We start from the raw sequence: 72,089 nt of genomic DNA on the forward strand, positions 1-72,089 counted from the left end.
GGGAAGGTTAACTCCAATTAAAGGTAAATATGAGAGCCAGAAGACCTCTTTGGTATCTTACTAATGACCCACATCTCCTTGCAGCAAAAACACTCAACTGAAGAACAGCCGTAGGATTTGGTAGTTTGAGTCAGAGAGCTTCAGTGATGTTGAAACACCCATGCTAGGCTAAGGTTGAGATTCTAGTTGAGGAAAAACACAGATCCCGAAATGTGCTATTGAAAAATCTGGTTGAATGTCCCCAAGGATTTGGGCCCTTCAGATCCTCCTGAATCCTCCAAACTTGCAAGAGGGGCTTACCCATTCCTAAGTAATATCTAGGCTTTCCTTGTGCAGGAAGACTCTACAGGAACCTGTCTACAAAAGGAAACAAGTATTACCCTCAGGAGCTTCCTGCACCTACTCTCTTGCCTGCCAGGCTGAAAACAAGAGATAAATCCCAGAATAACCTAGCTGTAAATACGACAAAGCAGCTCTAGGAAGTAACTAGATGCATTACTGGGAACCAGGAGAAAACTCCTGGGAATGGATTTTGTGAGTGGTTGATTGAGTCAAGAATTCATTGACTTTGGGTCACTTTTCTGGAACATGGGATTTAACCCCCTTTATGGACTCCAGACAATTAGGCAAACTTGCAGCTAGAGTGGCCCAAAAAGCCTAGAAAAAGATATGGCTTATGCTAAGCAAAGTAGAAAATATGTGAGTTACTCTAATGGATGGTAGAAGGAATAAGAAGGCTCAAGGAGGTGGGCATGCTGAGATGTATATATGACGTAAGACTAGAATACTATACTGGCAGATTGTATTTTGTAGGAGATCCAGAGGACATGCCATTACTAAAAACTATCTGAAAAGTTCTGGTGAGAAGAAAAACAGCATCAATAGGATATTCAGGGATGGATCTCCTCTGATGATAGCAGAGATGTCAGTCTTTTTAATAGAAATATGGTTGGCATCTTTATTAGAAATAGGGCTAATGGGACTTAAGTAATAGAAGCCAGGGAGTAATAGGTCCAAAGGTCCACGATTGCAATCTATGGTGATTGCCACTCTCCCTGAGTATATAATTGGGAATGATGTATTTCAGAACTGAAATAATTCTCCATAGGATCCTTAGCCTATGAGGTGAAAGCTGTTGTAATGGGGAAGGTTGAATGAGAGCCTCTGAGGCTGCCGTTTTCTTGCCTCCTTCCCTTGTAGCCAAAGGAGTAAATGAAAAATCATATAACACCCATAGAAATATGATAGAGATTAGTGATACCATTAAAGTTGTAAAGTATGTAGGAGAAGTAGTTTCTATTATATTTCAGCTTGGCCCTGGTACAAACTAAATGAATCCCTGAGAATGACTAGAGATTCAGCCAAATATATACCTGTACAGTAGCTATGTTTAAGTGTTTTCATTGCCAGAAAGCATGGCCAGAACAGATTAGTAAAGCCTTAGGTGTATGGTATGTTAGTCATTAATCGGTGAATGTGTATTTTTTTTTCTATTCCCATCAACGTTGAGGATCAGCAAGAGTTCAAATTCATGTGAAATGGGCAATAATATTAATTTGTAGATGTTCTGCAAGGCTCTGTTAACTGTCCTCCCCTTGGTAATATGGTTCATAAAGATCTAGATCATTTAGGTGCCCCTCAGAACATTACACGTATGTATTTTATCAATGGCATCATGGTATCTGGACAGAAGCTAAAAGTGGCTAGTTTGCCAAAGGTCTTGGTACCACATGTGTTTCAGAGATTGGAAGACAAACTCTATGAAGTTTCAGGGACATGCCACTCAGCAAAGAGTTTAGAGCCTGATGGCCAGAGGTGTGCGATAATATTCTCTCCACATAAAAGAAAAAAACTGTTTAACATTGCATCTTTACACCTCAGAAAAGAAAGCACCTGGTAGTTTTATTTTGCTTCTGAGAACAGCACATTTTACCCATAGGTATACGCTTCAGATTCCTTTACTGGGAGACATGGAGGCTGATAAATTTGAGTAAAGCTCAAGGAAGTAAAGTACTCTGCAGCAGGTCCAGCCTGCCATGCCAGCAGCCTTATAGCTTGAGCCATATCATCTGAGTGATTCTATTATTTTAGCTAGTAGGGATGAGAAAAGATGCGCTTCAGAGTTGATTGCAAATTCCAGTGGGAGAATCACAAAGCAGGTCCCTAGGGTACTGAAAAGTGTCATGCCGTTGACCCTGAGGAATTATATGTCTTTTGAGAAACACTTCTGGCATGTTATTGGGCCCCAATAGAGATAGAGTATTTAAGCATGGGATACCACATAGCCATATCTACAGAACAGGCTACGGTTGTGAAGAAGAGTAAGTGAGATTGGAGTGGTAGATAACAAAGGCAGAAAGGCAAATAAGAATGGATCATATGGAACATTATAGAACAGGCTAAAGAACTTCAAATGCAATGATAAGACTGGGAACCAACAGGGTCTGATATATAATTCTTAAAGAACACTCTGGCTGCTGTGGGAAGAAGGACCAAAATGGACCATGCAGAAACAAAATGGAAGTGGGAAGCAGGTAAATTGACAGGTGATGAAGAATGAGACTGGTAACAAAGGGGACAATAAAAAGGAATCTCTTTTGCATTTGATTTAGATATAAAAGTAATAATAATGGCTGACAGATTTCAATGTAGCATTCAATATGTGGCAGTATTTATCAAAACGTAATATTTATATGAATCATCCAGGGATCCTGTTAAAGTGCAGATTCTGAATCTGTAGGTTTGAAGTGGAAAATGTGATTTTGCATTTCTAAAAATGTCCCAGGTGATGGTAGTCCTGGATCACACTTTGAGTAGCAACTACTCAAGGATTGGAATTGAGAATGATTTTAGAGATTTTAAGCTGAGCAACTAGCTGGATGATGAAGTAAGGCAGGTAAAAGAACATTACACTGTTGCTGGTTGGAGCAACGGTGGATTAAACATTTTGCTTTGGTCAAAATAAATATAAGATTGTCATTAAAAATCCATGTTGAGATAACAAATAAGAAATTGAATCTGTAAGTCTGGAATGCGGAAGAGCAGTACAGATACTGTACTTTAGGATCATCAGCTGATAAATGGTATTCCAAGCCATGGCATTGTAAGAGCTAATTTAGAGAGAATAGGTACACAGAAACTCTAACTGGGCCAAGTCCTGAGGTCTGAGTCACTCTTAAATTTACAGTGTAAAATATAAATTAAGCCCTCATATTTTTAGGTTCAGAAGCTGTCAAAAGTATTTTTATTGCTGTGTTTTTCAGCTTTTGATGAAGGAAGAAAGCACAATATTGCAACCATCTCAAAACACACACACACACACACACACACACACACACACACACATACACAATGTTGGAGGGTTACTTTAGCTTTTGTTTAGAACAAAGAAAGGAAAGGAAAAAATAGACAAGTCATTTCATTTACACGTAAGTGAATAGCAGGTACGCATTTTATTAAATAATGTTTTTCCTACCACCCCACCCCCTAAAATATATGACCCTTGAAAACTTTCTCAAATAAAACAATAAAAACTTTCAAAGTTAATATAAACCTCAGTGGTAAAGTTTATATTTCACATGACTGAAGGGAGGCACAGTAATTTCATTTGGAAGAAATATTATTCTTAACTTTTACACTGAAAGAGAGAAAGATATAAAACAAGCACTCTGCCACTTACACCTGATCACAGAAAATGTTACAGTTAATTGTCTAGTGAAGCTCAATCTCATTAGATGGCAGGCTTTAATTTTTTCCTTTGTGGTTTGTAAGTACTCTGACCCTTAGTTTTTCTGAAAAGCTAAAAAAAATGATTTATATAGCAGACTGTGAGAAATGTATATTTATATCTAATTGAAATACAGCACCATTGTAAAATTAATGCTGACTTTATATCATTAAATACTTATATTTCTGATTTCATATTTTTCTTGATTAAAGAAAAGGATAATTGTTTTATGTCTATAAAATCTGAAAAAAAAGACAAATTATTTGAATTCCATTCTACTAAAAATAAATGGATCTTTTCTTTAAATGAAAGCCAGCTCATATAGACAGTAGAAAAGAGGAAGAGAAGAAGGGGGGAAGAAAGAGGGAAATGTAAGGCAAAAGCAAAGGATCTTTAATAGTGAAACACTGGAAACCCTCTCATTAAAGGTCAAACAAGGCAAGGATGGCCACTGTCAATGTGTTCCTGTAACATTATTCTGGACACACTAGCAAATGCATTTAGTCAAAAGTAACGTATGTGTGTGTGCTTTGTATAAGTATGTAGTCTAAATGGATATAGTATTTTATATTTCTAGATGAAGCAAAATTTTTTTTAGATTATATCATTAGATCAAATGATATATAGCTGAAACACTCAAGAAAATCAACTGAAAATTCATTAAAAGCAATGTGAGAATTCAGCACTGTGAGTTCTTCTTTATACATAGAAATAGTATTTAGAAAAAAAATGAAAAAAAATCCTACACAAAATAAAAAATAAAACCCTGAAATTTTGGATGTTGAATTAAATAAATGTATAGAACATTTAAGAAAATTTTAAAAGTGTACTAAATGCCATAGAAAAATTTTACCAACTATCCACAGAAAAAAATATTATATTTGGCAACTATTCAGCTAGTTTATTTATATTTTTTATAATTTTTATATTTGGGGGGGTTTTTCCATGATTTATTTAATAGTAGTCAATGAAATTGTATTCAATTAAACTTTGCCTAGTGGTTCTTTGTAGGGTAAACAGGATTTTAACTGAAAATCAAAATAGCCCTTTTTTTTTCAAATTTTGTCTGAAGTAAATAAGTAATATATCAGAATGTGTTTAAATAAAGATGACCCAATTTGGTCAAGGTGGCTCATACCTGTAATCCCAACTCTTTGGGAGGCCAAGGCAGTCGGATCTCTTGAGGCCAGAATACCCCACCCTGGGCAAAACTTCGTCTCCACAAAAAGTTAAAAAATATATATATATATATATATATATATATTAGCCGCGGCATGGTAGCAGCTCCCCCAGCTACTTGGGAAGCTGAGGTGGGAAGATCATGCAAGCCCCAGAGGTAGAGCCAGGATCTTGCTACTGTATCACTGTATTCCAGCCTGGGTGACAGTACAAGACACTGTCGAAAAAAAGGATGAACCAGAAAGTGAGCCCTCACCAGACACTGAATTTGCTGGTGCCTTGATCTACAACTTTCCAGACACCAGAACATAATAAATCAATTTCTGTTCTTTCATGCTATCCAATGTATGGTATTTTGTCAAGGCAGCCCAAACTGACTAAGACAAAAAGATTGCTTCAATATTCAAAAATCAGTTAATGCAATCCATCATCTCAAGAGTCTAAAGAAGTAAAACCATATAATCATGTGTGATATTATGAGATATATATATATATATATATATATATATATATATATACACACACACACATATATATAGACTTTTGTCCACTGTTTCTGGCTCACAACTGTCATAGCACTTGTTTATTTTTTTCCTAAGTTACTAAAACAATAAGCATATCTTCTGTTAAAGTATTTGGCTTTTTGTCCTTGGCTCCTGAAAAAACTTTGAAACAGCTTTAGAGCCATAAAGGTGAGAGACAGTCTTTTGTTAAAATGTTGCAGTACTTTAGGCCTCGGAAAACAGAATCTCTTCTCTCTGACCTTCTTCTGCCCTCCTTTCAACTGCTCTTTTTTCTCCCCAACTGGACATGCAGTAGACACTAAAAATGCCCTCTAATCATTCCCCGCCTTTCTGTTTTGGAGCTGGCAATAAAGACATTTTCTGGCTTACCTTGGTCTGACTGTAGGTCGTAAGACCCCCATTTCAGGAGGGGTCCTGCCCCATACCCTGGAGAAAGAAACGCTGCACAGAGAGGCCAAGAAAAATCTGAACACACAGTTCTTGCTGAGTTTCCCCCACTCAGACTATTAGTATTAGATCATGCCCGTTTTATCCAATCACGTTTCTACAAAGTTATCCATACTTCAATCATATCTATCCAATGAAGTCTCCATGAAAAGCCCAAAGGGATGGAGGACAGATAACTTTCAGGTAGCTGAGTACACGGAAGTTCCTGGAGGCTGGCGTGCCTAGGAAGGGCGTAGAAGCTCCATGACCCTTCCCATACCTTGCCTTATGCATCTCTTCATCCGTAGCTTGTGTAATATTCTTTGTAATAAACCAGTAAACATAAGTAAGTGTTTCCCTGAGTTCTGGGAGCTGCTCTAGCAAATCAATCAAACCCAGAGAGGGAGTCATGAGATTTCCAATTTATAGCCAATTAGGAGCACAGGTAAAACAACGTGGGGCTTGCAAATGTCATCAGAAGTGGGAGATGGCCTTGTGGGACTGAGCCCTCAACCTGTGAGATCTGATGCCAACTCCGGGTAGATAGTGTCAGAATTAAATCAGAGGGCACCCAGCAGGTGTCCACTGCAGAACTGATACTTGCTTGATGGTGGGGAAAAATCCCCACACATTTGGTGACAGACGTCTTCTGCGTTGATTGTTGTGGTGTGAGAACAAAGAAAAAACAGTTTAAGATTAAGAATAAGGCAATGTTTTTCCCTCACCACTCCTATTCAACATCATACAGGAAGTCTTAGCTAGTGCAGTATAAAAAGAAAGAGAAAGAAAATGTTCAATTGATTAGAAGAAAGAAATAAAGCTCTTTGTAGATGACACAATTACCTATAAGAATATCCCAAGGAATCATCATCAACAACAGAACCATTAAGCAATTATAGCAATGTTGCAGAATACAAGGTTAACATATGAAAGTCAACTGATTTCCTACATGCCAGCAATGAACAGTTTGAATTTAAAATGCAAAGAATAATACCACTATCATTTACACCAAAAAAGGAGATATACTTAGCTGCAAATCTAACAAAATATGTACAAGATCTACATAAGGAAAAAAACAAAACCTCTGAAGAAAGAAATTTTAAAAATCTAAATAAATGGAGGGATATTTATGTTCATATATAAGAAGATTTAATACCATTAATTTGTCAGCACTTCCCAAATTAATTTATAAATTCAATTGCAATTAATGTCTTGACAAATTATTTTGTGGCTATCCACAAAAATAATTCTAAATTTTATACAGAAAGGCAAAAGACCAAGAATAGCTAAAGAAAACACTGAAAAAGAAAGATATAGTTCGAGGACTGACACTACTCTTCTTTATAAATTATTATAAAGCTACAGTAATTAAGAGAATGTGGTATTGGTGAAGGAATAGAAATAGATACATAGATCAAAGGAACGCAATAGAGTGAAGAAATGGACCCACATGAATATATTCAATTGATCTTTGATAAAACAGCAAAGACAATTTAACAGAGAAAGGATACTCTTTTGAACAAATGATTCTGGAAAAACTGACTATCCATATGAAAAAAAAATTAATCTACACACCAATATTGCACCTTTCACAAAAATTAAAGCAACACAAAACATAGGCCAGAAGTAAAATGGAAAACTATAAAAACTCTAGAAGATATCATAGGAAAAAGTCTAGATGATCTTAGGTTTGGCAATAAATTTTAAAATTCCCCACCAAAAGCTTAATCAATGGAAGAAAAAATAGAAAGTTTGGACTTCTATACTGCACGTTATATTTTTAAATTGATACATTATATTTGCACCTATTTATGGGATACATGTGATATTTTGTTACATACATATAATGTGTAACGGTCAAGTAATTATATTTAGGGTATCCTTCAAGCACTTATTATTTCTATGTATTAGGAACATTTCATGTCCTCTCTTCTAGCTATTTTGAAATATAAAATATGTTGTTATTAACTATTGTTACTCTGCTATCTAACATTAGAATTTATTCCTTCTACCTAATTGTATGTTTATACTACAGTCCCAAAGAAAATATTTGCAAAACATATATCTGATAAAGGACTTGTGTTTAAAATGTAACACAAAAACAAAAGGCCTCTTACAACACAACAACAAAAAAATTAACAAAATAGACGAAAAATCTGAACAGTCACCTCACTAAAAATATATAGAGATGTCAAATAAGCATATGAACAGTTGCTCAACAGGATACATTATTAGGGAAATGCAAATTAAAACAACATTGAAATACCACTACACACGCATTACAAGGGCTTAAGTCCAAAACACTGTGCGTACTAATTGCGGACGAGGATATGGAACAACAAGAACTCTAATTGATTCCTAATGGAAATACAAAAAGATACAGCTACTTTGAAAAACAGGCAGTTTATGACCAAGCTAAACATAGCATATGATCCAACAATTTCACTCCTAGGTATTGACCCAAATGAATTGAAGACTTATTTCAAAAAAAAAATGTTTACGTGAATGTTTGTAGCAGCTTTGTAAGATCCCCTTCAATATGTGAATATACACATTATTTTATATATATTCATAAAATGTAATACTATTTAGCAATAAATAGAAATGAGCTATCACCAAAAGATGTGGAGGAACCTCAAATGCATATTGCTAAATGAAAGTAGCCAGACTTTTAAAAAGCTACAAACTGGATGATTCTAGTTACATGACATTCTCAAAAAGGCAAACCTACAGAGATAGTAAACATGTCAGTGGTTTCCAACAGGTTTGGCAATAGGTGGTTAATAGCTGAAGTATGGGAGATTTTTAGGACGATGATGCTATACTGTAAGATGCTGTGATGGTGGATACCTGACACTGTACATTTGTCAAAACCCATAGAACACTATGACACCAAGAGTGAACCCAATGTAATCAACAGACTTTCATAATAGTGGGTCAATTTTGGTTAATCAACTGAAACAAATGCATCACACTAATATAAGATGTTAACAATAGGGGAAACTGTAGGAAAGGGTTTATATCAGAACTCTGTGCTCTCTGCTCAATTTTTCTGTAAACCTAAAATTGCCATGAAATGAGATGTCTGGATCAGCACTTCCTTGGAGATGCACTGAGAACCCCCAAAATAAATACTTAATATTCCACATAGTAAAAGTTTTAGGTCATCTCAAAAACAGCCTCCAATATATGTTACAAAATTTTCAGCCTTATGCACGTGTTATGGAATAGGAAAATACAGATCAATAGATAGAATCTTGATCGTATTAAAATAGTTCTAAGCTTTGAATTTACACAATAGTCTCAGCATCATTCTAATTATATTTATGTAAGAAATCCACACTCAATCAAGGGCTCAGCATCTTCTACGAGAAAGAAAGATGAGATCTTTCTAACAATACCTAGATGAGCCCTTTTTTGCCAGTTCATTTCATGTCATATTATTCCTACATGATACATGTGCATGATTTCTGGTGGATTAGGAAGAAGCGCAGCTGGCAGCAACCATCAAAACTCAAATCCACATCTGTTGTGATATTGCCAAAAAGAACTCTTCACTAATTTATTTGACAAAACATCTTTTACCCACCACCCCTTCTCACAGAAGCACAAGACATTTTCAAAAAACATCTGGACCCTCTCCTAAAAGGAGGCATTTCTTATCTTGTAAGACATTATTTTCATTAGATTTTACTATAATTTGCTATTATTATGCAATGAAACACTGAGAATAATATATTGGTGACAGAGATATGTTAATTCAAAAATGATTTTTTGGATTCTTTTGGAAATCTTTCTTAACTCTTCCAACTGTCTCAGGCTTTCCAAGATAACAAAAAAAGCAAATTACTTTCTTTTTCTAGTTCAGCAAATTTTTAAAGTCTCTTATTTATTTTTCTCAAGAATTGGCATTATTAAATCTTCAAGTCTCCAAATGTTCCTTTAAAATAATTTTAGTACTAAAGTATAAAATCCACAGTTTTTATGTTAAGGTTCTAAAAATCTTTTGTATTTGCTATATTGCACTGTAATCGTAGTGTTTATTCATTCTTTAAATATATGAGACTGACCACATAGTGGATGATTGAGTTAACCTTGATCTAAGAGTTTTAACTTAAGCATTTTCTAAGTACTTAGAGTTTACTACTCAATATTTATTGGTTCTATATGACACAGTATCTGTTTTAATTATGATGTAAGACGTTAGGTGATATAAAATCATGAGACACTACACTGAGATATGAAAAGTATTCCAAGTATAAAAATAATTTCCTAATTAGAGATGTGTGTTAAAGCTCTGAGGTTTTCAAGCATGAAAAAAGTGTTTATGCTCAGAAATGTTAAAATGATCACATGAGTAAATTTATGTAACACTATGCTTGTGTGCAAATCATAAATTATCATTTCCAGCTGTGTTTCTAAAAAACTCTTACACTGTACTTTCAAAACAGTTTTTGGGTAATTAGTTATAAAATAGCTTATAAAATTTACAAGGCTGGTCTAGTTAAGTTGGTGCTGAACTTTAATGCAAACTATTAATCTGATAAACAAATAAATACCCATTTTCTCTCCCAAATATCGCATTAACTATGTAGAAAAGCAAATAAACCAATAGGTTTGGACAGCAGTTTTTGAGAGGATGAGAGGTAGGAAATGAATCAGAGAGCCATGAGCCAAATGAGGTAACACAGGTCCTTTTAAGGAGTTTAAACTAAACTTAATTTCAGTTAGGGAAGTAATTTGGAGAGATTTAGGCAGACAGTTTCTTCTATATATATATATATATATTTTTTTTTTTAAGTACTCTTTCTAATATTTTCCAAAAAAAGTTATAGGTAGAAAAAGGCATAATCTTGGAGGCCAGAAAGGAGGTGATGTTCATGTCAGTGACATGTTTAGTCAAAATATATATTTTTGAGAACTGGCCCCGCAGTATATTTAGGTAGCACAAATAAATTACACAACCATGTGTCCCAAATTACCACATCAATTACCTCTCTTGCATAAATATCTCTCCCACAGCTCACATCTACGGCCTCATGAAGGTTTCTTTATGATAAGGAAAAGATTTAGGCCAGGTTTAAGGTTTGGTCACATCCATAAGTTAGAAGAAGCCAAATATGGGCTGCTGCCAATGACAGTCCCACACTGAAAGACAATTGTTAGAAGAAATAATATACAGATTTTCAAGCACTCCACCTGGTCCTCAAGTTTGTGTGGAGGAAGAGGTAGTTATTGGTAAGGTTGTACATAGACTCATGGGCAGATGTGGATGCATTGACTGCTTGGTCTGGTCGTTGAAGGAGCAAACTTGGAATTCCACTGACAGAGAAAAACTTGTGGAAAGGCTTTGTGGACCTATGGGAAGCAAAAGTGTATGAATTCTTGTGACTCATATCCTGGAATCATTTAAGCATCTTCTACAGAAGAGATATATAACCATTTTATATATATATATGGTTTTATATATATATGTCATCATAGTGTTTATTCATTCTTAAATATATGAGACTGACCATATAGTGGATGATTGAGTTAACCTTGATCTAAGAGTTTTATATATATATATATATATATATATATATGCATATATATACACATTTTATATATATATGCATATATACACATATAGGTATAGGTATAGATATATACACATATAGGTATATATATGTTTGTGCTCACACACACACACACACAGAGGGAGAGAAAGAGAATGACTCATTCATGATGATGTTAACCAGCACCCATCCTTAGTCACCACTGTACTTGCATAACAGTCCTATAAACAAAGCTGTCATGATGCATGACATCAGGTACACACAGTGTGGATGAGCCCCATAATATAAGCTACCCTTTACCAAGGTCAACCTAGCTACTGCCAATCCTAAAATCACCAGCAGAGACCAATGAGGCCATAGATGTGGGCTGAGGGAGAGATGTTGATGCAAGAGATGTAGTTGACACAGGGATTTGGGACATATGGTTGTGTAGCTACATTATCTTTCTAGCAGATCAATCATCTGTCTGATGGCAAGTAAATTCATCAGACTGGTCTCTTTCCCCATGGACAAAACAAAGATTTATCTTTAGTGGAATTATATCTATTTTATATATAAAGAAAGGATGAAGACATCAATTATGGCCTTGTAGCCTTTAATTTTTAACATTACTATTGTATTTATCATTCCAAAAGTTGTGATCATCTGTCACTGTGGAGAATTAGTAACTTAACATAATGAATAAATTCAACTTGTAGAAGGAGTAGACCAGAGCACGGAAGATCCTGTTAGTGCTTTCATCTGGATTGTCCTGTCACATATTCCTTGTTCAGGGTAACCCAACTGTTTCTTTTTGCAAGCGAGTGCTCATCATTTCTGCAAAGATTCCTGTGGATGTCAGAGCAGACTCAGCCTGTACGTTTGGCAAGCTAGAAGAGCCAAGGAGTTGATGACCCCAGAAGCTCATCTCAAGCAACAACTGATAGAAACTAATGGATCCATATCCACAGTTGAAAATTGCTTATAAAACACATGCTTCATTATCTATCTTTTTAAAATTTATTTTATTTTATTTTATTTTATTTTATTTTGAGACAGGGTCTCGCTCTGTGACCCAGGCTGGAGTGCAGTGGCATGATTTTGGCTCACTGCAACCTTCGCCTCCTGGGTTCAAGGGATTCTTCTGCCTCAGCCTTCTGAGTAGCTGGGACTACAGGCATGTGCCACCATGCCTGGCTAATGTTTTGTATTTTTAGTAGAGATGGGATTTCAGCATGTTAGCCAGGATGGTCTCCATCTGGTAACCTCTTGATTGGTCCACCTCGGCCTCCCAAAGTTCTGGGATTACAGGTGTGAGCCACTGCGCCAGACCTAACTATCTTCCCTATATCTGCTTTCTGCTATTACTTTCAAACTAAAATATTTTCACTCAAATCGTTGGTTCTAGTTGGCTTATTGAAGACAGTGAAATGCATATTTCCTGCTTCATGTTCCCATAAATATGTAGAGCAATGCAAGTGAGAGCTCCCTTTCACTGTGATCCTGGTTATGTTTAACATAACACACCCCTCTAAAGAATCATGAAAGTTCAGGGGATTGAGTGCATTTTTATACTTTTTTTTTCCTATAAGTACTCCCTTAATTAAATTTATTTTCTATTATGACTCTAAGGTGCAAGTTGTATGTGTCTATGCGCCCTTTTCCACAATGGTCACTATATCCAACTCGTGGTGACAATATCCATTCCTCTTCTAACTCAATACTACATTGGTGTCCTAAGCTAAAGGTTGAACTTTAAGGTTTGTATAAATATGCATGTTATTTGTTACTCATGGACATAAAGGTGGCAGCAGTAGAAACTGGAGACTACTTGAAGCGGGAGGGAGGGAGGAAGGCAAAGATTGAGAAACTAACTGTTGGATACTATGTTCAGTACCTGGGTGATGGGATCCTTTATAATCAAACTTCAGCATCACACAATATACCCAGATAACAAACCTGCACATGTGCCACCTAGATCTAAAATAAAAATTGGAAAAAATGCATACGTATTATATAAAATAACAGTAAAATAGAAGAAGAGAATCTGGATCTTCTGGATCATATGGCTCAAGGGGCAGGGCTTGACAACTACTTGATACATTGCCAACATATGATATCTATTACCTCTAAAACCCAAAAAGATTGGCTCCTTTTTGGGGTTAGAGAGAGTGCAACAGTGCAGCACTGAAATTTTAGTTTAAAGGCAGGATTTTTGTATGTCTAGACCACTGCATTCCAGAAGCTACACTGTACCCCAAATTTTGTGTTTTATTTCTCCTATCACTTGGTACATATATGTATGTTCAGGTTATCTACAGTACCAGTTCTGGTTTTCCAGGGTAATTAGTGGGATATACAATAAGTATGATGAATCTGGATGATGGTTCCAAGATGGGAGGCGCTCAATGATCCTGTAGACTAGATTATGACAGATAACAAAGTAAAATAGTAAGAACCATTCTTGCTATCACTGGATGAAAACAAATTATTTGTAGTATTGTGGGTTCCTGGAATAGTAAATATATGATTAGCTTGAAAGCTTTGTAAAAGATGACAGGAACTGTAATGATATGGGCAAGTAAAGAGACTGTATCAGGAAACTGTCTTCAATTACAGTTAATATCAGTTATGATTATGATAATCCACTTATATCCTTAAAGGTTCATTTGCTTTTTACATACAATAAGTAAACTAAAAAATCAGGGAAGAGACAGGAACCACCAGTCCTCAATATTTTAATTTCTTGATACAAATCGAGATACCTCTAATCTGAAAATCCAAAATCCAAAATGTTCCAAAACCCAAAGGTTTTTGAACACCAACATGACATGATACCACAAATGGGGAATTTTACACCTGACCTCATGTGCCACATCACAGTCAACATGCAGTCAAAACTTATTTATTTTATGCACAAAATTATTAAAATATTATATAAAATTACGTTTGGGCTATGCTTATAATGTATATGTGAAACCTGAATTTTGGGTTTAGACTTAGGTCCTATCTCCAAGATATCTCATTATATACAAGCAAATATTCCCAAATCCATACAAAATTCTGAAATCCAAAACACTTCTAAGTCTATTTTTGGATAAAGGACACTCAACCCATATTGGTATAAATGTCTGAAATCCAGAACAGATGTGGTGTTGCATGTTTCTTATATTATTTTAGTAAAGAATTAAAGGGATTGCACTGTGGCTCTCATATTACAAGAAGCCAGTGTAGATATTCTGCCAGGTTCTAACTATGGTTAATTCACATTTGTGTGTGAAAAGTGAAGGAAATGAACACAGAGTAGAATCAGAAATGTACTCTTAATATCATTTTATGAGACATACTTGAACCAAAGTTTCATTCCTCTTCTGCCAAACCACGGTGACTTTCCACGACCCAAGAGATTCCTAGCAGCCAAGTCCATGAACCACATTCTCTTCAGACTGCTGCCTCTTCTCTGCATGTTTACATGTGTAGGTGGCCACAAGCCACACAGGCACACCTGTGGTAACGTCAGAATGTTCTTCCTCATAGGAATGCTGTTTTTCCTTTAAGGAGCTTTGTGTCTATAAACTGACTCAGGTTTAGAAATTGGGTGAAGAATCCTGATTCTTCATTTTAGTGACTTCAGTCAGGTCACTCTTCTCCAGACCTGGAGGTTTTTTGTTTTGTTTTGAAATTTATTTTCTTTAAATTTTTTATGGCCAGTCTAACAGGACTTTATTAGATTGTTCATCTATTTTAGTCCTAGGGGCATCATGATCACTTGGCCCCCACCAAAGAACCTGCAGTTCAAATCATTTTGATTACAGTGCTGACCGTGCTATTCACACCAGTAGCCATGCTGCTTCTGCCTGTAGCAGTTACTTGCTATGGTGAATGATGGTTGCAAGTAGAGAATCATTGAAGATGAATACAGAAAATACAAAACTGATCTAGTTATACAGAATATAATTTAATACAAGCAATTAGGAATAGGCCTTAATTTCATACCCATGTTGCTGTAACAGAAAAGTCATTAAGTACTGCAGCCACAACTGCTATTTGTGAGGCTCTCACTTTTAATACTGCCTCTGACAACCACAAAGCTAAGTCACTAGAAGACGGAATCTAGATATATCTATTTCACATTTTTACATGCAATGAGCTCTGCCTCCATTCTGCTTCACCCCCGCCTCCAACTTTATTGATGTATAATTGACAAATAAGAATTGTATATATTTACGGTTTACTCTCAGTAAATTTCAAGCAGACAGTACAGTATTTACCATGCTGTACCTTATATCCTTTCAAGCCTTATTCTGTTGCATCTAATTGAGGCAATCTATTTTTCATCTATAAGTTTAGTTGCAAAAGTTGTGAAAATGTACTTTTTGTTTAGAATCCTTTCAATTTAGCAAGGTAGAGTACTTTCTCTAAGAGTTACTTTTCCTCGAAATACTTTTTTTTTTCTTTTTTTTGAGACGGAGTCTCGCTATTTCGCCAGGCAGGAGTGCAGCGGGGAGATCTTGGCTCACTGCAACCTCCGCCTCCAGAGTTCAAGCTATTCTCCTGCCTCAGCCTCCCGAGTAGCTGGGACTACAGGCGTGCACTACCATGCCCAGCTAATTTTTGTATTTTTAGTAGTGACAGATTTTCATCATGTTGGCCAGGATGGTCTTGATCTCTTGACCTCATGATCCGCCCACCGTGGCCTCCCAAGATGCTGGGATTACAGGCGTGAGCCATTGCGCCTGGCTTCTAATTACTATTTATTTGCTTGTGCTTTCATTATAATACCAGTAGCATAAAAAGTTGTCAGCAGGATAATTGGCAAAAAGTGATGAAAAATTATAATAAGTAACTCTTTTGAAGATTTGTGATGTGCTAAGCACTGCTTTTAGTATATTGCATGTATTAAATCTTATGTTTTACATCAACTTTACTGAGTACTCTAATTACCTCATTTTACAGGAAAGTAAACTGAAACATGAAATATTAAAGAAACCATCAAATATGATAGCAGTAAGTGGCAAAACTGGGTGTCTAATATAACCAGTGTGTATTTCCAGAACACATGTCCTGAACCACTGTGATATACCATCTCCAGTTTAATATTTTCTAAGAATGAGGCTCCACCTTGCTGGTCACTGATCATTCTCTTGGCAATCTCTCCACAGCTGTAGCAAGAATTCTACATTCTAAAACATTCTGAAAGTGTGGAGTCTCTTAACCTGTTTTTTTCGGTTCTTTTTTAAGACTTCCTAGACACTCTTCTCTATGATCACTAAATTAACTAATTTCATATATTCTAAATAATCCTGATACCTCACTTTTCTTAATGGAAAACAAATTATTAAAAATAAGGATGTCCAACATGTACTCAAATATATCAAGTATTTATTTATTTATTGACTTATGTATTGTCAGTTGTGGTGACAGAGACAATCATGTTAAGTTTTTGCACGAAGAAGAGGTATAGAACTTTTGTATTTGAAATAACTTTAGAGTTTATTAAAGTTAATTTTGGACATCAAAATATATTTCCTAATACATTGTTTTTCTTTCCATTATAAAAACTTTTATTTCACTATCAGAGTTGTTTTGGGATAATATGTACATTGAATTAAAGACTGAAACAAAAGAGAAAGAAAGGTAAAGATAAACTAAGATAATTAAAAGAAGGCAGATGTCAGATAATCTGATGTAAGAAAGATATTTTCCAAGTTAGAAATTAATTAATTCACTTTCCTGTAAATATATGTAACAGAAGCATTAGGGTCCTGGCGTATGTGTGATTCTCTCAACAGGGAGAATGTGGTCAATCAGTTGACGCTCTAATGGGGACAATGTAACCCTTGCTTGCACATCTGGGTTTCCCAAGTAACTGGTAGTGAATGGAGTTAGAAAGACAATATATATAGCATTGTATATAAGCACAAATTTGCAAGAATTTACCTTATGCCCTGTGGAGATAACCATGACACAAGTCTGACTTCTGTAAGCCCCAAATATTTCATTTGTGAAATTAGACCACCGGTTGCTAGGACTCCTTAAAGATGCTCTGAAATTCTGCTAGTTGACAATATTATTCTATGTAGTTGAAAGGATGGATGGTTCAATCCACATATTTTGGTATTTATGTTTCTTAAAAATAACAGAATCAAAGAATAATTTAATTTAATTCATATAGGTGACCTCTACTACTGAAATATTTCTGATATCATACACTTCCAATCTGAGGGGCTTCGAACACAGTAGATCTTGTATAAAATGCGGCATTCAGCACTTCACTATCTCAAAAGCGGACCCTTACTAATTCTACTAATTGTTTTAAACTTTAGCTTCAATATTATCAGCTCAGATTGGAACTGTCTGAGAAACTTAATGAACAGAGATTTTTATATTTTATTTATATTTTATATTTTATTTGATATTTCTTCCAAAGACAGAGGACTATATTAATGTTTGATACTTTTCTATTTAGATGCAACTGTGAAACCTGGACTCCTTTTTTAGGTTTAACATCAAATATAGAAAATATATTTATTTTATGAGACTGTCCTATGATATTCTTTCACTAACCAAATAGTTCTCAATTTTATTAATAGAAATGAATGAATTTGGCTAGGTGCGGTGGCTCACGCCTGTAATCCCAGCACTTTGGGAGGCCGAGGTGGGCGGATCACAAAGTCAGGAGATCGAAACCATCCTGGCTAACACAATGAAACTCCGGGTCTACTAAAAATACAAAAAATTAGCCGGGTGTGGTGTCGGGCACCTGTAGTCCCGGCAAGAGAATGGCATGAACCTGGGAGGCGGAGCTTGCAGTGAGCCGAGATCTCGCCACTGCACTCCAGCCTGGGTGACTGAGCGAGACTCTGTCTCAAAAAAAGAGAAATGAGTGAATTTAAGGCCAAACACTATGGGTCACATCTGTGATCTCAGCACTTTGGGAGGCTGAGGTGGAAGGATCACTTGAGCCTAAGAATTGGAGACCAGCCTGGACAACATATTGAGACCCTGTCTCTACAAAAAAATAAAATAGAAATGAATCAGTTTATTGCCATTGCTTTTAAAGAGGCTATTAAACCAAACAAACATTTAATAATCACTATAATAAGAAATAGTTATGAGTAATTAAACTGTCTAGATATGATTGAATATATAATATAACCAAAACATTTTATGCATACTCTAGAACATATAATATTGAATAACAATTTTTGAATCATGAGCCCTTGTGTCAATATTCTAACTGGCATACTTGTTTGCAAAAGGTAAAAAGCAAGGTCTAACCATCCTGGCATATTGCACTAACGTATAATAAAAATTCCCTTCCTAAATTCTTTTAAGCTATTATAGGATATCTTTCTGTGTCACAAAAACGCCCTTTCTCTATCTTGTGACATATGACTCAACTCTAAAAATTAAACTCCTTTAAGTTGCCAACCTTTTTGAACTCCATTTTCACTGAACACTATTAATTCAATTAATCATATCCTATTTCTATTGACTTATTGCACCTTGTCATTCCTGGAGAAGTGATGGAACTGAAACTGACATTCTTTTATTTCCTTTTATATTTTAAAACTGCAATAATTGTGGCATAGTTATGTCCCATTTCCTACTTCATGCATTTAAGAGAACTTCATTTAAAAACAGAGATAACTAGATTCATTCTGAGCAATGCCGATCACAGTATAAATGAATCCCTTTTGAATTTTTAGGTTAAGGAAGATTTGCAATTATCAGCTCATTAAGTATAATTTGAAAATTTTATTGGATAAATATGCTATTTTATCTGGTATATATTTTTAACTTGGTTACAGAGTATTCTGGATACCTTTTACTGTCATTTGTTGAATTAAAATTCTTAACTAAATCTCCTGCTTCAGAAAAATTAACTTTGGCTTTTCTCCTCTTTTTAAATTGCAGAGAATCCAATTGAATGCTATTATAGTTTGGATATTTGACCCTCCAACCAGCATGTTGAAATTTGATCCACAATGTTGGAGGTGGGGCCTAATTGGAGGTGTTTGGATCATGGTGGTGGATACTTCATGAATGGCTTGCTACTGTCCTCCTGGAAATTAGTAAGTTCTCACCTATTTTATCAACAATAGCTAGTTGCTAGCCCCTCACCTTCACTTCTCTCTTGCTTTCTGTCTCTTGCATGCAATCTGTGACCATTTGCTCCCTTTGCTTTCCACCATGAGTGGAAGCAGCCTGAGTCTCTCACTAGAAGCAGATACCGGTTCCATGCTTCTTGTGAAGCCTGCAGAACTGTGAGCAAAATAAACCTCTTTTCCTTATAAATTACCCAGCCTCAGGTATTCCTTGATAGCAATACAAATGGACTAAGATAATTACCTATTTCAAAACGTGCTTAGCTATGCATATATTTAGGCAAAACTTCCAATTAATTATCAATATTCATTTGCATGATTTATTTTTAGTGTTTTCCTTCTTATTTTACAAATAAGCTTACAAAGATGGGACTCTAGCTTTCAAAAGTGATATTAATGAAAATGTATTTAAAAATTCTGGCATCTCACGAATATTAGAAAAATTTTTTAAGGAATCTACTTTCAAATTTTTTATTCTAATGTGATCAAACAATTTTAAATACACAAAATTGAATAATGGTGATTCTCTAGGGTTTTGTTTTTTTTTTTCACTAAAAGCTTCAACATATTTTTGCCACTAACTTTTTATGGAGAGGTGCTTTGAGCTAGTCAGTATAACTGACTTGGTTTCCTTCCTCTCTTTTTTACATACTGGTCTTTAAATGTCTTTATTAATAAGCAACTATCTAGCCAAATATGAATATGATAAAGGATATAAGTATTGGTAAATAATTTTTTAAAAATGGCTTGTCAACTTGAAAAAAACCAAGTATTGCAGATTAAAGTAGATCAAAACAAAACATTTTAAACAATTAATTGTGACTTACAAGCAAAAACTCAAACAATGTGCTATTACAATTGTGGACTGAACTTTGTTTTCATATACTCAGTTAGGTGGATACATTACATTCTTAGTTACTTGGGTAGATTTTAAATCCCTTGACCAGAATCTTAAAAATTCTCACTCTACTTTTTATTTGTTGCTCTGCCATAACTCAGTTCTATAGAAGATGATGCAAAGCAGTTTTTTTTTCAATAAAGAATGAAGTGACTCCGTGTACAGGCAAAACCTATAAGTAGTCGTCAAAGGAAGAGCTTTTAATATGATGGTAAACCATGAACAGTTTGTTTTAAATAAACTTGTTTTGCAATAATTTAGTTTCACATAAATGTTACAAAATTAGTACAGAAGTTTCCTGTATACCACTCACCCATTTTCTCTTATTATAAACATCTTGCCTCAATATGTTATATTTATTCCAACCAATAATATAACATTGATACATTGTTATTAACTAAAGCTTTTACATATTTAGATTTTCTTAGTTTTTACTCAGTGTTCTTTCTCTGTTTCAGAGTTCCATGCAGGATATATGACATTTAGTTCTCATGACCCCTTAGGCTTCTGTAGCCTGTGACAGTTTCTCAAACTTGCCTTGTTTCCGATAACCTTGACCGTTGGAGGAGCATTGACCAGCTGTTTTGTAGAACCCTGCTCAATGTGGGTTTATCTGATTTTTTTTAATGGTTAGACTTTGGTGACATTTTTAGGGGGAAGGAGGAAGATTACAGAGGCAAAGTGCTATTCTCATCACATCATATTAAGAATACATGGTATGAACATGTCATTAATATTAACTATCATCACATGGCCGAGGTAATAGTTCTCATTTTTCTTCACTGTAACACTACTTTTTTCCTATTTTCATACTATAATCTTTGAAAATAAGTCATTGAGCAGCCCACACTTAAGCATCACTTCTTGAGAAGGTATTATCTACATAAATTATTTGGATTATTCTGATGTTATATTTATCTATTCTGTTCTATTCATGTATTAAATCAGTTGCTTATATAAAGATGAATATTTATTTTAAACTTTTGGTTTTAATTCAGTTCTCTTTTTTGTTTCTGAAACTCTTCTAGCTTTGGCCACTGGAAGCTCTTCCAGTTGGCTCCTGTATCCCTTGACACACCCTTTCCTGTCTTTTTTTTTTTTGTCTTTTTGTTTCGTTAGTCCTTATTTTCTGGTACTACTTCAGGCCCAATTTCTACATTACTTGTCTCAGTTCTAGAATTAACCATGGCCGCAAGGAGCCCTGGGTCCTTTTACTGCAACATGTTATCAGAAGGGCTCAATGTTACTGGTATGAACTGACATTGAGGGAACAAAAGAGTCAATGACTTAGAATTTCATAGATGATCTAACTCAGTTGTCCCCGTTGAAACCTCTGACCCAGGTTTAGGGATAGTATTAAATGGTTAGCTTCTGTGCCACTATCTATGTATGTGACTGTAAGGATGTCAATATAACTTTTAGAACCCAATTTCTTCATCTGTAAAATAATGAGCAAAATTAATAAATGGGGACTCTCCAAGAAGACAAAACAACCTTATCTTTAGTGTTTGGTGATTTATAGAATTTGGTCTTTTCCATCATGTAAATGTCCCTAAGATGGCTGATTCGCAACTACTGATCAAAAAGCTTGTAAAAATTCCTTAAAATTGAATTATTAGTTCTCTTGAGCTGATAATGAGTCTTGCAATACAAGACCCAGCCAACAATACAAGCGATAGACATGCAAATACTCAAAAATACATAGATGCAATTCACATAAAAACAAACCACATATGCACATGCATCATTTTTAACAATGAGAAAGGTAGTTTTAGTCTTTAACAACAAATGAAGTGTGCCACCGTGGGCTCAGGGAAGGGGCACCTTTGCCAATGCCTCTCTGTTCCCTTGCAGGCATTTTCCCACCCTTCTACATCATGGTATTTAAACCCCAGAGGGGATATGTAAATGTCCACATTCCTCAGAACAACATTAGTGCTCCCCAAGTGTGGCTAGGCTTCCAGTGGCCCAGGAGTTGCAGAGTTTTCTCCTGGATGAAAATTTGGATCCTGGTTCCCACTGCAGGCTTTTGTTTTTCAGGCACTCATCATGAGGTAGATGTCGGGAAGTTGTTTCAGAGCATCAGGGCCACCAGTGTTGCCTGCAAAAAATCCTGGTGGAGCACACTGCTGTCCTTTTTGATATCTGAAATGGAGAGGCTGGTGGAGGTCCATGGGGCATTTGTTGACTAGCTCCTTTTGAAAAACAAAATTTTGAGTAATGCAAACACTACTGACTTTATGTCCTCTTTCACCAGGTCAAGGGCCATTGACTTCCAGACTTTCTTGATGGAGTTCCACTGCAGCTCTGGCTTAATTTTCTTCTTCTATGGCCAGGAATCCTCCTAGATGATGAGATAGATGCCATTTTCTGTGCTCAGCAGCTCTTACCTGGACTTCTCTTCCAGATGCAGTAGGTATACAGACTTGTGGAATTTTATCTTTATCTATTCAGATAGATAATTTTCTAGATATAGATCTATCTAGATATAATAGAGATTATATATATGGAAAATGACTAACCAAGTTAATAATCAGAGAAATGAAAGCATACCTGATAATAGGCCATTTCATGACAATTCTGGCAAAATTAATTTTTTTCTTAATTTTTATTTCCACTATTAGTAGAAACAAATAAGCCCTCACATGCTGTCATAAACTTAGTGGGAGAATAAATTGGCATGGCATTTTTAATGAAATATGAGGCAAAATCAGTCAAGAGTCTTGCAGTTCTTCATATACTTAAATCAGTAATATCATGCATTGACGTTATCCTAAATTAAATATCAATAAGATACTATTAATATGAAGAGTGCAGGCATAGAAATCAATATCTTAGATTTGAATCTCAACTCCTGAACCTCAGTTTTTTCGTCTGTAAAACAGTTATTGATAATAATACTGACTCATAGGATTATTCTTAGTATCACATAGTAAACTATCAAAAATATTTGTTTAAAAAGTACAATTACTATAGTACAATTTATAATAAAATTTCTAAATATAAAGGAAGAAATTTATATGATAAAATATTATGCAGACAATGAAAGCTGTTTTGAACATGACATTTATTTCTTTCCTTATACATCTTTCCATTTTCAAACTTTTCTACTGGGATCATGTATTATTTTAGAAGCATGTATTTACAGATAATTGTGCCATTCATTGTAAATACAATGAAATGATAGAATTAGCCCACATAATGTGCCTTCCACCTCTTAACACCATATTTCAACTCCATTTACTTAAAAATGTGATTAGCATATAAAATGAATGCACACTTCCTAATGTTATTATACGTGTCTTGTATGATCTTTTTTTTTTTTTTCTCTCAAGCACCATTTAACTTTGTATAATTTTTTGGTTTCAATGTTTCCCTTTCCCTAATGACAAACATTTTTTTCTGTGTTCCTCCCACCTCCAGCATTGTTGGTTTCTTAACCTTTATGACCAATGTTAGCTTGACCTTTAAGACAGCTGGTAACACCCAGATGTGTTGAGCAATTATAAAAGAGACTCCCTCATTGGGAGGGCTCTCTTATCATCTCACATATAAAGTACTTTCAGCCTTATTTCCCAAGTGTGGAAATAAAGGGTAGATGGAAAGTCTGCTTTTCACTTATTCTCAATGCTAAAGGCACACTTTATTTTCTTCTGTGGTCCCAAGTCCACTTCAGCTTTTATGCTTTTGCCACAGGAATTCTGACATGCACGATGGCTTACAAAACAAATAATGTCAGATCTATTTGTCATGTTGCCTCACTCTCCTAGAGCCAAGATTTAAACCAAGTATATTTTTGGTTTTATAATTCATATAATCAGAATGGCTTGGAGTAAGTCAATCCTCCTTGTGCCTCCCCGCCAACTTTTCTATTTTGGCCACATTCCTTCAATTTATCCTACTCAAAATCTAAAAGACAATAAAAATACTTTTATGTAATTGATGACAAGACTACTTTCTGACTCCCTCGGGATTAGCAAGTTTTTCAAAGTACTTTATTTCTGTTTACTACAGCTTCACATTTATACAGGTATTGTGTAAATAATAATAACGTTTTAAAAACAGATTCTTAGCCAGTTGGAGGATACAATGCCTCTGAATTTTTTTTTCTATTTTTAAAATTAGTGATAATCATTCATTTTGGGTTTGGAAGGTTTTAGAGAGCACAGTTAAAGAACAAGATATAAGTAGACTTGCCAGGTATCCTCTATATACAGAACATGGCCTGTATTTAATGCCTTTATCTTATGTTTTGTAATGACTCTGTTGTGACTCCGTAAGTGTCTCATATTCAGATTTTCAAGCTATTATCAAAGCTAACTGAGCATTCTGTGTTTTACTTACTAAATCTGGCAACCCCAAACACAGTATTTATTTTACTATAAATACTGATTAAACAGGTTTTAAAATATAATTTACCTCTTTTGTAATTTCAAATTCTTGTAGTGAGAGATAAAAGCATACATATTAAATATTTATCTTAAAAACATAATAGAAACAAATCAGCAAGCAAAGGGCATTTCTACTTTTACATTTATTTGATTGGGTCATTAATCGACTAATCACCCTTCCACCTGGCATTGCTATACTCTTAATATTGAAGCCTGTGATATTGTCTGGTCTCTAAAATGTAAAAGACATTGCTTCTCTCATTGGTCCACCACACTGCAAGCACTGAAATGTGGCTACTCTCTGGACAGCTCTCCTCTGTTAAATTCTATGTCTCCTACATCTAGTAGTAGTCGTATGCAAGTCTAACCAAGATTTGTAGATGCTTGTTTGAAATTTTTGTGACAGTAATGAAAATATCAAGACAGAGTGATAGACAACCTAGGAAAGGAGACCTCGAGGCCTGAAAAAAAGACAGACAAGGAAAGGGTGCTTGGGTAGTTAATGTTGACAAGGGTTTAAGTTACAGGGTCTGGTCTGCCTTCCTTTATATTCCAGAGAATAATTATCATCCAGACCCCTTTCTTTCTGCCATAGCCCTTTCCAATAGGCTACTTACCTCTCGGTCACTGTTTTCTCACACTTTCTGCTCTCATTCTCTCTTATTGGCTGTAGGATTTTAGGAAGTGCTATGGACTGAATTATGTACCCCTCTTTCCCCCAAACACAGGTTAAAGCCCCAAATCCTAATATGATGCTATTTGGGATCTGGAGATGAAGCCTTTTGAAGGTAATTAGGTTCAGATGAGGTCATAAGGGTGGGCCTCATGAAGAGATTAGTTGCCTTACAAGGAGAGACACCTAAGAGCTCTCTATTTTTCCCTCTCTCTTTCCTTTTCTCCCTCTTCAAGGGGAGGAACCTGGTGGGATGCGATTGGATCATGGGGGTGGTTTCCCCCATGCTATTCTTGTGATAGTGATGGAGTTCTCACAAGATCTGATGGTTTAAAGAGTGACACTTCCTCACTCTTTCTCTCTCTCTTGCAGCCATGAAGAGACGTGCCTTGCTCCACCTTCACCTTCGACCATAATTGTAAGTTTCCTGAGGTCTCCTCAGCCATGTGGAACTGTGAACCAAACCTCTTTCTTTTATAAATTACTTAGTCTCAGGAAGTATAGTGGTGTGAGAACAGACTAATATATCAGCCCAAAGGGAGCATCCTCAACTAGACACCAACCCTGCTGGCACCTTGACCTTGGATTTTCCAGTCTCTACAATTCTGATAAATATATTCTGTTGTTTAAGCTACTCAGTCTTTTGGTATTTTGTCATGGCAGCTCTAATAAACTATTAGGGGTGGTAGCTCTATTAAAATTCCTTTATCTAATCACTTTTAATAGTACAGTCAGGCTTCATACTGCTGAGAGTATCCAAACTAGCATCACAAGGGACACAGCTTTGGCCTTCTCACCTTGTTTTCAAAACTTGTGAGACTCTGCTTGGGCCAGTTTTCATCTTTCAAGGAATTTGTGCATTTCATGTAAGTTATTAAATTTATGTTTTTTAAATAGTTTGTAATATTTCCTTATTATTATCTAATGTTTGTAGAACATTGCTGTTATCTGTGTTGTCTCACCGTTTTGGTCATTCTTGCTAGAGATTTATTTGTATTGATCTTTTTTAAACAATAGCCTTGGTATTCACTGATCTTTCTTTCTCTTTCTTTCTTTCTTTTTCTTTCTTTCCTTCCTTCCTTCCTTCTTTTTTTTTTTTTTTTGATGGTGTCTGTCTCTGACACTCAGGCTGAAGTGCGGTGGCACTATCGTGGCTAGCTGCAGCCTCGACCTCTCAGGCTCAAGTAATCCTCCCACCTCAGTCTCCTGAATAACTGGGACTGCAGGTGCACACCACAAGCCTGGCTAATTTATTTTATTTTTTGTAGAGACAGTCTTGATATGTTGCCCAGGCCCTTGATATGCTGGACTCAAGCCATCTTCTGACTCGGCTGCCTAAAGTGCTGGGATTACAGGTGTGAGCCATGGCACCCAGCCTGATTTGTCTTTATTGTTTTAAATGTTTTGTCAATTTCTTTCACTTTTGCTCTTCTCTTAACTACTTTATTTCTCCTGCTTGTTTTGGATTTACTTGATATTCACCTTCTATATTTTAGTTCAAGGTATAAGCTTAGGTCATTGATTTCAAATTTCTGTCTTTCTAATATAAATATTTAGCTGGGGCCTACAAATATATAGATACGTTGTATTTTTAGTTTCATTCAGTTAAAAATATTTTCTAATTTCCTTTTTGTTTTTCTCTTTAGTCTGTGGATTATTTACAAATGTAGTACTAAATGTTCTACAAGCTATATTTCTGTTATTGCTTTATAGTTTGTTTATATCAAAATTTGTGTGATTTCAATCTGTTTGAATTTATTTACATTATTGTATGGTCTAGAATATCAGCTATATTGGTAAATATATAACATGTACTTAAAAAATGTATATTATAACTTTGGTGCAGTGATCTATAAATATCAATTAGTTCAATTTGACTAATAGTGTTGTTCAAGCCTTGTACATCTTTATTACATTTTAATGTGCTTGCTACATTTTATACAGAGAGAAAAATGTCAAAATATCTTAATCTATTGATTTTTTAATTTCTCTTTTCTGTTTTATCAGTTTTTTTCTCCATGTATTTTGAAGTTTTTTGATTGTTATGTCTTTTTGATAAATTGCTCTTTGTATTATAGAATGCCCCTCCATTTTTATTCCTGGCCTTATTCCTGTCTCTAAAACCTACTTTGTCTCTTACTCATACACTCATTTTATTTTTCTTTTGTTTAGTGTTTGCAGGCTAAAATTTTTCCCATCAGTTTTATCTTTAAACTTCCTTTAATTGTGTTTTGCATAAAATTTTTTTTTGTAGATTATTTGAAGATTTTTTCATAGGATTTTATGTGCTTGGTTCTTGGCTTTTGAATCTAACAGTCTCTCCCTTTTAATTGGAGTGTTTGTAACATTTATATTTAATTATCAGATTTAAATTAATCATCTTTTATATTTCTATTTATCTTATAAGTCTTTTACTTTCCTCTCTCTCCTTTTGCCTTATTTTGGCTTATTATTTTTACTGCATTAAATCTTTAGTGGTGGCCTCATAGACATACTTTTTTTAGCATCTGTGCTATATTTTACCATATACAATTATAACTTATTATAGTCTACCTTAAAAAATTATAAAATTTTACTTTTAGTTTATAAATGTAGTACTAAATGTTTTACAAGATATATTTCTGTTATTGCTTTACAGTTTATTTCTTTGTATCAAAATTTGTGTGATTTCAATCTGTTTAAATTTATTGAGATTATTTAAATAGTTTTCTTACTTTTTTTGTTTTAAAACCTATTATGTATGTAGTGAATACTCTTGCTTCCTGTTATTTTAAAAATCACATTTTCTCTTTTCCCAAAATCTTAATCAGTATAGTTATGGGTTTATTAATTTAATTAAGCTTTTTGAAATGACACTTTTTGACATTGTTACATTTCTCTATTGTCTTATTTTCATTTCATTGTTTTATTTTGTGTTTACTTTGTTCTTCTTTATTTAGCTTTTTAGGCTGGAAATGTGTTTGTTGATTTAGACATTTTCAAAAGTTTTACTTAAAGCATTTAAGGCTTGGAATTTATCGTTAAACATCACCTTCACAGCATTCCCACACATGTTGTTGATATGTTGTTGATATGTTATTTAATTTATTTATTCATTTATTTATCTATTTATTTGAGATGGAGTCTCACTCTGCTGCCCAGGCTGGATTGTAGTGGCATGATCTCAGCTCACTGCAACCTCCTCCTCTGGGGTTTGAGTGATTCTCCTGCCTCAGCCTCCCAAATAGCTGGGTTTACGGGCACCCACCACCACACCCAGATAATTTTTGTATTTTTTAGTAGAGATGGGATTTCATCATGTTGTACAGGCTGGTCTCAAACTCGTGACGTCAGGTGATCCACCTGCCTTGGCCTCCCAAATTAGTGAAATTACAGGTGTGAGCCACTGTGCTCAGCCTGTTGTTATGTTACCCTACAATGTAAACTCTGTGAACATTCAAGAACATTATGACTCTATAGTATATGTGACTTTCTACCTCATATGGTTGGAAAGGATACTCTTTCAAGTTTTTTACATTTTAGATGGAAGTGGAACATTATATAATTTTTATCTTTTTAAGTTAGCTGAGCACTGCATTAAAACTGTATATAGGCTGGGTGCGGTGGCTCATGCCTGTAATCCCAGCACTCTGGGAGGCCGAGGTGGGCGGATCACGAGGTCAGGAGATTGAGACCATCCTGGCTAACACAGTGAAACCCCGTCTCTACTAAAAAATACAAAAAATTAGCAGGGCATAGTGGCGGGTGCCTGTAGTCCCAGCCACTCAGGAGGCTGAGGCAGGAGAATGGCGTGAACCCGGGAGGCGGAGCTTGCAGTGAGCTGAGATCGTGCCACTGCACTCCAGCCTGGGTGACAGAGCGAGACTCCGTCTAAAAAACAATAAAGAAAAAAAACCCTGTATATATTGTTCCTGTTGTAAACATACCATTTACCCTAGAAAGAATAGTCCTCCTGTGATTGTGTAGTATTTCTTAAATCTGAATTTGGTCAAAGTATTTGGTAATGTTGGTCCATATATATTTTTATTTGTTTTTCCAGTTCCATTTATTGCCCAGAAAAGGTATATGTAAAATGACTAAACATATTTATGGACATATCTCCTCCTTCCTTTGATTCTGTCCATTTTATATTTTTTCTTGTAGTTTCAAGCTCTGTTATTAGGCACATGTACAATCATGTTTGTTAAGTCTTCATGATGAACTGAACTTTAATTTTTATGAGGTGCTCCTCTTATCTCAGGTAGTATTTTAACATAATTTTTCTGTGATTAATGTGGTCACTGCAGCTATCATGTGTCTACTATTTGCATGGTATAACAACTCGGAATGTGTACTTTTGTCCTATGTGTATTTTTATTATTATAATGCATTTTTAGGTGACCATTACTTGGGTCTCACTTTTTTATTTATTGTGACAACATTTGCATTTTAGTTGGTATACTCTGTTAAATAATATTTAATGTAATTTTCGAACTGTTGGATTGAAGTCTCCAAGTTTTCTATGCATTTTTCTGTTAGCCTTTTCTGGTTTCAGTTCCATTGTTCTCCCCTTCTGTCTTAAGTTAGGTTATTTTAAATATTGCTTTTAATTTATCTGTTGGATATTTAGATATACTTTTTTACCATGTAATTAAAAAATATTTGTTCTAGTGATTTCCGTATACATGCTTACTTTTCACAGTCTAACTAGAGTTGGCTTTATACTACATCATGCAAAAATAATAAATGTTGAACAACAGAGGTAAGTCTATACTCATCCTTTATGAAATGGTGCATTTACCATATTTATATTCTTAGAGTACAAATCTGCTGAAAATTAATTATTTCAATTTTACTGTATCAGTAAATCTCTTTAATTTCCTTCTATTCTGGAAGGATATTTCATTGGATGTAGAATATTGGGTTAACAGAGTTTTCTTCTTGCTGTTTTCACTCAGCACTTTAAAGTAATTGTAGCAAGTCTCTGTCCTCAATTATTTGTGATGAGAAGTCAGTTGTTATTGAAATTTATCTATTGAATATTTGACACCCTTATAAAAATTGTCTGAATTGCTCTGTCTCCAACATTCTTAGATAGATTGCATATATATTTTGTTATTGTTATAGTTGTTATATCAGGCTTCTGTCAGAGAGGCAAAGTCAGTAGGAGCTATTCAGAGATTTGGTACAATATTGTAGGTATGATATCTTTATGTTCTGGCTGCTTTCACAGTTTTCTCATCATCTTTGGTTTGTGGCAGTCTGATTATTGTGTGCTTAACTGAGTTTTGCGGATTTTTTTCTTGTTTTGCTTGTGTGTTTTTTTTCATATTTTCTGTATAATGATAGCGTCATTTCCTGGATTTTTGAATTTATACCTTTCACTAAATTTCAGAAATTTTTTATTGCTTTCTCAAATAGTGCCCTTTAATATCTCTCTTCTGTTCTGAGAACTCAACTACCCATAAGTAAAACATTCTGATGTTGTTCTAGATGCTTTGAGAATTTTTTCATTTATTTTTGTTTTGTTTTTATTTCTGCACATTAGTTTGAATAACCTCTCTAAGCCTATCTTCAAGCTCACTAAATTATTCTTTCTCCAATTGGCTATAAAGCCTGTAATCTGTGGTTTTTAAATTGTAAATATTACACTTTTAACTCAATGTTCAACTGTAATTTCCATTTCATTCTAGGGGTTTTGTCTTTTCATTTCTTATCATAGTTTCCTCAGTGAGTTTCAGCATAATTTTAATAGCTGACTTAAAGTTATTATTTGCTAATTCCAAAATCTTGGTCATCATGAGGTTGTTTATCATATTTTGGTTCAAGTTTTGAGACCCTTTCAACAGTCGTCTGCATTGTTCAGTCTGCAGTATTTTTAGATATATTGTATATAATTTGTTATCATTGTGGTGATATCAGGCTTCTATTAGAGAGCAGAGTTGTAGCAGATATTCTGAGATTTAGTACAAGAAATTGGTTTATGTGATTGTGGGAACTGACTAAGCAAGTCGGATAGTCTGAGAGTGTGAGCAAGATGAAAGTCTAGGGGAATAGGACAAAGCTGCTGTTCACAGGCATAATTTCTCTTCTTTTTTGAGGAAGCCTCATCCGGCTTTAAATCCTTTTAACTGATTGAATCAGGCCCACCTAGATTACATAGTGTAATCCTCCTTAAAATTGCCTAATTTGAGGCTTGAATTACATCTGTAGAATACATTCAATCAACACCTCGATTAGAGTTTTGATTGAATATCTAGGGACTTTAGAGTAACCAAGTAGACATATCAAAAAAACCATCACAATTTTTTTGTTCTTTTTTCAGGATTTTAGTTATTATTTTTGGAAGGGTATGTCTGATAGGAGAAACTTAATTATCACTGAAGAGCAAACTCTTTAATTACTTTTTAATTTCACTTTTCTTTCTGATGTTTTAGCTTTCTTGGCTTTACTTAGTTTTCCGTAGAATCTTATCCTGTCTGTGCTCTTTCCAAATTCATCTACATTTTGTGATTATTTTATTTTTTGTTTCTTATTTGTACTAAGCTCTTTTAGCTTTGTTTTTATCTCACTCTCTTTTTTAAAATTTCCCTATTTTCTCTCTTTGTTTTATGCCTCTGAATTTTTATTTCTGTTTTGTGTTGTTGATTCATAAGTCAATTTAATTCTTTTAGTTCTTTTAATTTATTAGAAAATAGCTACACAAAATATATCTACCACATTTGGTAGCATTTTCATATGAGGTAGCTTGTCTGCTTTTTGCTTCTTTTCATACTTTCCTTTTTTACGTGATGGCTTTTAAAAAATGGAACCTCAAATGCACAAAATTGGATTATTTATAATACTGTGTTCATAACCCATTTTTAAAATTAGTTTTTGCATGGGTCATTTTTGTCTAGTTAAGAATTTAAGTTTAATAATATAAAATAGGCACCCAAAAGACCATATCCGAAATGTGAGATAGGATATTGAAAGTAAGACATATCTTACTACTGCCAACCCATCTCCTGCTTCCTCTCAGCTTTAGACCAGGAGTTAACAAACCACAACCTATAGGGTGGACATCTGCTTTACAAATGAAGTTTATGTCTGTATTGTCCGTGCTTGCATTCCGAGTTGCATAATTGCAATGGAGACCATTTAGTCCACAAGCTAAATTAGTTACAATCAAACTCTTTAAGGAAGTTGGGGGACCATGCATTAAAAAGCTTTATAGTTTATTTGGTTTTGATGAATTTTTAACTCATTCCTAAGTTGCACATGCATACTTTGGTTGTTTTTAACTTTATAAAATGAATAGCATTATATAAGTATTCTTTTGTGTAGTATTTTCCCCTATAATTATATTATAAAAATCCATCTATATTAATGTGAATTATTTAAATTCACTCATTATTATTGGTGTATATTCTGTTGTGTAAATATTTCACAATTTATTAATTTACTCTCCTTTTGAAGGAGACATTTTCTGGATTTTGGTGTTATGAAAATTTCTGCACTTTCAGCTGTGACATGACTGTTAACTAATTCAACTGAAACTAGAATATATATTGAGATTTTTTTCTCCTTATCTTTTAGTAAATATATTATTTTCAGTATTACAAAGAAATGTAACAACTTCAGAGAAATGTTTACGTTTAATATTCAAGTGACTACAGTTTTAATGTTAATGTATAATGATCTGTACACATGAAAATATTTAAACAGTTGATTTCTATTAAGGCCTTTATAAACATATTCATTTTTTGAAAAAAATTTATAAAAATTTATCTTTATTTTCTAAACTGGATCATATTAATTTAAATTGTTTATATATTTCCCCCCAAAAAACTCCAGCTTGTGATTACAGCTCTAAACAAATCCTGAAGTTCTTATGAAGAATTTCCATCTCAATAGTTGGATTCACTATAGTCACATCTTCGTTTGTATTTACTTTGTAAAATGTAGAAAACTTTCATTTAGATTTAAATATTTATTGGAAAAGTTAATGGTTCATGATTGTTATGAGCACTGTAGAAATCAAAATATGGCAACTATTTGAGAAATAAAATACACATTTTTAGAACTCAAGTGAAGTTGATATCAAATATAGATTTAGAAGTTTCTCTTATTCAGTAGAAAACACTTCATTATTTGGAGTGGTAAAACACAATTTTGAAATCTGTTTTGCACTGTACACAAGCAATTTCTCCTGATTAGTAATTTACACAAAGTACTATAAAACACAAGTTTTGTTGCTGTGCAAACAGGGTATCTTTTTATAATATATTTGAACAAATTATATCCATATGCAATTTCCATTGTATATTTTATATTTAAATAAAAACTAATTAGTCATAAAATGTAATAAGACATCATATTTTATTACTGAACTTTAATTATTATGATTTTTGTGTGTTAACTTAATGACCAGAAATAATTAAGTAAAGCTAATTAAATCCTACACATGTTATGGATTATGCTATTTGGTTGGATATCCAAGATAAAAATCACAACATTCGTAAGAGCTATTTTCAGTTTTGTAAAACAACTAATATTTTGAAGCAATAGATACGCCTTTCTTTTTCATATATGATGAAACTTCTAAAGAATTAACTCTCACATTTTAATAGCTGTGCTTTGATATGCATCTGCTCATGAATGGCTGTAACAAATTATTTCTTATTATGATTTGAATATATGCTTGAATCCGCTGAACTAGACAATTCAGATCTTAAGTTCATTCATTGCATGGGCATGTGCTCAGGGAGGATACAAGTTATCTATATTATACCTACAGCATTGTGCATTATACTTAAAATAATGGAAGTATAATTTAACCAATAGTGGTCAAGTATTTTTTGCTGATGGATCTCTTTTTCTCAAGCATATCTAAGTTTTTGAAACTTTAAATGATTATTTTCTATTAGCTCTTATTATGAAATCTTCATCTGTTGCTTTAAGAGATTATCTACCACTGGGTATGGTCACAGCATGCCTGTAACCCCAGATACTCAGGAGGCCGAGCAGGAGAATGGCTTGAGCCCAGGAGTTGGAAACCAGCCTGGACAATATAGCAAGACCCCATATGAAAAAGATATTTTTTAAAAAAGATGCTCTCAATAAAATTTGGAATCTTTCTGGAAATTACTCTATGGCACTTTCAGGTATTTTTCATTCTCTGTGTTAGATATTTTTGAATCACAGTCATTTTCTCTGTTCTATTTACTCTGAAACATTTTTCACACTTAACACTTGTATCTTTCATTTAGGTCCTTAGAATGACTGTCAATACCTAGATTTATGTTTTATAATTATCCAGAACTTCACCAAAGATTGCTATGTCTCTTTCAGCAGCCTAACCAGAATATGTAATACTAATTATTACATATAATAATCACATATAATTAAATACATAATTGTAGTTTTCTTTTGCTTTAGTTTACTTTTCTACCAATCCAGTTTGAGTCTGGTCTTTTTCCTGATTTTCTAAACAAACCTCATTTTTAGATAAATATTATTTTGGGAAGAAGTCCTTTGAATATATTTCTTAGACTGAATTCAAAATACTTTACTGATTTTTTAATTTGAACCTCCAAAATGGAATAGTACCTATTTAATAAAAAAGAAACATTAATACCTACATCCAGTGCTTTAAATTATCTCCTGAACACTGCTTTCAATGTATCCCACAACATTTGATAAGTTGTATTTTTATTTTCATTTAGTTTTGAGTATTTTAAAAATTTCTTTAGAGACTTCTTATAATCTGTGTTTTTTTTTTTTTAGTAGTATGTGGTTTAATCTCCAAATATTTGGGGATTTTCTAGCTATTATTTTGTTATTGATTTCTAATTTAATTCCATTGTGGTCGGAGGACATAGTTTGTATGATTTCTATTCTTTCACTTCTTTTAAGTACGTTTTATGGCCCAGAATGTGGTCTTTCTTGGTAAATGTTACATATAATCATTAGAAACATGTGCATTCTACTGCTGTTATTTGTGAAGTTGTTTATAAATACCAAGTAAATCAAGTTGATTAAAGGGGCAACTCAGGTCAACTATATTTTACTGACTTTCTGCCTGCTTGATGTATCAATTTCTGAAACGGGGTTATTTCATCCTCAAGCATAATCATGGATTTGTCTATTTCTCCTTGCTGTTTCATCAGTTTTTGCCTCAGATATTTTCACCTCTGTTGGTAGGTGTATACATGTTAAGAACGATGATGTCTCTTTGAAGAACTAACCCTGTTTTGATTATGAAACATCCTTGCTGATAATTTTCTGTTTTCTAAAATCTGCTCTGCTTTGTCTAATATTAATAGTTTGTCTAGCTTTTTGTTTTATTAATATTAGCATGGAATATCTTCTTTTATTCCTTTACTTTTAACCTATTTATAATTTGTCTATTTAAGGGTTTTTTTTTAGACAACATAGAGTTGGATAATTTTTTTAAATCTAGTCTTCTAGTCTCTATTTTTAAATTAATACAGTTAGGCCATTGATATTTAAATTGATTATTGCTATTATTACATTAATATTTACCATCTTTGAAATTTTTCTAATTCATTACACTTGCTCTTTTCTTCTTCTCTCTCTTTGTGGTTTGAGTTGTGCATTATTATGTGATTGCATTTTATCTTCTTTTTTAATATGTCAACTTTACTTCTATTATAACATTTTTTAGTGCTTACCCTAGAATTAGCAGTATACATGTCCAATCAAAGCCCACTCACAAATAATATATTAAGCTTCATGTGTAATTAAGGTATATTATCAGGGAGTAATCCCAATTCCTCTCTCCCATTCCTTGTAACATTGTTGTCATTCACTTTATTTATTTATCATTTATTTATATGACATAATCATGTAGTATATTACTGATATTAATATTTCAACAGTCATTTAGATCAACAAAATATTAGAAAAATAAAATATTCTGTTTTATCTTTCTTTATTCCTTCTCTGATTCTCTTTCTTTAATCAATCTGAGTTTATGATCTATATTGTTTTCTTTCCTCTGAAGATTTTCCAACCATTTTTTGCACAGCAAGAAATTTGAGAAGTTAAATTGGCAGTTAATTATCTGTTTTTTAAAGTTTGTGTGACAAGGTCTATTTCTTGTTCACATTGAAAAATAATGTTGCTGTATGTAGAATTCTAAGTTGGTAGAGTTGTGCTCAATTCTCTTATTTGCAATGCTTGTAAAGAAAAGTGTAATATAATTCTTTCCCTTGTTCTTCTATATCTAAGTTTTTTTTCCTCTATTTGATTTAACATTTTTTATTTTCTCTATTATTATTTATTTATTTATTTTGTAATTTAAACCTGCTATACTATACACAGGTGAAGATTTTTTAGTAATTGCCCTGTTTGGTTGTGCTCTGAGTTCCAGCCATGGTTTGGTTTGGCATTAATTTTGCAAAAATCTCACCCATTATTACTTAAAATATTTCCTCTGCTTATTTCTCTTTCCCTTTCTTTTTTTTTAGCTTTTATTTTTGGTATTTCCATTATGAAGATGATACCTTTTGCAATTGTTTTACTGTCTTTGAATATTCTGTTCTATATTTTAAAATTTGTTTTTATTTTTGTGTTTCAACTTTAGTCATGTCTACTAATATTTCAAGGACACCAATTCAGTGGTGGTCAGTCTACTGATGAGTATATCAAACACATTCTTCATCTCTGTTACAGGTTATTTTTGTTTGTTTTTGTAGCATCTCCTTGTGACTCTTTTGTGGAACTCCTACCTCTCTTGTTCTTGCAGGCTGTCTACATTTTCCATAGAGCATTAAATATTAAAATTAGTCCATTTATATCCCCAATCTGATGACTTCAAAATCCCTGTTGTACCTGAGTCTGGTTCTATTGCTTTATTTTTCTCTTCAAGCTATGAATTTTCTTGTGTTTTAGCATGTTTTATAACTTTTTGTTGAAAGCTGAGCATGATGTATCTGGTAATGAGAACTAAGTTAAATAGCCCTCTGGTGTGGGTTTTGTGTTACTCTGGCTAGGACTTAGGCTGTGTTTTATTTCTGCTGTAGCAGTAGGTGTCAGAGGCCTTAATTTCTTCTTACATACTTTTTTTCTTCTTTATTGTCATTAGGTTTCCCTAAAAACTTATTTTTATAAATAAATTTTGCTTTTTGCAGCTCTTTCAGCTGTATCAGCAGCTGAAATGCTGCTATGATACTGGAGTTGTGTTCATGTGGTGATATGGTGGTATGGGAGAGAAGCATTCTGTAATACTATGATAAATCTTAGTCTTTAGTAGCCCTGTATTACTGGTCCTAATCTTCACAAATATTTTTCAGTTATTTTTCCCCACCTTAGTTGAGAAAGTAAGGCTAGAGGGGTTGGAATTGGGTAAGGCTTCTCCAATGTCTTTGACCTTGTTCAGTGGGCCTTTGCCACAAAGAGTGCTGAGGGTTTATTCAAAAATGACTACTTTTCCCAAGAGTATTCTTGGCCCTTTTCATTGTGAAAACAGGTGGGGTTACTGGAGGAAAAGCCCATGAAAGATTGGAGGAAAAAACCTAAGACAGAGTTCCAGAAAATTCTCACTTTCACACTAGTCCATACTCTGCCTCCAGCACTGAGTCTCAGTTACCATTTAAGTGTTCCTACCAGTTTATAGCTCTAAAGGATTTTAATCCAGATAAGCTGATCTCAGAGGTGGGTCTCTGTATTCTCTGGGATCTCCATCTTAGTGGTGTTAGTTTGCCCTATGACCTAAATATTCTGATAGCTCTCAGAAGAGTTACTGAGTTTCAGTTTGTTCAGTTTTTTCTTGGTTTAAGGACAAATGTGACAACTTCAAAGTTCCTTAGATGTCGACTAAAATTGGAAGTCATAACATCCATTATTTTTTTCCTCCCCCTCTGTTTGATTAATTCATGACTCAGCTGTGGTTGAAATTCTACTCTTGGTCTTTGAATTTCAAAATTACAGTCAAACATAGTATCATTAAAATAACAGGTACAATTTGAGAGATTATGCCTATGACTGACTAAATACTCATACGCAGTCACAGGAATGCACGTACTGCTAATCCGAACTCTTTCTTACCAAAAAATCAGCAGCTCAAAACGAGAAGAAAAAAAAATGAATTTTGAAATTGCTAGACAGCTAACCTAAAGCCTAGACCTCTGTTTATCAATGTATACTCTTGTAAGCCATTCAGGGCTTATAATGAAAACAATCTTGAGAAATTTTAATGTGAATCCCTCTGACTTTTCTACCTTGACCAAGGATAAATGTCCATAATTATCTCTTGGATCCTAAGGCTTTTCATTTACTCTTTGTTGACTACATCACCATCTTCTGTAACTGCATTTTGATTTGCATTTATTTGCAATGTTTGTGCTATCTGTGGACCATTTATGAGCAGAAGCTGAATAATTTTTTATTGTTCTTATTCTAATGCATCTCATATATCAGAAAAATAAGTATGCCTTATTAATGTCTGTAAACGTAATGCATTTCTAGAGAGCACTGCTTTTATGGCTTTGAGTTACTTTGATTTAGAGGGTTTAAAAGGAATTGCATATGATGTAACATATTTGAAAGTGTCTATGTAGGTAGAAAAGTTTCTGAATTAATTCACCTTAAATGTTAAAAATATTCTAGCTAAAGAGAATGAACTTTTTCCCAAATAAACAGAAAAAAATATGGATATATCTTTTGCCAAAGGGTTAGAAAAATTAGAATCATTTAATTACAAGTCCATGCATGTATAGCACATGATATATAATTTCTTAAGTATAGATTAATGCTGTAAATAAACTTCCATTATATAAATGAATAAATTTCCTTAACACCCCGTTATTGTACAATTCATTTTGGCATAAGATGATACTAGAGAGTATTTTCAAATGAAGCTCCATATTTCTAAAATATTAATAAAAATAAAATCTCAAAATGTTGCTTGTTGATGAAATTTCAAATATTTGGAAAGTTTGTTAAGTTACCTTGTTAAGTTACCTTGTTCTACCTAGTTGTTAAGCTAACTATGTTCTTTGATTATGGATGTATAAAATTCTTTAACATGATTTTTAAAAATTCATTTCCATTTATATTGAAAAATATAGTAAATTCGTATGTAGAAGAAATACATCAAACAATTTTCCCATTAATTTTATCTTATTCAGGTTGAACCCATTGTATTTTTGCATATTAATTGACTGAATATATTTGTAACTTACAGCTTTTATTTTTACTGCTAATAATAAAAATAATATGTTAGAGGCTTTGTATGTATTAAATCACTGAAACTCTCTGCAACTTTAGGAAATAGTTTATATTAAACCCATTTTATAGATGACAAAATTGAGTTAGACAAGTTAAGTAACTGCTCAGAGCTTTATATACACTAAATATCAGAATTAGGCTTTATCTCAGAACTCTTTGACTCCAAGATACAGGAAATTAAGAACTATTATACTTTCTCTATTTCTAAATGTAATACAATTCACACATTTTAAATATCTTAAGTGTCAATATCTGCCGTACATTAAAACAAGCTACATCAGAGAAAGTTTATTGTCTTTTTAAGTATTATTTGGAAAAAAATCTTAACTATGTACATATATATTTAAAACTACCTAGAATATATTTTCAACAATAGAAAATCAAATGAAGTAATAAATGCTGTGGTCCGAATATCTGTGTCCTCTTCAGATTTTTATGTTGCAATCTTAACCTTAAGTTAATGGCATTAAGAGGTAAGTCCTGTGGGAGGTGATACACTGATGGGGACATCCCATTAAGTAACCAGTGGGCTAAGGCAGCTCATTTGCCATTTCTACAGTGTGAGAATGCAGCAACAAGGTGCCAGCTATGAAGCAAAGAGCCCTTACCAGACAATGAATCTACTGACAACTTGATCTTGGACTCTTCAGCTTCCCAAACTGTGAGCGATAAATTTCTGTCATTTATAAATTACTCAGTCTATAGCATTTGTTATAGCAACACAAATGGACTTGAAATATTAGATTACAACAATTCTCACATTACCGTTGTTTTTCTTTTGTCTTTTTTTTTGAGGGTATACTCATAACAAAGTTTATATAGTGTAAACCAAAAATAAAATTCTAAGCCCCTCAACCAACTGATGGACCCTCCTCTTGGCCAAGGGCATTCCAAAGTTAACCTGAAAAACTAGTTCAGATCATGATGGGTATACCCTAGTCCCTTTGGAATTCAGGTACAAATGACCAGCATTAAGATCAAAACAGAGACCTTAAGACTGATAGAATAGACTCTTTAAGTCTGATGGGGAAAATTTATAATCTATTCTCTCTGAAGCCTGATACATTGAGGCTTCATCTGCATTACAAGAACCTTGGTCTACATAACCCCTTATCTTAACCTGGACTCTCCCTTCTATTGATTCCAGATATTTAGATAAAAACTCTTTCAACCAATTGCCAATTAGAAAATATTTGTATCCACATATAGCCTGGAAGTCCCCACTTCTAGTTGTCCTGCCTTTCTGGACCAGACCGATGTACTTTGTACATGTATTGATTGATGTCTTCTATCTCCCTAAAATGTGTAAAACCAAGCTGTAGCCCGACCATCTTAGGAACCTATTGTCAGGATCTCCTAGGGCTGTGTCATGGGCCAGCAGCTCCAAACCTTTTGGAACGAGGGACTGGTTTCATGGAAGACAATTTTTCCACAGACTGTGGGGGTGAGAATGGTTTGGGGATGATTCAATCACACTACATTTATTGTATGCTTTATTTCTATTATTACTACATTGTAAGATATAATGAAATAATTATGCAACTCACCATAATGTAAATTCAGAGGGAGTCTTGAACTTGTTTTCCTGCAACTAGATAGCCCTGTAACTGCCCACTGGGTTCACCTTGCCTGCTGCTTAGACAGAGTCAATTTCACAAGACAGAAGAATTGCAATGGGCAAAGAATAATTCACACAGAGCAGCTGTGTGGGAGACTGGAGTTTTATTATTACTCAAATTAGTCTATCCAAGCATTCGGGGAGCAGAGTTTTCAAGAACAACTTCATGGGCAGGGGAAGCCAATGAGGCAGGAGTGCTGATTGGTTAGGGATGAAATCCTAAGGAGTGGAAGCTGTCTCCTTGCGCTGACTCGTTCCTGGGTGGAGGCCTCAAGATCAGATGAGCCAGTTCATCAATCTGGGTGGTGCCAGCTGATCCATCAAATGCAGACTCTGCAAAATGTCTCAAGTACTGATCTTAGGAGCAGTTTAGGGAGGGTCAGAATCTTGTAGCCTCCAGCTGCATGACTGCAAAACCATAATTTCTAATCTTGTTGCTAATGTTAGTGCGGCAAAGACAATCTAGTCCCCAGGCAAGATTTGGGAAAGGGCTGTTATCTTCTTCGTTTTAAACTATAAACTAGGTTTCTCCCAAAGTTAGTTCAGCCTATGCCCAGGAATGAACAAGGACAGCTTAGAGGTTAGAAGCAAGATGCAGTCAATTAAGTTAGATTTCTTTCACTGTCTCAGTCATAATTTTGTAAAGGCCCTTTCAATCCCATCTGGGGGTGATGGAAGACAGTGACAGATCATCAGGCATTAGAGTCTCATAAGGAGCATGCAACATAGATCCTTTTTGTGTGCAGTTCACGATGGGACTTGGGCTTCTGTGAGAATCTAATGCTGCCTCTGATCTGACAGGAGGCAGCTCTCAGGCAGTAATGTGAGTGATGTGGAGATGATGAAGCTTCCTTCACTTGCATGCCCCTCACCTCCTGCTGTGTGGTTCAGTTCCTAATAGGCCATGGACTAATACTGGCTCATGGACCAAGGGTTGGGGATCCCTGTCATAGGTCATGGGTCACTCATATTTGACTCAGAATAAATATCTTCAAATATTTTACAGAGCTTGACTATTTTTGTCATCAATAGTAAAAAACATGGGAATTTTGAGTTAGGTAATATTCTAATTTTATATTCAATGTCTGTTAATCCATAGCTAGATAAGTTAGATGTGTTTCTTATTGCCTTTGTGGCCCCATGTTTTTAGTTTTTAAGGTGTTTTTAGATTTTATTTTTCATCTTTGTTCTAGGGTTACCAACTATATCACATAATGGTCCTAAGGATTAAATGAAAAAAAATGCAGTAAGGTAAGCATTCAGTGAATGCTTCTTTTCCTTTTTTTTTCATAAGGCAGGAAAATTCAAAGCACTGAGAGTGTGTATATATTTTTTTCTTCCTACCTTTACTTCTGCTTTGGTGAAAATAATTATATTTGAGGCACAAAGTACAATGTATTTTATCTTGTCATTGTTTTCTATTTGAAAGAAAAATTGTAGTACAACTAGGTAACAAATTAATTTTACTAAAATAATTTAATAATATTTATTTTATATTATTATGTGAAAAAAGTTCTCATCATGGTTAGGTTTAATATGTTGTATGATACATACAGTAAATAAGGTCATTCTACAAATATGGATAATATTTCAATTTGTTTTCATGTAAATAATACATGCATTCATACATATTTAGTGTTTGTGTGTGTGTAAACTTCACGTTTGAAGTGACATATTAATAACTGAAATTTTGAATCATCTTGTGGTGCTACATATGGAATAATAAGGTATATAAGGGCAATAATGGTTCAAATAGCACAGCATAATTGCATATGATTGAGCTCCATAGACATGACCCAAGAGATAGGTACTCTTGTAACAACCATGCAATAGGCAAGTGACTTTGAGAACACACAAAAAGTGAAATGACCATGAATTATATCGCCAGAAATGTTTCATTATCCTTATAATGAAAGAGAATGGAATATAATTTATAACGAATGCAAAAACGAAAGCTCTTCATGTTCTTCTTTGTCATTAATATGAATGAGACATAATGAACAGCAAATTTATCTTAGAAATACCGAGGTCACTAAAATAATTTCTGAAACACCATGCAGGTAGATGTTTGGTAGTTTCAACAAGTTGTGAAAGTTGCTAGTTATGAGCTGACTATTATGATTTATTTTCCACTGAAATTTTCTTAATGATTATTCAATATATCATATATCATTTTAGAAACCTGATTGAAAACTCCAACTACGTTTATTAGTCCGTTTTCACACTGCTGATTGATATACCTGAGACTGGGTAATTTATAAAAGAAAGAGGTTTAATTGGACTTACAGTTCCACGTGGCTGGGGAAGCCTCACAAACATGGCAGAAGGCAAGGAGGAGCAAGTCACATTGTATGTGGATCGCAGCAGGCAAAGAGAGAATGATAGCCAGGCAAACCAGTTTTCCCATATCAAACCATCAGATCTTGTAGAGACTTATTAACTACCATGAAAACAGTACGGGAGAAACCCACCCCCGTGATTCAGTCACCTCTCACTGGCTCCTTCCCATAACATATGGGAATTATAGGAACTACAAGATGAGATTTGGGTGGGGACACAGAGCCAAACCATATCATTCTGCCCCGGCCCCTCCCAAATCTCATATCTTCACATTTCAAAACCAATCATGCCTTCCTAACAGTCCCCCGAAGTCTCAACTCATTTCAGCATTATCTCAAAAGTCCACAGTCCAAAGTCTCATCCTAGACAAGGCAAGTCCCTTCTGCATATAAGACTGTAAAATCAAAAGCAAATTAGTTATTTCCTAGATACATTGGGGGATACAGACATTGGGTAAATACAGCCCTTCCAAATGGGAAAAATTTGCCAAAACAAAGGGGCTACAGGCCCCATGCAAGTCCAAAATCCAGTGGGGCAGTCAAATCTTAAAGCTCCAAAATGATCTTTGACTCCATTTCTCATGTCCAGGTCATGCTGATGCAAGAGATGGGTTCCCATGGTCTTGGGTGGCTCCACCCCTGTGGCTTCGAAGGGTAGAGCCTCCCTCCTGGCTGCTTTCACAGGCTGGCATTGAGCATCTGTGGCTTTTCCAGGCAAAAAGTGCAAGCTGTCAGTGGATAAACCCATTTTGGGGTCGGGAGAATGGTGGCCCTCTTCTCACAGAACCACTAGGCAGTGCCCCAGTGGAGACTGTGTGTGGGGCTCCAACCCCACATTTCCCTTCCACACTGCCCTAGCCAATGTTCTCCATGAGTGTCTTGCCCCATGCAGCAAACTTCTGCTTGGGCATCCAGGCATTTCCATACATCCTCTGAAATCTAGGCAGAGGTTCCCAAACCCCAGTTTTTGACTTCTGTGCACTCACAGTCTCAACACCACATGGAAGCTGCCATGGCTTGGGGCTTGCACCCTCTGAAGCCACAGCCTGAGCTCTATGTTGGCCCCTTTCAGCCATGGCTGGAGCAGCTGAGTCGCAGGGCACCACGTCTCTAGGCTGCACACAGCACTGGGACCCTGGGTCTGGCCCATGAAACCATTTTCTCCTCAGCCTCTGGAGATGGGATTTGGGTGGGGACACAGAGCCTAACCATATCATTACCCATTTAAATCCATAAGTGTTTTTGAGCTATTATTTATTCCTTCCTTGTATTTTTATTCTTATCAAAAATAACTTACCTTATTTTGGAAGAAATATACTTTTCAATCTAGCAAATGCTATTGGAGAACCTGTTCTATTTATATTTCAAATTCCCATGACATCGTATCTCTGTCTCTCTCTCTCTGTTAGGCTCTACTTCTATTTCTTTCTCTTTCTCTCTCTAATCTTGTTCTTTTTTGTCAGGATGCATATTTATTTATACAACAATATTTCTTAAATATTAATATGTAAAATCAACTTTAATAATCTTCGCATGCTCCCAATGGAAACTAACTAACTTCAAAGCAGTAATGAACATGGCTTTATATTTTTATTCAAGATACTTACGTAAGGTTAGATTAAGTTGTTTGTACTTCAGCCAAAATAAATCACAGATATTGTGCTTTATTTTTCATATTTTTAATTTAATGTTTATTATTTCTCTTAAATCTTAAAAAACCTGCCACAGTGTTCAGATAGAAATTGAGGTTTATGGTAGAATTTTCTAGTCTACATAGAAATAACGTAACATATTACTTTATCAATCATTTTCGTGAGTAGCTATTTCATCAACTTTTCAGACATTATCCTTGAGATGCTTACTTAATGTCTACTTTGCTGCCACCCCCTTCATATACCAGTGCAATGTCTATAAACAAACGTGTGAGTGCAGATGTTTTTATATTGCAGAAACTTACTGAGTATTTCAGCACACTATCATATAAGTGCATCTGAAGTTGTATTTATATATCCTATCCACGCTTCCAAAAGAATAAACAAAAAAGCTGTCAAATATCATGGACACATTCAATAAAGAATTATTTCACATCAGTGATAGGACCCTTTAAGGCAGCTGCCAACATGGTCATGGATGGTTTCATAGAACTCCTGCAATGCTAAAGAATCCTTAGCGCTTGCATTAGTGTTCATCATGGTGTAACTGACCAGTGGTTTTTTCTTGCCCCCTGTCCAGATAAAGCTGATTTATCAAGGTTGGGGAAATGCAATAAAGAAAGAGGTTAATAATTCACAGAGCCAGCTGAATAGAATACCAGAGTTTTATTTCTACACAAATCAGTCTCCCAGGTAATTTTGAGGCTAATGTTTTTTAATGGTAATTTGGGGGAAGGGGTGGGAGTGGCTAGACATTGGATGCTTGCTACTGATTGGTTGGGGGTGCAATCGTAGGAATGTGGGAAATGGTCCTCCTGTGCACTGAATCTCTTCTGGGTGGAGCCACAGGAGCAGTTGGCAGGTCCAAGTGGAGCCATCACTCATCAGACATAAAAACTGAAAAGATATCTCAAAGGGCCAGTCTTAGGTTCTACATTAGAGATGTCATGTACAGGAGTAATTGGGGAATTTGCATATCTTGTGACCTCTGCAATAATGGCTGGAAGTTGTTTATTTATACAGATTAGCAGAATTCAGGCTTCTCTATCCTCCTAGCCTGGTGGTGTCTCATTAGCTTTACAAAGGTGATAGAGTTTGTGGGAAGGGCTTTATCATTTAAGCTATAAACTAAATGTCTCCTGAAGTCAGCTTGGCCCAACCCCAGGAATAATTAAGGACAGCTTGAAGGCCAAATGCAAGATGGGGGTTGGTGAGATCAGATCTTCTCCACTGCCATAATTTTCTGTTATAATTTTTGCAAAGGTGGTTTCAATGATAACCCATAAAAAAGACACAGATTTTAGATAGTAGCATATGCTTAACTTTATTACTGATTCTTCTCTAGTTGTTCAGTAAATATCTTGTGGGACACTAATCAACCAATTTAAAAAGACAAATCAACATTCTCAAATTGTCCTTGGATATTGGGAAGCAGAGTATAACCTTGAAAAGGAAAATTACAAATAATGTCAGGACCCCCCCCCCCCACCCCACAACCCCACCTGCAAACTTCTTATGCGAAAGAGAAGGTCTTGCAACACTCTCTTCCAAATGAGTAGTTGTTACTAGATTATGCATCAGCCAGATCCTCCAGGAGAGGTAAAAGGCCTCAGGCATCAAGAAAAAGACAGGCTTCTGGGATCATTCATGAGTGAATTCTTTGCTGGCCTCTCATAAACAAGGACATGCCAATTATAACTGTATGTCTACAATCTAAGTCTAGCTCCTAATGGACACTGAAAATGTCCATTAGAGGCTTATCTTCTCAGAGGTAGAACAGTCAAGACTCCTTCCTTCACCTACCTAGAGACTTCTGCATAATTGACTCTTCTGTTACTCCATTTGTCTCTTCAGTAATTCACCTTATCATCTTAAGAGGTATTAACCTAAGAACCTACCTGCCCCCCATCTGCCTTCCTCCTCCTCTCATTTAAAGAAATGTATGAACACTAAGCCTTTTGAAAATCTCTTCAGAAAAACAGCCACAGATTTGTCTGTGGCTTGTGTTTTTCCTGGGATATGTCCAAAAGTGGCTTAATAAACCTCCATGATCAAGATTTATGCCTCAGTCACTGATTTCCATTGTCAATCTTACTCTAAAGAGAAATTTGAAAGGCCAGTTAAATAAGCGGTATACATGCTTTTTCTTTTTTGCTAGTTTTGTTAAATTTTTCTTTTCTTCCTTCCTGAGGCAAACTAACTTTGATACAAAGGATGTAAGTAACATTCTATAATAGCTACAGAACTAGTTGAGGGCAAATCAGCTTTAAAACCCTTTCCTAAATTCTCAGAAGAGAGATCTCTCAATAGTTCACATTTGGTGGAAGAAAATATCACCAGCAAGGAGTTCAACATCATTAGAGTAATGATAATTGGAAAACAATCATGCTGAGCCAGATAATCTTTACACACAGATGACAACAGATGATATTCAAATGTTCTGTTAGAAGACAGAAACAACCTTAGAGGGTCAAGTGAATGCATTCCACTCATTTGCAAGCAGTGGGGATCACTGAGATTAAAAAAAATGAAAACAAAACAGAGCATTAGGAGCACTGTCATTGGAAATAAGATGATTCCTTCTAAACATACACTTGCCTGAAATTTAGCCTAAACTTCACAGCTTCTAATAATGTCAGTCCTTGAAAATACAGTTTAGAAGAAGAATCCTGTCTTTCATGCCCACCTGACGGATAATTATGAATGACTTGAGAAAATATTAAATGATGAACATGATTAGGTGCTAAATAAACACTTCACCAATTGAATCGGAGGTTTACTAAAATCTCTAGTTGGACCCATTGCAAAAGATGCTGATACCTTATTGAAATGCTACCTTTACTGTAAGCACATATACCTATATGATGGCTGTTCTGGAATACGGAGATGCCAAAAAGCTAAGCTTAAAATAACACCATATACTGGAAAATGTATTTGGCAAATTATCAGGAAACTAAAAGTTTTGCTATTGATTAACTTGCTTCTTAACTTACTTCATTTTAATTTCCTTAACTGCAAAGTTATTTTTACTATGATCTCTCAGTGTTCTTCCAGCATTAAATTATGATTCCAGAGATGTTTCAATCACATCATAACAAATTTCACAAGTGTAGGAAGAGTTGATCTGAATAAACATAAGAATAGCATTAATTATTTGTGTTGATATCTAATAGTAATTATCAAAAAGATCCTTGGGGATTCGTTTGGTGGCTTTTCTTTAACCAAACAGTTCATAAAATCAAGTCAATGCAATGAGTATTGATGAAAGTCAAGATATTTTTAAGACATAGATAGGACCTATTTTGAACATTTACTGAGTGATTGAAAACTATACAACACATACATCAATTATAAAAGAAGTCACTTAAATAAGTATAATCATTTTACACCTTATATCTTACTGCATTCAGTTAATCCCTTCTGATAATTTCCTGAGAAATATAGACGCTAAAGAACTACAATAGAAACATATCTGGTATATAATTTTGAAAGAATTAGAACAATAAAATTTAGGAAAATATTTGGAGAAGGTAACCTACTCTATTAAGAGAGCAACAGACTTTTCCTCAACTCCTTCCTCTCTCCCTTAGGTACAGAAATATGTGTCTTGGGGATGAAGTATTGTCTTTAGGTAGAAAGTTCGTGGAAAAATACCAAGAATTTTCATGGGTTTCTGGACAAGAAAAAAATACTAGCAAGAGATAGGCTTTGGGTAATTTACAACTTTTACCTCTCTAGCTGGCATCAGAGACAGATTCACTCAACATACATTCCAATCCCCTTATAGCTGCTTCCTTTTACTATAAAGACCAGGACAATTATAGGCAGAATAATAGAAGTTCCTGGTTTTGCTTCCCTGAGGCAGTTGTTGAGTGGATAGTTTTATTATCTGGAAGTTGTTGCTGGTCCTTTGCAAGCTTGCTTTACAGATGGATACACTTCATGCTATAGGGATGTTATGGGTATTGATCCTGGTAGTTTCACACTCTAAGGTTTGGCACAGATTCATGATGTCTGAACCAATTGGTAACTGCAGCCTTTCAGTACATTCATTTACTGTAGTCTTATAGTAGGGCCAGCTTTCTTATTACTGCTCTGTTTCTTAGTGAATAGACATCATAAAGCAGAAAAGGAATGTATGTGTATGTGCATGTGTATGTGTGTGTGTGCGTGTGTGGATGTGTGGTCTGGGGCAAGGATGCAGAGTAAAGGAGTCCTACAAAGAAGACAGAGAAAAATAATACAGAAATAAACTAAGTGCATTTATATTAAAACTATTTAGCTAAAACAGTGTTGTCTAAGTATAATTGCTAAGATTGTGAAATAGGATTAAAGTAGAAGATTCGTGGAAGTGAAACATTATACCTGCCTAATTCGACCAATCAAAATGGTTTTGAATGTTTACAATTCTGATTTGTAATATTTAAGCCGTGATGAATTATTATTTGTCCCTAACTTTTCACCAATTTTTGTGGCACTTAAAAAAAATGGCCCTAGAAAAAGTCCATACTATTTGAACACTTTTCCTCAAAAACAAACAAATATGTGGGTTAATTTCTAGATATTTTATTATTTTTGCTTTGTTTTGCTGGTATTGTGTCCGGAATTGGTGGGTTCTTGGTCTCACCGACTTCAAGAATGAAGTTGCGGACCCTCGCAGTGAGTGTTACAGGTCTTAAGGTGGCGCGTCTGGAGTTTGTTCCTTCTGATGTGCGGATGTGTTCAGAGTTTCTTCCTTCTGGTGGGTTCGTGGTCTCGCTGGCTCAGGAGTGAAGCTGCAGACCTTGGCGGTGACTGTTACAGCTCATAAAAGCAGTGTGGACCCAAAGAGTGAGCAGTAGCAAGGTTTATTGCAAACAGCGAAAGAACAAAGCTTCCACAGTGTGGAAAGGGACCCGAGCGGGTTGCCACTGCTGGCTGGGGCAGCCTGCTTTTATTCTCTTATCTGGCCCCACCCACATCCTGCTGATTGGTAGAGCCCAGTGGTTTGTTTTGACAGGGCGCTGATTGGTGCGTTTACAATCCCTGAGCTAGACACAAAGGTTCTCCACGTCCCCACTAGATTAGCTAGATACAGAGTGTCCACACAAAGGTTCTCCAAAAGTCCCCACCAGAGTAGCTAGATACAGAGTGTCAATTGGTGCATTCACAAACCCTGAACTAGACACACGGTGCTGATTGGTGTATTTACAATCCCTGAGCTAGACATAAAGGTTCTCCACCTCCCCACCAGACTCAGGAGCCCACTTGGCTTCACCCAGTGGATCCTGCACCGGGGCTGCAGGTGAAGCTGCCTGCCAGTCCCGCGCCGTGCACCCATACTCCTCAGCCCTTGGGTGGTGATGGGACTAGGCGCTGTGGAGCAGGGGGCGGTGCTCATGGGGGAGGCTCAGGCGGCACAGGAGCCCACGGAGGGGGGTGGGAGGCTCAGGCATGGCGGGCTGCAGGTCCCAAGCCCTACCCCACGGGAAGGCAGCTAAGGCCCGGCGAGAAATCGAACGCAGCGCCAGTGGGCTGGCACTGCTGGGGGACCCAGTACACCCTCCGCAGCCGCTGGCCTGGGTGCTAAGCCCCTCATTACTGGGGGCCGGCGGGGCCGGCAGGGCCGGCCAGCTGCTCCGAGTGCGGGGCCTGCCAAGCCCACGCCCACCCGGAATTCCAGCTGGCCCGCAAGCGCAGCGCGCAGCTCGGGTTCCGCTCATGCCTCTCCCTCCACACCTCCCTGCAAGCTGAGGGAGCCGGCTCCCGCCTTGGCCGGCCCAGAAAGGGGCTCCCGCAGTGCAGCGGTGGGCTGAAGGGCTCCTCAAGTAAGTGCCGCCAATGTGGGAGTCCAGGCAGAGGAGGCACGGAGAGCGAGTGAGGGCTGTGAGGATTGCCAGCATGCTGTCACCTCTCAGTATGATTTCTTATAAAATATCAAGGCAATGTACAAAATGTGAGGGTGTAAGATTTTAAGCCTGGCTATAGAGAAATGTATGGATTAATGTGAGGGGCATGCAAAAAGAATATAAAAAAGTGAAGAAAACTTTGGCAGATGGAACTGTAATGAGTTAGAAACCATGAAAATGTAGCAGAAGCTATTGGTACAGTTCCGTTAATTTCTTCAGAAGCCCTTACCAGTTCAAAAGTTAAAGGAGAAAGCAGATGGTGAAGTTTTGCTTGGTTCAGAAAAAACGGCAGGAAAGATAACAACAAAAAGGAATAAAAACGATGGATACTGTTATCCCTACAAAGCTGAAACCAAGATTTTCTCTAACTACGCTCCTTCTGAGAAGCATTTACTACATAAAACTGCCTCTGCCTTGATATCTGAAAAAAAAGTGTATATGATACCAATTTGGGTGAAAAAAATTTGGCCTGAGATGACATCTGTAAAAGCTGAGGATTTGCTTTTGTTTTTAAATATTGTAGGCGTGGGGCCAGTTTTGTGACACTCTTTCGGTTTTTGTTAAATTTTTGAATTTAAACAAAACAAAGAAGACTTACTGTTGAACTAATTAAACTTTTTCTTAAAGAATCCATTTCCATTTCAGAAGACAGCCCAGACTGTAGGTGTTGAAACAACTTTATTTCTCTGGGGGAATCTATGTGAAAAGCCTGGGGCTGACAGCAAGCCGAATTAGAACTGCAGAGAACGAGAATTGATGTTAGGCTTCAATTTTCTTTTGGGCTTTAGTTCAGAAAGGACATATTTTGATTTTGGTTTTAATTCCTTTGGGTTCCAAATGAACATTAAAAATTCCTTCAAGTTAAAACAAAAAGAAATTTTATTGTATTGAATTCTAAGTTATAAAATTTTGTCTCCGGGAAATTCAGAAAGTTAAAGCCATGTTCAGATCATTCAATCCTATGTGTGTAGGGGAGTGTGTTTGAAACACATATGAATTTAAATTTATTCTGTTGGGAATGCTGATTTTTGCTTAGTTGCGTTTCAGCTTTACAACATGTGTAATTTTAACCGAGGAGTTAGTTAGCATATGGATCCTGTGTAGCCCTGGTAGAGGATTTGTTTCTGATGAGTGGTTTTACATTTGTTTTGCTGGGAGCTTATAAAATGTCAATATTCAGGACCTGGTATTTAAGATAATTTTTCAAGTTAGGCATTCTGAGTTAGCAATAAGTAGGGCATACATTTCAACTTCAAAGCCATGAATAGTTACATGGTTACAAATTATCTAGACAGATATTTTTAACCTAAAAACCAGGTAGTAATAGAAAGGCTTCTTTGCCTTCTTCTTCTGCTTGTTAGTGGGTTATTATTTTTTTGATAGTTCACTTTTTTAATAATTCGTAAGCCCTTTGAGGATTCCTTCATCACATGAGGCTCTAAGATCAACCTTCAGCTCCCATGGGCTCAAATCTCATATCCTTCCTCCAACACGTGTTAAAACTCAGGCCCTTTGGTGACTAGAATGGTATTCTTTATATCATTCTAGATTAGCCAGTGCATCCTCCTATCTGCTAACTGAACTGGTTTATGTTTTTCTATACTCCTGACACCAAAGGTTTTAATCTACTCTAACTTGATTTGAAGCTATGCATTTAAAAAATATTAAAATTGTATGTAATATTTCTACGTATTTGCCATGGGAAGTGTTTCTGGCTGTCAAGTTAACAGGCTGCTGGAATTAGAAGTTTTTATTTGAGTATTAGTAAATATTTAAACTCTTAAAATAGTTTCTTCTATACTAATTCATCTATTTAAGTTCATACTTCCTGGGAAAATGTTGATAATTGATGCTTTACAAGAAATATTCTAATTATTTTATATTTTCAAATTTCTTATTATAGAGTTACAATATATTGTTAAGTAATGAACAATATTAAGGTTTATTGAGTGCCTCACACATTCTAGGCACTGTTGTATGCACCAGGGATGTAACGATAAACCAAATAGTGCTTTTCTCTGCCCTTCTTCAGTCTCCATTCTAGTGGGGAATTTATAATGCAAACAAATAAAAAATAAAAATGTAAAGGACTTACTTAAAAAATCCTTAGGCTACATTTTGTATTTTTGCACATATCAAAATAATAGTGGTTTAGTAGACAGAAAATTATCTCACAAAAAATATACAGAAGTAGGCAGGCAAATGTGAGGGCAGGAGTTCAACTATAAATCAAGGACCAGACACTTTCATCATCTGCCATCTTCAATATGCTGGTGGTGGTGTTTATAATAATGTTAATGTTGATGATATTGTTTAGCATGCTTATTGCTTTATGCTGTCACAGTTTGAAGAAATTAAAGCTAGTGAAGTATTTTAGCTCATAATCAGTGTTTAGAGCGTGTATTATGTATTCCTGGAGAGTCTATCACCAATCATTTAGAAAAAATAATAAACATATTTGACTTTAAAAATCCTATTTGACATTTATGTAGCCTATTCTTAGGGAGTATACTGTTGTCCATTTGGATTTCATAATAGTTGTTGGGTAGATTGGTAGCAGGATTCATTCTCATCGCTGTTTCCTCTCCTCTATATTTAATTTTAAGACAAATTATTAAAATACCTGACTTTCATTCAGTACAGATGCAAGTGAGATGAGATAGTTCCCTTGACCCCTTCACAGAACTTGTAAATGGGTAGCTTGCTTACTCAGTCCACAGTGCTCAAACCCCTTGAGAGTGGGGGGATCACACAGGTGAGTGAGTGGGTGCAGGAGCCAGGGCAAGGGCCTTTGGGCGCCGGCAGAAACAAACCCCATACTTTCCCACGACAGCGTCTAGGGGTTGCCTGTGACCTCTGGAGCCCCAGAGGGCATGTGTTACAGTGTGCTCCTTTAGCTTTGTCATCTGTGGATGGCTTAAGTGTTAAACAGCTCAGTGCAGAGTCAGTGTGACAGCCTCTTGCGCCCACACCCGGCTCTTTGTCCGGTGTCCAGGAGTAATGATGTCTGCAAATCAATTGGAGGGTGGTAAATGCGGAGGATTTTACTAAGCAGTGGAAGTGGCTCTCAGTGGGAAGGGGAGCTAGAAGGCAGATGGAGTGGGAAGATAATCTTCCCCTGGAGTTCATCTGCCCCTGGCCGAACTCTTCTCAGAAGTCCCGCGGTCAAGCCATCCCTCTGAAGTCAAGCTGCTTTTCTCTAACATCGAGCTGCTTCTCTTCTCTCCTTCTCTGCCTCTCGCTCTGCACTTCTGCCAGTGGAGCTTGGGGTTTTTATGGGTACAGAGTAGGGGGCAGGGCAGGCCAGGGTGGCTTTGGAAAAGGTAACATTCAGGTGGGAAAACAGAAATGCATGTTCTTATTTACAGCCATGGTCCAGGCTTGAGGGTGGAGCCCTCACGAGAGACCTCACCATTTTCTACCTAGTATTTCCCTGTCTCCTGTCTATATCGCAGGTAAGCGAAGTGTTGTTTATATCTTGACTCTAGAAACATATGTAGAACAAGAAATAAGAACATTTTAAATAAACATGCATTGGGAATAAAACAATGAGAGGGTTTGAAGAAAAATAATTGTCAATCTGACAGGAGAAATTCAGGTCTTGAGGTCTTTTAATACATGTATTTCCAGTGATATGGAGGTTTAATACATGACCCTGCCAGAAGGTTGCTGATGTGTATTGGATATTGAATAATTTGGTTTTAAGGGTATTATCAATAAAATTATTTTTAAAAGTGTTTTTTACATTTTAAAATAATATAAAAATATAGAATACTATATAAATCCATTTCTTTCCCTTTCTTGTTTTTTTAATCTTTTCTCTTTTCCAATTCAGTAATCATTATATTACTTAACTATTACATTGTCAGAGCAAAGTAGCAATATCAATATTTAATTACAAGTATTAATCACCATGTGTAATTTGAAAGTTTGACATTTACTAAATATTAAGTGTGTTTTGAAAATAACTTCTAAATAACTTCTTATAGAAAGTTAAATAGAAGTGTAACTATAAAATATAAACGTCAACATGATTATCATTGTCATATAAATTATTATCAGCAAAGTAGACGAAACATAAATTTCATGTAAGTGAAAAATATTTATTCAGCCATACTATTTAAAGTAAAATGGTATGTAATTTTATTGTTATTCTTAGATGTAAATTTGTCATTTGTGTCACAATCCAATCTGGATAATATTTTTTACTACTCTTCCAGTTGCTAAAAGTGTTCTTTTAACTCTACTCCATGAGTAATAATGATGAATTACTTATAATCTAATTCCAAATATTATTTTTTTGATTCCTTCATCTTCAAACAATACTATCTTTGCTTGATACTTCTGAGATCTCCAGAGTCATTATACAGAGATAAATATTCCAAAATAGAATTCATTATGTTACTTTTGATACCATCATGTTAATTTTTCACATAAGGAAGTCTTTATGCTAGAAAAAAAGATATCCTTGTAATACACAATTTATTATCTTTTTCCCTTTGAAAATTCTGAAATTATAAGATAATGCACACTTTCTTGATACACAATTTTAATGTGTACTTCTGAAATGATACATTTTTAGATTTTATATATTTGTTAATATATAGAAATAATGGAATCTTACACTGAAAACTATGGATGCTGTATAACCTGCAATGTATACTGGAACATAGGAATTTAACAACTCTGATACTATAGTCATTATAATCAGTATTCTAATCATCATTATTATTTTTATATTTTGAAAAATGTTACCAAAGAGCAGGGTGTAGTAGATCATGTGTAAGCTCTGGAGCCTTTATGAAAGAGGAGAACATAGTCCAAAAATCAATTAGAAAGAGGATGGTAAAAGTAGACAGAAGTAGTCCTTACAAACAGACATGGACAGTCTGTCTCTATCCATATATCTAACTACCTATCTACTTATCTATTTATCTATCATTTTGGCACCAGATTTTTTTCAGTCTTTGAGGATGAAACATAGACTAGATTTTTTAATGTCTATAAGTTGGTATTGTAATTAGAGATATAAAAGATATAACAGTAAGATTACCATTTAATTGTGTGAGGTAGACCTCCAGACCTCTGCTCATTTATTCCTCATGTCTTGATGCTGCCCCTACTCTTTTACATACAACTATACACAATCACAAACACACAGCCACACACACACAAACTGTTGGAGACACTTTTTATGGGATGATTTACCCATTTTTACTGCCTCCTTGTCCTCAGTCACCTTCTAGCTAAGAATAACCATGTAACACATTTCCGGAAAGTTTCCGTTTCCCAGGTGGAAATTACATTGTCATCTCTCTCTTGGATTGTTCAATAGAAACTGAACTTACCTATAATGCTGGGTGCCTCCAGTGCATATTCCACATTACAGCTATTTTTAAGTTCCTAGTCTGATTCTCTCGGCCTAAATCAGAAAAGTGGCATTGTAAATAAATGAGCTGAATAACAATGGTAGATATATCAGAGGCAGAAAGAAAAGCATGCAGTTAATAATGAGAAATGAAGGGTAATGAATGTCGATCAAAAAGGACAGCAAAAAGTCAAGGGTACAAAAGGTTTTCTGATTTCAAACAACTGGCTAAATTGTGATTCTATCAAGTAAATTTGAGAATATAGGAGAATGAGCAATTTGGGGAAAAGATAACAAGTTACATATGGCTTCCAGAAATAAGGATGATGAAGATAGATAGTGAATGGTCTCCATGAGTATAGAAAAACAGAAGTAATTTGTGACATTAGCAAGAACATCATATAACGAGTAACAAGGCAGAAGAGACTATGGCGAACATTGTAGTGTAACAGGAGAGTGAAAATTGAAAATTATGAAGATTAAAATAGTTTTAAAATTATTAGTTGTTAAAAATGTTGGATGCAGAAAAAGAGTGTGGAACCAAGGCAATTTTTTTATTGTTTGTGTTTATTCATTTGTTTTTAAGAGGTGACAAATATGAATATTTTTAAATGTAGATGAGGACAAGATAGAAAAGGGGAGAAGACATTGACAGAACAGAGACTGAGTAAAAAATGTACAATTGTTAGAACATGATCCTAGAATAGGTGAGTAGCTAAAATTTCCAGAACAGCAAAATTGGGGAACTGAGATTTGAACAGGAAAAGGCACATATTTTCAACAGTAAAAGGGGAAAAAATAAAATAGATGAGTTTATGTTACAAAAATACTGTAGATTTGTGTGAAGTAGCTCCTGGCCATAGCTCTATTTTCTCACTAAAGAAGAAAGAAAGAACTGTTGTTCTTAGTGAAAAATGAATAGATCAACTGGATGTTCAGGAACTTGAAGGTTTGAAAGATTGTGTGGACAATAGGGTACCGGTTGCAGAAACATGAATGGATTTGCTGTATCATTGAGCATCTTTTTGAGATTGCAAACTGCATTTTAAATAAATTGGTACCATATTTAATGGCATGTTACTTTTTCTATGTATGCTTAGTAGCCCAAGATTGGATGAAAATGACTTAGATCAGGGCTACTAAAATATTTAACTTTGGAGAACCATTTCAAATATGGGGTTCTTTATAAGGAATTATCTGATCCAAGTCTTCATTCTTTTTTTGTGTTTACTTCATATTCTATATTTAACACTGCAGCATTTTTCAGTGTATTAGACATATTTATTTATGTCCTATCTGAGCTGATAATAATAAGGCCCTTTTACTCCTAGTGTCCAACACAGTGCTTTGCATTATCTACTTACTACTGGTTAACAATTATTGTACAATTGGTTAACAATTGACCAGCTGAAAGAAAGTGCTCCTGAGATTTTTATCATGATTGCTTCTGTTGAGGATTAATCTCTCAGGCCTCCACTGGGTTACAAAGGCAAAATCTGGAGTGAATTTGTAGGGTAGATTAAAATGAAAGCATTTATATGCTGAACATTAGATACTGTATTCATTGAGATATCTAAAGTATAAACTTCTGCTGTTCAATATATTAGTCACTGGCAAGAAGATGCTTCTGAACACTTGAAATACAGCCAGTTCAAACTGAGATGTGCTTTAAATGTAAACTATAGCCCAGCATTAAAGAATCAGTATGCAGGAAAATCCCATATATGTATTTAATATATCGATTGCCTGTTAAAATGAAAATATGTAGATATATTGAATTAAATAAAGTCATCAAAAGTAATTCATTTTAATGACTTTCTTTTAACTTTCTTTTTAATGTAGCTGCCAGAAAATTTAATATTATATATGTAGTTCTCATTTATGGCTCACATTATATTCCTATTTGATAGTGTTGATATAGAAAATAATACTGAACTAAAATGTATAGCTGTCTCTTTTATTAATATTCTTATTTTTAATAATGGTGTTAATTTTCTTTCTAATATCTTGGATAATCCAATTCCCAAGCGTGACTGAAGAGTTTTCAGAGTTTTCATATTCCTCACATGACATCCCACAAAACACATTCATTTTTTACACTAAATTCCTTAAAATAATTGCTAGAATTATAATGAGTATCAGAGTCCAATTATTTAATTATATGCTGAATTAATATTATTCTCAAATTAATTTCCTATGTGCTTGATATAATTCAGTTTCAGCATTTTGTTCCTCTAAGTCATTGAATTTCTAATTACAATCTATAGGCGGTTGAGATCACTTAGTAAAACATTTATTCCTGCCCAGAATGGTAAATATGATGTCTTTTTAACATAACAATTTTTAAATGTATTAAAGATAAATTTAAATAACAATATCATTTGGTGATCATTTCTATAATAAAATACACATTTATAAATTTTGTTTATGAGAAGTAACAAGGGCAACATATATAAAAAGAAATATTTATATAACTAAACACCACCATAAATTACAGAAGACACTGCTTTCAGTAAGTCGTTTGTAATACTTTTCACAGATACAATGTTAAAAAAGTTCTATAAATTGATGTCATATAGATGAAAAAATGTTAGCTGTTTTATGAAAGAATGTATCATATTTGTTCCTATATATGTGTAAAAAATAGGAATTATGTTTACCGTTGCTACCACTGTTATGAAAACTTAATTTATATATTGGAAGCAATAATCTGAAACTTACTGCTAGAGTTTCATAATATATCTTAGACCCAACTTCCATTTCCCTTACGCTTGCCATCTGTCTATAATGCTGTTAAAGCTTTTCAAAATGCTTTGACACCATGAAAGAAACCATAAACAGGCAGCAGAAACAATTCATGAAGACACTTTTGAATAAATAATTCAGACACATTCAAAGGAATCCTCGTTTTCTTATATTTTTATACTTCTCATAATTTTTATAAGAAAGTGTGTATACCACTGAAGATATTACTCAGTTTATGTATCCTAAAAATTATTCCAAGTTAAACAAATGACATGCACAATGAATTTCAATTTTACATATATTTTTACCGTAAGGAGTAGAGTTTTGTAAAGAAATGCCCTAAATTTTGGTTAATAATGAGTTATTTAACAGAATCAACACTGTTTACTGTTCTTGAATATCAAGACTGTCATATGGATAATGGTTTAGCTTTTCTCTTATATACCAGTGGAACCAGAGTGAAAGAATCCATTGCAACCAGAAATGTAAAGTTACTAATGAGAAGCAGTCATAGAGAAAGGAATTATGGAAAAAATATAAATTTTCAAATACCTATCATAGTGACCATTTGTCTTATTTGTAGCCATACAACATTTTTGACTACTTACCTTTATGTTTTGTATTTTTCACATTATGTATCTCATCATCTTCTCAAAGGTAAAGTCAGAAAACCATATTATCATCACCTCCTTGCAGGAAAGGTAGGTTTCGCCAATCACAAGCATTTCTGCACGATGTAGCAGCTAATGCTCTGTAAAAGATAATTGAATTAAATGGAGCCTCAGCCATTGGCCACTTCACTTCCAAGTGGATTTAACTAAACCTTAGCAGTTATACTCAATCCACCTATTTATGTCTTATAAAAATGTTTTACAATTTTTTTTTCTTTTTTTTTTTTTTTTTTTAAACGGAGTCTCGCTCTGTCGTCCGGGCTAGAGTGCAGTGGCGCGATCTCGGCTCACTGCAAGCTCCACCTCCCGGGTTCACGCCATTCTCCTGCCTCAGCCTCCCAGGTAGCTGGGACCACAGGCGCCCGCCACCACACCCGGCTAATTTTTTTTTTTTTTGTATTTTTACTAAAGACGGGGTTTCGCTGTGTTAGCCAGGATGGTCTCGATCTTCTGACCTCTTGATCCGCCTGCCTCGGCCTCCCAAAGTGCTGGAATTACAGGCGTGAGCCACTGCTCCCGGCCTACAATTTTTAACAAATAAAGATTTATCATATTTATATTTTGCCATATAAATTTTGTCAAATGTGGTGCCTCTTTTGCTTCTTGTAGACTAAAATTTAGAAATGTATATTTTATGGTAGAACTTGAAGAGCACTACAGACATTTATCATAAGTGATCAGGAAAGCCAAGGTGCATGTCAGAGGAAAGAACATCACACATAGTTTTATCTGGAAAATTCTTAGTAGATTTAATTTAATATTTGTACAGAACAATTCAATTTAAAATAGAATAAAAAAAGTCCTGCTGAAAAATATATTTTATTTTATATCCCGAATGAGGCTAAACATTTTGCTAATTATCTGTATTACCAATAGATTGCAATAGGAATTCAGTAACTTGGAAGAACAAGACACTAATATTTGACTATATCAAATATGAGGGTAGCCATTTTGAGAATAATTTTATTCTAAAAATTATTAAATAATTGGGTTATGACATTCTTATAACAAATTTTAAATGAATAACATGTAGGAATTAAGTGCTATTATGTGATATATCATATGGAGAATTAGAATATTTTCAGTCACTCTTTTACATTGAATTATTAGAAAATTAACACTATTATTGAAAAATTTTACTATTACCAAAAAATAGTGTAACCATAAATTTTACTTTGGTATTATTCCCCATATCAGCATAGTCCAACAGAAAAAATAATGTGAGCCACATACGTGAGCTCAATATGCAGTTTCAAGCTTTCTAGTATCCATATGAAAAAAACGTAAAATAAAGCAGATGATACTAACATTAATAATACATTTTCTTTAACCCAATATATCTAACATATATGCCTTTAAAATGTAAGCAATATAAAATGTTATAAATTTTATGACTTTTTTTTGTACAAGGACGTCTAATTCCACGATTTATTTCACGCAGCACACCTCTATCTGGACAAGGCATATTTCAAGTTCAATAACATTACGCAGCTAGTGTCCACTGTTTTAGATGATGTAGCATTTGCCAAAGTAGGCACATCCTCATAATCACAATCATATGTCCTTATTTTTATGTATGGATTATTTAATTAATTATGAAATTCCTGTAGCAAACATAATTTCTGGGGAAAAAAAGACATGAAAGTGTTTAAGAAGGTTGGAGAGCTGGACAGTAAGGGATGGCCTTTGTTCCCCCACAGAATCACTTGATTTTGATCTGAGGCCATGCTAATAAAGAATTAGCAGGCAGTTACTTTTTGCAACAATCTGGGCTAAATAACGAGGCCTTCGCGGAATTATGAAGAATCCTTTTCTCTCCAGTTGTGCGTGGAACTCATTACTCTCTAGGACCCCACAGAAGTGAAGCTATAGCAGTATCAAGGAATTACTGTATTATTTAAAACCATGGAAAAAGTATTCTCTTCACAAGGGCCAGAGAAACATCTTCATGATATAACAAAACAAAACAAAAACGGGAGCTGGAACAGAAAAGGAAGAGCAGAGTGGACCTGCAGTCAAGACCATAACTGACAGATTGGTTGAGGAGATATTGGTCAGGAATTCAGTGTGACTTCAGATGAGAGGAAGGATGAAGCATTTTGATGTGACAATCTGACAGGTAGAAATCCCCCTGAGAAGAATGTGAGGAATATTAAGTACGTATATACTTATGCTGTATGTATTTGACACTAAATAGCAACTTTTTATATTACCCATATAATAACAATAAATTTAGTATTGGGGAATGGCTTTATTTCAAGTACCAAAATTCATGTATCTCCATTTCTGTCATTGATCTTATTTAAATACAGTAACAATGTATCCCAGAAGATAGTTTGATGTTGCTGAAACAGTACTCATTTATAAAAGTATATGTAAACAAGTAACACCAAACTAAAGAACACATTGACAGCAAAGGTAGAGAAGTGATAACGGTGGCGCATTCAAGAGTTGTCTGTGTGAAAAGATGAGGCAGTGTGATCACAAGTATGAGATATTAAAACAAATGAAACCCTTATGTCAACAAGACAGCCAAGCTCTGGCTTGTTTACAAAAATTGATGGTGAAAGTCACAACCTGGCAGTATTTTTAATAATGAGGATTTATATTTTAAGTGAGGCTTTGAGAAAATATAAGTCAAAGAAAACCATGAGAGACAGCATTACTTAATAGAAAAATAAGGTCCAAGTAAGGTTCCTAACTGATTATTAATCAATTGGCAACATTCTATGAAATAGCCACTACAAATCCTATAGACAGATGATTCCTTGCAAGACTATGCAAAATATGACTTATAATACTCATATCTTAAAGTGCTGGAGAACTGTTAATGGAAAAAAATATAGACACTCCTTGAATACAATGTGTTGTCTTCTGGGTAATTAGTTCCACATTAAAGTGATAGGGTTTGAATATTATTTTTCTATAGAAAGCATACCAAAATGCTATTCTTGTCTTGATCCCAAGACCTTCATGAATTGTCAAACCCCATAAAATTTAATAGAGAAAAGTATGTGCAATGTAAAACATAAATATTTCTAGTCATATGTAAGTAGTAACTTCAAGTAACTTATGTTTTCTTTAACTTAGCGAAAATTCAGTGAGCATTTCCTGCCTATGTAGGCTATGAGTTAAGTTTTGTAAGGTAAACAACAGTGAATAAATGTATGATTCTAGCTTCAAGGGCTTTATTTCATATAGCATAGAAATAAATATATCTCAGTTGATTTATAAAAGCATACAAGAAATTAAAGTGCAGAAAATGGAGCATTTATATAAATCATAACAGGGCGAATCATTAGCCTTTGCTTCCATTTTACCAGCCTGACTAGGTACTATCAAGCAAGCAGTGCGAAGTGAGGCTACCTGGGATAACATAAGGGTGTCGCCTTCTGTCAGTGGTTTGGAGCTGCAAGGTGGGGAAATGCAGCCAAAGCCAGAATGGCAAACACTCATCTTGTTTTGCTTTCCAACTAACTAACACAGGTACTGACTTTACGGATAACTATTATGGAGATAATTATAGGCATAGCCAAAAATATTAATAACCAATTACCCCTGTACTATCTTCAGATTTGGGCTCTGAAATAGTTATATTCCTTCTCTGCTACAGTCTAGGATTATAAGCATGTACTATCACAGAATGAGAGGAGGGAAAGTCAGAAATAGATGAAGAATTTCAGAACTGCAGGAAAAGAAACAAGGCCTGTGATAAGAGAACTAATGGGATCATATTTTATTCATATAATACTACACTGCACTGTAAGTTTCAAGTTTTGCACACATTTTGTGCAATTCATCCTTCTTTTTTTCTCTATTAGAAAGTAAAATGATACCTTCAACAAATGGTAAAAAGTTTTAGGATGTAGAAGAGTTTCCTTGGGGATGTTTCGCCAAGCATCTTTGGGAATACTGTTGGGAAAGCATTCATTAACTGGCTTGAGAAAGTAAAGAAGAGAACCTAATTTGTTCTTCTTTTTATCTCTTTTAAAAATGGTCCTCTAGAAACTGAAAGTATTAGTGATTTAATAGCCGGTCTTTCTTCTAAATTTAATCCTGTGAATATTTTTGTATATATTTTTGGGCAACCCGTGTTCATTTATATTCCTGCTTATATAAGTGGTTTCAGCCAGTCTGTAAGTATAATTGGATGAGCACTGTATGGATCTCTCTAATTAGAATTTTCAGTAAGTTGAACAGGAACTGCTTCTACTCTGATATGCATGTGTAATTTCCACTAAAGTGAGCAAGCATAACTAAGGGCAATGTTTTCCCCTTTGAGCACTTTGAATTCTATGCACTCCAGATGCTACAGAAACTCCTATGACTATTCCCTTATTCAAACTGTTGATTTGTCATGGCAATATAATTCCTTGTGAAATCACTTTTGTTTGTTTAAATGAAGTTTTAGACCCCTCCAAAGTAATATAAGTTCTGCTTATGGAGGCGTTAACTTTTCAGTAATGGAAGAAATATTTGTTAAGTGAAATGAAAATATTTGTCAAGGCCATCATGCTTCTAGTTTGATGATTCTGGACAGGATGCTGATACTAGCTGGCGGAAAGATATGAACATCCCTGCAGATTAAAATGCAAATTTTATTGCTGGAAACAGCAATACACAGAAAGGCCATAGAGCCTTTTAGCTTTTCTGACAGCAGCTTGCAGAACCAGTGCACTGAATCACTCAATATCTTTAAGTGTCTATCCTATTCTGGAACTTTAATAAACATCTGCTCATACTGTACCCATTCCAAGTTCCAGTTTTAAGAATATACAAGCTTCAACATTAAATAACTGTTAGGCGAGCACTTTCTGTGAGTAGATTGTGATTAAATATACTCTTAATTAAAAAAGAAGGTGAGGTAAAGTAAAAGGTGACATATTATAGAAAATCATATGGAGATCTTAAGCCTTGGATATATAATTCTGATGATGTAAAAAAATTACACTTGGGACTTGATTGATTTATACAGAATAAGAATGTTGTAGTGCATGCAACAAATGAAATATTTTAATTCTGAAAACGAAACAAGAAATTAAGGGATTAATTCAACAAGCACATATGAAGTGATCCTCGTTACCATGGCCCCTACTAGTTTGAGAGGATACAGAGAGAACAATGAAATAGTCTCCACTTCAAACACTTAAGAGTTTAGCAGAGAGATACCCTCATAAACAACCAATTCCAGTAAAATATGACAATACCTTGTTTTAAGGGTGCATTCTATGCCCAAGATTGATGACGGTTTTTGCAATCTATCTCTCAATATAGAGAGGCCAAATTTTATTCTAACTTGGTCTTCAGTGATATGCATTCAGAGAAAGTGAAGTTTAGTAGATGATCACAAAATCTAATGCTGTAATCTTTTAATGACCAATTGTGGTTTAGAATACAGCAATTAAGAATACCAAATTTGCTCTTGGACAGTGTAGGAAACTTAGTGATGAATTTAGGTCTCCTTTTTTCAGGCTTCATGCTGACTTACACTTACTAAGGGGTAAACCCTGGTCACTTAAAGGAATAGTAGGTTCACTCAGATACACATTAATATATAATTTGTTTTTTTTTTTGAGACAGAGTCTCTCTATGTTGCCCAGGCTGGAGTGCATTGGCTATTCACAGGAATGATCTCACTACTGATCAGCATGGGCGTTTTGACCTGCTCCGTTTCTGACATTAACATATAATTTAATGGAAAATATTACTTCTGGAGATTATTATTATTATTATTTTTGAGATGGAGTCTCACTCTGTTGCCCAGGCTGGAGTGCAGCGGCGCTATCTTGGCTCACTGCAACCTCCACCTCCACCAAGCAATTCTCCCACCTCAGCCTCCCAAGTAGCTGGGATTACAGGCGCAGGCCACCACATCCGGCTAATTTTTTGTATTTTTAGCAGAGACGGGGGTCTCACCATGTTGGCCAGGGTGGTCTTGAACTCCTGACCTCAAGTGATCACCTGCCTTTGCCTCCCAAAGTGCTGGGATTACAGGCATGAGCTACCACACTCAGCCACTTCTAGAGATACTAAACTCATTCTTTTCATTTCCTCAAATTAAATACTTAGACGACTTTCACTTCAAATATATAGAATGCCTTATTGTTGCCCTATGTACTTCATAAAATATTGTATTTTCCCATGTACTTCAAAACCTTTACTTTCTTCTGAACTTTGAACAGTGCAGTCAAAGCTGAGTTGGCTATAGATAGTTTAATATGAACCATATTTTATATTAAATAATTTTTTATTAACCAAAATAATTATAGGTTACTATAAGCAATTCATATATCAATTTAATATGGCTGGGCAAAATATAATTGTAAATGTACGTATGTAAAAAAATCCTTGTATGTATTTTGAATACAAATAAAAATGATTAGAAAAGTTTTTTTATTATTTACTCTTAAAATGTATTTATGCCTCCACTTTTCTTTATCACTTCGAATAACCTAGAGGTAATTGTATTTGCCTTATCTTTAATTTCACTCATGAGGGCTTTCTTCCTGTCTCTTTCTCTTCTTTTATCTCTAACTTTGATAGAGGATTTAAGCTATATTTTACACAGCGTAAGCAGTGTTCTTAATACACACCTGACATTTCTTTACAGCATTCTTTGTTGCTAATATTTTTATTATATCACCACTGATTCTGAAAAATATTGAAAAAATTAAATTTTACAGACCCATTTATAGTTTACATGTAACATAAATTATTTCATGTGTATTCCAGACAGAGTGGCTAGAAAACAAATGCATATTAAGGCTATTATTTTTTAATAGCTAAGAATATGTATCTTCCCTTTACATGTGGAAAGAGGTACTATGAAAGATAAAATTATTGGATATTTACCAGTAATCTGAAGAAAGAAAATGACAGAAACAAATCATAACAAACCAATGCTGACTTAGTATTTTTACTCTGAGAGGGAGTTCAAATATTAAAACTTAACAAATGTCGTCCTTATGCATTAAAAATAGTAAAAAAAAAAATGCATGGATGTATTTGTTGGTTGCAGTATAACCCAGCTCTCTCTTAATGGTTTTTGTAATTAATTGAAACTGTTGAATAAAGGGAGGTACATGGCCAACGAGTGGTCATGCATTTCAATGAGAGCTGGGCCCAGGGCCATTGGCCAGCATTTATGGGAGTGAAAAGGCTTCAAAAATATAATCTTTCATCTAAAGTTCCTTCTATGAAACTTTTTAAAAATCAAGGATAAAAAAAGTTAGAGAGATTTTACCAATTTTGGGATTCCCATATGTTTGATATTTAAAAAAGGTTATGTGAGGATCTTGTATATGTCTATTCAAATCTATGAGTTGGAGAAGAAGCATACACAGGCATGCTTCTCACATCCCACACACACTTACATTCAGGTAGTCATGTCCTCCTTTAATATTTTTCCCTCTGAATCTTTTATTGATCATTTAAAACTCAGCCTCGATGTTCTGTTTCATCCAACTGATCTGATTGCAAAGAGGACCAAGGCCAAGCATACCATTACCCAAGAATTGATGGTTCCAATGCCACCAGAATAAGCCTGGTCACATTCCAGCCACTGCCACCCTAATCACATCGTTGTTGCAAGTCATTGACAGGGTATAATGAACATATGGCTGATATGCTTTGAATGATAATTCTTTCATTTTTGTCTTAGGGATCCAAAGGCTGTTCATTTTCTCTGAAAAAGCATCTCTTACAAAATTCTGTGGCTTTAATATTCATTTTGAAACTACATGTTATTATATTTAGGACATAAATTATATTTTAAAGTGAATTCTGAGGGGAGAGGTGCCATTTTGGCATTTTATCATAATTTGGCATCTATTTGCTGAATTATGAAGATTCAATAATATTTATCTAATAAAAATAATGTACAGTTGAATTGGGAAAACAACATAAACATGGGTATAAAAGATATGTATTCATATATTTTTAAAAGGCAATGCAGAAAAAGAGAATTTGTCATAAAACAATACATTGTAGCCAAGGGGGTGATGTAAATAATTTAAAAATAATACTACTATACATCATATTTATATATTATTTATATATGATATTTGACATTTATTGAATTCTTACTGTTTACCAGCCACTGGACCAAGCTCTTCATATCATTTTACCCTGATGCATTTATACAATATTTATAAAAACTGTATAAGTTACATGATGAGTCCTATAAATTCATATCTGGAGTGATTATCCTGTAACCCTGTAATAAAAGGTCAAAAAATACTTTTGAAAAGGTGAAAAATGTGAACTGTGTTGTAAGTGTCTGATGACTAGGACCTAAAATTTCCATCATGCCAAAGTATAGAAAAGCACATCATAAATAGAGGACATAGTTTTAGGGAAAAATGTGGCAACAAATTTGTGATGACATCATTTAGAAAATATTGACAATATCAGTTTGGCAATTGGGAAACAGTGAATGCAGTGGCTGGAAATGGGTAGAATTTAGAAACGCAGTTTGCAGAGGGTTTTATGCTCTTAGCTAAGATTGTTAAATCTTATGTGCTGCTTAATATATACCAGACACTCTTTGAAAGGCTGTATATATGAGAAATAATTATGAATTTTATATTTACAAGAGCCATATGAGATGGGCACTTTTATTATCCCCAACTTACAATGGATGATATTGAATCCCAGAGTTTGACTTGTCCAGGATCACAAAAGTAGTAGTAACAGACTAAGTATTTGGATTTTTTCAGGTAGATGATGGAGAGTCATGGTCTCTTACCATGTTGTGTAGGAGAATGAGATATTAAAGGTTCAAGATTATTAAGTTCTTCAGACGAGTAAAATGGGAGAATAATGTTTCCATTGATAAAATAGGAAGTCAAAATGGGAATCCAATGGAGAGAACTTAACTGAAATAGTATGATTTCTTCTGCATTTTTAGAAAGTGAAAGAAGCAGGATAACTTTCTCAAGGGCACTATTATGAAAACTGAATCAAGACTTGCTCTTTTGTAATTTTTAATTTTACTTGACTTTCTACAAAGACAGGGTCACCATACGAATATTAAAAGGTTCTTCAGAGAGGTGGTTCTGGATGATACATTATTAGAAAATCATCTATAGTTTACCCGTGTCAAACTTCTTTGAAACCTAGCCAATTTATTTACATAGTCTCCAGTTACAGAGTGAGAGCATAGCCCTGGGAGGGGTAGAAAAGGAAGAAGATCCTGGTAGCATATTTACACTAAGATCAATAGTACCAACATCAGATCATTTATGTATTATTTTTCAATTGTTGAAAGGATTGCACGCTAGAGTGCTGGCTACACATGTGTGCAGGTCCTGTGGCAGGGGCAAAGTTATCATCTGTGAAGAGAGAATCCCTAGTTTATGTCTGGTCCTGAGACTTACAAATATAATCCCAGGAACATCTGACTTACATGCTCAATATCTTCATTTTTAACATAAATTATTTTAGAGATTGCCAGATTATCAATTAAATGAGATATACATGTGCATCCCGGCATTTTATTTATCTTATTTCAACATTTAATTTACAGCTACTTTTAATTATTTTCTTGTACATTATATACTTGTACATTACTTTATAGATAGAGTGGGTTTTATTATAAGCCCAATTTCAGTGGGTGACCAGTGAAAGCAGCAGACACATTAAACAGCATGGGAGTGTGCAGTATTGATGTTCTCTTTGCAAGATGTAGGAAACTGATCTCATTATGGCACAAGGTTGATTAACAGCCTGGGCTTTGAATTACACAATATAGAAGGAAGGCAGCATTAGGTGAATCCACAGTCGCGTTTAATTTTTGTTTTTAGAAAGTGGTCTAGAACATCTCCACATTTTACTTTACAGAAAAGCAGTTGAAAACAACTTATTTTCTGCATTGCCTTACTAGCAGAGGAAAAATAAAAAGAAAAAGAAAACCATGTGTATAGGTGAGGCTCTGTGTGTGTGCGCCTACCGAGCTTATCGGTTAATCAAAATAAGTAATTAATTCTTTCTGTAATCTCATTCTTTCAACTTGGCCACCTATTTTCTTAACATTTAATTTACAGCTACTTTTAATTATTTTCTTACAGCACACTTACATTAAATTGCTCTTTGATATCACTACTACTTTAGTAATTTCTATCTGATCTAAAGCGTTTATTATCTATCGTGTCTTATTTGCTATTCAGAACTCTCCAACTGGGAATCTGTATAATTCAGAATTAATTATAAAAAAGGTATTGTAATGTCAGAACTTATATCCTTAAAAACACAATGCCTATCCCGGCCAGAATGCCACTGGAGAAATGTCCTTGACAACTACATTATCAAACAACATCAATTGGGTTGGCAAAGGTTAAGACTGACAATTACCTCTGGTTGCTGCTCAAATGGCCACTGTGCATCCTGGCATTTTATTTATCTTATTTCAACAGAATGAGAGTTTAAGTACACAAAGTAATTACCTGAAGGCTGAACAGATTGGAGTGGACATTGCATCCTCATCAGAATTCAGTAGCCGTGTAAAAGAATGCGGATAAGCACCGAAAGGACAGGGATAAATGATTGGCACAGAAAAAGAAAACTCCATGTTGTTCCTTAATTGATATGAAAAAGAAGGGATGAGAAGGGATGGTGTCACCTTAGCTTTGTTTTTCCACCACTTTTTAGGTTGGCATATGAATATAAACTTAATTCATTTGAAGATTTCTAATTGTCATTCATGTAGTCTTAAAGAACCAGGTCCGGTCAGAAAGGAAAAAAAATGGAAAAGGCACTTCCGTATACCCTTCTATAAACTTTGTCACTACATTGTTTTTCAAAAACATAAACTCCAGCATTAAAACAACATCACAAAAGGGGTGCACCATCCATCACACTTGAACTATATACAGTTGTGCCAGAAAATATAGCTATATTTTTAATAAAGATCCTTAACATATTCTCTCAGGTGATTAAATGAGAAAGATTTCTGGAATAAATTCAGCTTATATTAAAAGAAAACAGATGTTTTGTTTTATATTAATTCAGACTTGGATTAACACCAAATTATTTGCATGTGAGCCTGAGAATAATATGTACTGCACTTTATTTCCCAGAATAATAAAAAATGTTGACAAGTAGAACAAGTATTAAATACAACTATTTCTTATAGGAAATCCTTTGTATTTGTCATAAATTAACTTATGAGGAACTCTCACTAATTTAGAAGCCTAGAAATAATTTGAATGGATAAAATTAAATATAGGGGCCAGGCGTGGTGGCTCATACCTGTAATCCCAGCATGCTAGGAGGCCATGACAGGCAGATCACAAGGTCAAGAGATGGAGACCATCCTGGCCAACATAGTGAAACCTCGTCTCTACTAGAAATACAAAAATTAGCTGGGCGTGGTGGCACACACCTGTAGTCCCAGCTACTCGGGAGGGGAGAATGGTTCAAAACTGGGAGGTGGAGGTTGCAGTGGGCCGAGATCGTGCCACTGCACTCCAGCCTGATGACAGAACGAGATTCCATCTTACAAAAAAAAAATTAAATGTAGGAAATTATTGGAGAAGAACTATATGAGTGGGTTAATTTATACTTCCTCAGAATGCATGTTATAGGTTTATAAAAAATGATAGGAAGTATACATATGTAAATTCTTTGCAGGATTCATGGCAATAGAATGAAAATATAACTGAAATGGAATAAATATCTATCAATACAAGATTGTCAAATAAACTATGGGATAACCATAAGATGAAATAACATATAACCCTAAAAATATGAAGGGCAATTTATATGCAGTTAGAGAAGACTTTTATCATTCATACTTTTATTGTAGAACAGAGTGTTTAGTATAATCCTAAATTTGTTCAAATAATAAAAGTAAGTTAATCAAGTTAATGATTACAAATTTAAACATAAATATTAAATCCAGAAACTGATTTCCTCTATGAATTAATAATAACAATAGATGTGGGGGGAACCTTTTAATATTTTCCTTATGCTCTTTTACAAAGTTTAAAAATTTAAGTATGATAAAGTACTATGTTTATAATAATAAAATAAAATGTTTGTTTTTTAAAGAAACCTACTCCATTTTACTTCAACCCTAGTTGTGTCCATGTTTTATAAAATCTGTCTTTTTATGTTTTTAGTCATTAAAA

General features: G+C 34.7%; 1 long non-coding RNA gene across 1 annotated transcript; it reads left to right on the forward strand.

Annotated features, from left to right (window-relative positions):
* Positions 1–19,319: 19,319 nt before the first annotated feature.
* LINC02477 (long intergenic non-protein coding RNA 2477) lies at positions 19,320–53,995 on the forward strand. Its single transcript, XR_001741914.1, has 7 exons — positions 19,320–19,471; positions 22,660–22,818; positions 25,839–25,884; positions 40,240–40,341; positions 42,492–42,549; positions 45,870–45,982; positions 53,816–53,995. It is a non-coding gene; the product is annotated as a long intergenic non-protein coding RNA 2477 (long non-coding RNA).
* Positions 53,996–72,089: the final 18,094 nt, after the last annotated feature.

Source organism: Homo sapiens, chromosome 4 (genome assembly GCF_000001405.40).
Source record: "Homo sapiens chromosome 4, GRCh38.p14 Primary Assembly".
Classification (NCBI taxonomy): domain Eukaryota; kingdom Metazoa; phylum Chordata; class Mammalia; order Primates; family Hominidae; genus Homo; species Homo sapiens.